The sequence below is a fragment of the Salarias fasciatus genome, chromosome 19 (genome assembly GCF_902148845.1).
Source record: "Salarias fasciatus chromosome 19, fSalaFa1.1, whole genome shotgun sequence".
Classification (NCBI taxonomy): domain Eukaryota; kingdom Metazoa; phylum Chordata; class Actinopteri; order Blenniiformes; family Blenniidae; genus Salarias; species Salarias fasciatus.
Genome location: NC_043763.1, coordinates 24,854,504 through 24,925,472, shown reverse-complemented (window position 1 = coordinate 24,925,472; position 70,969 = coordinate 24,854,504). Strand labels below are relative to the sequence as shown.

Genomic DNA, 70,969 nt, shown 5'->3' with positions numbered 1-70,969 from the left:
CTGAAGGATGACAGGAGATGATAATTCATAATGTATTATATTTTTGTGGAATATTTTATAGATTTTATCCAATTATACAGTAAAAACAAAAATCCTGACTGGTGTGTTTGAATCTTTTTTTGTTTTCAACAAACCTGAACTCATTATGCAACACAACATCCATCCCCAGGCTGGCTGAGTGCTGCTTTTTAGGTCAAAGACAAAAACATGAGAATAACCTGTAACACACACACACACACACACACACACACACACACACGCGCGCGCGCGCACACACACACACAGCCTGCATGTTGTTGTTTTTTTTTTTTTTGCCTCCATAGGTTTTTATGTCCTGAGCATTGTCTCACAGGAACACATACCTCTAAAATTCCACTCAAATCTTCCCTTAATTCTACTTTTTCGCCGCACTTTGAGTTTAAAGCACTTCAAAGTCAACTGGTTTCACGATCCTAACATTTTAAAGGCTGCAAAAAGCCTGAGAAACAAGACTGAGGGTTTAACTGTCCCACAGTGCGCCGTCTCCAAACAGGGAGCGATAACGAAGCCAGCACTGCCCCCTGGTGGCCGATGTGCAGAGCTGCAGATGCTCGCTGGTGGGGATGACAGTGCAGATTGAAAATATGTTGTTGATGCTGATTCTGCACGATCATCACTAAAATACTGGAGTCACTTTCAGGAAACACAACACTCACTCAGAGCCAGAGTCTGCACAGCCTGTCAAAACCCACCAGACATCCTTTCTGATCTGTATTAAACAGAAACAGAAGTAGGGAGATGTAACAGATGAAAACTGATCTATATTTTACTGGGGGATGGGGGTGGGGTGGCATTTCTGGTCTATATATCCCACAAAGCAAAAAAAAGAATACTGCTCCTTCACCAGCAGACTAAACATCCACCCATCCTCTTTACCATGAACCATGAGCTGACAGTGACCACACCGGAAATCCTGTAAACAACACTGGAAATCCTGTAAACAAACATGAAATACTGCACACAACACTGGAAATACTGTAAAAAACACTGGAAACAACGCTGGAAATACTGTCCACAGCTGCTGGAAATAAAGCTCATGTCTTGAGGTATGATACAGAACTTCCTGCCCGTCTGAACCTGAGTAATTCCCATGATCCTCCTCTCCTCACTCCCTGATTTCACTGTAAAATGAACAGAATGTGGACTAAAACAAAATGTTTTCCACCTTGTTGAATGGTTCATTACATTTATACAACTGACTTTCGTTCCTGTGCTGTGAGCGCCTCAAACCCAGCAATCTGCTGTTGTCCTGCAGTGAAGAAAGTCTTTGTGTAGTTTTACCACTTCTTCTTAATCCAGTGAAAAGTCTCCTCAGTCATGGAAAGTATCGAGCGAGACGCCTGATCTCATGTTTCATCTGCTGCAGAAGCATCCGCAGCTTCACGGATCAATACAGGTAGGAAATGTGCTCCAGTCGTCCAGTTACGCAAACAGCAGACATTTCTCACTGGAAAGACTGAAACAATGCAAACACACAGCTGGCGTCAGCCGAGGATCAGAAGACTCATGAATTATTGATGCTTTTACATTGTCACACAGCGCACCACTTTGTCATTTGATCCATTTTCCAAACAAATTTTATCCAGACTGATTTCAGAGGCTAAAGCCTGTTTGAGGTGATTCTGGGAAGAGTCCAACGTCTGCAGTGGACAGGTCGACTTGCTTGTCACAGAGCAAACACCAGAGAGACAGACAGCCTCACCCACACACACACACACACACACACACACACAAACTGATGGACAGTTCAGCCATTAGAGCCTGTTTCTCTTCCACAGCACTCCACCGCTCATCACTGCAGCGTGTCGATGGATGATAGATGAGCTGCTGGCCAGCTGAGCCAAAGCCTGCCATGAAGAGGACGACATGGATCAGGACCACTGCTGCCACTGCACCGACACCACTGTGCACAAACCACCGCATTTAAGACACATCTACTGCTCAAAAACACTGCAGCCACTACACACTGACCACTGCATCCACTGCATGCAAACCACCGCACGCACCGGGTGCATCTACTGCAAAACCCCCACTGCATCAACTACACACAATCCACTGCACCTCCCGCACACAACTAACGCAATAGGCCAGCGCACATCTCCCACTGCATACAACCACTGCATGCATTATAGCGGTAACCAATCACATTGCATGAAGTGATCATCCACCACTGCAACCACCTCCACACATCAGGGCGTCATCCATCCATCCATCCAACCATCCATCATCCATCCAACCACCCACTCATCCATCCATCCATCCATCCACCCATCCATCCATCCATCCATCCACCCACTCATCCATCCTTCACCCATCCATCCATCCATCCATCCACCCACTCATCCATCCTTCATCCATCCATCCATCCACCCACTCATCCATCCTTCATCCATCATCCATCCTTCACCCATCCATCCATCCATCCATCCACCCACTCATCCATCCTTCATCCATCCATCCATCCATCCATCCATCCATCCAACCATCCATTCATCCATCCAACCATCCATCCATCCATCCAACCATCCATCCGTCCATCCATCCATCCAACCATCCATCCATCCAACCATCCATCCATCCATCCATTCATCCATCCATCCATCCAACCATCCATCCATCCATCCAACCATCCATCCATTCATCCATCCAACCATCCATTCATCCATCCAACCATCCATTCATCCATCCATCCAACCATCCATTCATCCATCCATCCAACCATCCATCCATCCATCCATCCAACCATCCATCCAACCATCCATCCATCCATCCATCCAACCGTCCATCCATCCAACCATCCATCCATCCATCCATCCAACCATCCAACCTTCATCCTTCCATGCATCCAAACATCTATCCATCTATCCATCCTTCATTCATCCATCCATCCATCCATCCACCCACCCATCTATCCGTCCACCCACTCATCCATCCATCATCCTTCCATCCATCCATTGATCCATCCTTCATTCATCCATCCATCTTTCCATCCCCATCCTTCATCCATCCATCCATCCTTCATCCATCTTTTATCCAACCATCCATCCTACATCCATCCAACTACCCATCCTTCATCCATCCATCCATCCATCCATTATCATCCATCCATCCACCCACCCATCTATCCGTCCACCCACTCATCCATCCATCATCCTTCCATCGATCCATCCTTTATCCACCCACCCACCCACCCATCCTTCATCCATCCATCTTTCCATCCCCCATCCTTCATCCATCCTTCCATCCATCCACCCACTCACCCACCCATTCACCCATCCATCCCTCCCTCCATCCCTCCATCCATCCTTCCATCCCTGCTGCTGTGGATGGGCTCTGCTAACAGACTCATCAGGCCCGCTGCTGCGGTGTTCCGCTGCAGGTTTAATGTTTCTCTGCAGACGCTGGCCGTTCTGCTGCGATGCGGTGAAGCCTGCTCTGTCGTTACAGGCTGACTCAGCACAGAGCGGACCACTCCACTGCTGCGGGACAATGGGATGACCTGAGGTGACAGACGGGAGATCGAACCTGCTGCACTGGGAGATAAATGTCCAGATAATCGCCGGCGTGAGCGATGTGCAAACGTCACTCCTGATGTATCGACGCTCTCCTGCTCACAGGCTGTGGATGCACACCCAAACATGTCAGCCTGAAAAGAGAAATGCTAGCATGTTTGACAGCAAATATGTCTGTTTTAATTTTCTGTTCTCATATGAGCATCTGGTCCGGACTGATAGGCTGCTGTTTGGCAGCGCTCCGTGTGTTTGACGGTAAAACTGAGAACAATGTTTCTATACTGAAAAGACTCAAACTGCCTCAAAACTTCAGAAAACCTCATACGACCTGTGCACCTGCTCCTTTACTCACCACGAATTGCGAATGCGCAACGAATTGAACTGACAGAAATATAAAGAGCAGAGAAAACACGGCCGGTCAGAGCCAGATAAACGCTGCTGTACGCGATGCAGGAATAAGAGAAACCTTGTGACTGGGTTTGGACGTCCTCCCTGATCGACTGGGATGTGGGAAGATGTCCGCCAGGCGCTGTGACCCCGAGCAGCACATTCCTGTGTGTCTGATTATCTGTAAGTGATTTACAAGCAGATTGGAGTGCAGGTCAGGGAAGTGGCCTGAACTCTCCAAATGGATTTGAGGCGGCATCTACAGCTGAAATAGGCGACCCATTCAGTTTTTTTTCTCAAACATGGAAACAAATTAGCTCGTGGTATGTTGTTTTTCGTGAACCGACCCCTCTGAAACTCAGAGACGGAGACGCAGGTCACAGAGAGCGAGACCTCAGACTGCAGCCGTGCACCGATTTAAATCATATACATGATACATAATTAAAACCCTTCCTCTGCCGAGTGACACTCCGGTCATTTTTAGGTCTTATTCATTTAAACCTATCTGTTAAAGGCTAATAATGATCACTGAACACATTCATTTGGTGAATTTTTTTTTCTTTTTGCAGGACATGAGAAATGCATAAGAGTGAATAGGACGAGACAATAATCTGAATTTTAGAATTTTTAAAGACATTTTTCCTTAAGCTATGAAATATAATGTCATCTTCGACAGTTTTGTTGCATATGAACATTTTTGGCCATATGAAGAGGTCAAATCAGAACATAAAGGTCATTTATGGTATAGAGTATTTGAAAGTTCTGAATTAAAGTGTTTGTTTTGTTTTTTTTTAAGTACCAGGACCAGGAAAATCTGGAGCAGGACCAGGAGCATCTGGACTGGGAGTCTTGACACTCTAGAGGAAGACTCTGTTCTTGTTGTCCGTGGACTGAACAGGATAAAACGGTGATAAGGACACCTGTCACTGGTCATAATGATGTGGCTGATGGGTGTGCAGACGTGTTCATGCCACACGTGGCTCTGATGACATGTTGCTTCAGATTTTCAAATAGTCTTCGGTCAGTTTTCTGTCAATCAGTGATTGGATTATGTGATGAACTGATTACAGCTTTTTAAATAATTCATTATCTTGAACTTTCACATGAAACGAGACAAATCGATGAAGATGGTGATGATGATGATGGTGAGCCTCTGCTAGGAATCAGCTCAGACAGCGTGCTGCATGCCCGTGCACGGCCGCGCCATTCAATCCGATTAATAATGAATGTGGTTAATTAAAGGCGGAGCAGAAGCCATTTGTCACGTCGGCGGCGAGGCGGCGTGAAGCTCACACACATGCATGAAGCCGCGGTGTGTGTTCCGCTGCACATGAGCACTTTTCACTGGATTCTAGAAATGTTTCACATGCACATGTTTGGAATCAAGAAACAACCGAGACGTTTAATTAGGAAATTACTGGAGACGTGATTTACTGGGAGGAAGATGCTCTACAATCTGGTTGAAGTTACACATTATTCAAGCAGTCACGTATATCTGGAGAGACTCGAATCATTTTGCCGTGCTGGTGGTACTGATGGCTGCTCTTCCTCATCCCAGCTGCTGTGGATTATTCTGACGCCGCTTCTCCAGAGTGAGTTCAGGATAAATGAGGCGCTGCTCCTCTTGCAAACAGGACTTCAGTTCAACATGAACACAGCCGTTTTCTCTGGATAATGCTAACGCTAACGGTCGGCTCAGCGAGAAGGATGCTGAGACTTTAGAAAGTTCACAGAGCTCCTAACTTTAAGATCGTTTCATAGATATGACCAGTTACTGGTTTGTCCCCGAAGAGGCTAAAAACATCAAAACACAGATTCTGAACCATCTTAGAATGAGAAAATAAATAAATAAATAAATGAATCCAGTATGCAGTGAAAATTAAAGACATGCACATTGTTCAGAGGCTGATCATGTTCCGAGACACGTCTCCTTCCATGCCAGTGGAGAATGAAACCATGAAGCATGGCTGAAGACGTAATTCATTCCCGACACTGGAACCGGATACAGCGGCGACTATCTGCTGTGGACCATCTTACACAACTCAGCTTCAAACCTGGGCTGCTGTTCACACTGGAAGTTACTCAACAGGACTGAATCCATTATGAATGCATGCCTTACTGTCACTATTCTGCTAAGCTCCTGTTTACGGTAGGAGGAGCCTCATTAATGCAGAACTGACTCCGCCTCCCCAGCAGCAACATGAGCTTTAGACAGTATCAGCGTTGCATCTTCTGCCTCGTACCATCCAGATTATAGAGCATCTTCCTCCTCTAGCATCCAGATTATAGAGCGTCTTCTTCCTACTCACATATATATCATGTGAAGGACTAAAACTTGTTTTTATTATTTTTAATGTGCTTCTAGATTCATTGCTGCGGCAGAACAACCATTGCTGACCTTGAAGTTTCTGTTGTGATGTTGCCGTTGTCAACCAGTCCCAATAATGATCCCAAGTGGAAGATGACAGCACGGATGTTTGAATGTGGTTCATCAATTCCCTGAAATCTGATCAGAAACAGACGAGCTTTCTGACTGCAGGTCACCAGTTTGATTCACTTATGTAACTGATGATGAGGAAGAATGAGCCGTTTGGCCTCAACTCAACCTGACTGAACCTGTGTGTGTGTGTGTGTGTGTGTGTGTGTGTGTGTGTATGTGTGTGTGTGTGTGTGTGTGTGGTCTGCAGGACATGAAGCCCTGGGTGTTTCAGATTCTTTAAATCAGTGTGATCCAGCGGAGCGTATTGATCACTTACAGTTCGTCTGTCCACATTCCTGCAGACCGAGAGCAAACATCAGTGTGAAAACACACAGTCTGAGGCGTCGGTATGCATGTTTTCTCCGTGTGTGTGTGTGTGTGTGTGTGTGTGTGTGTGTGTGTGTGTCCCCCATGTGATGCCGGCCGGTCTGTGGGATCATCGGGTTTGTGTTTCACACCCTGTTTGTAGCACTGAACGCTCATCAGAGTTGCGTTTCTCTGGGAACTGAAACGGAATTCTACTTTTTACGAAGGTGCTGAAACTTCCAAAGTTTTTTCACAGCGTTCTGATGGAGACGAATCCGTCAGATCTGCTGCAACATAAACAGTTGCCACGTTGTATTGTTTCCTGCTGTGACGCTGGTGAACATCGTCAGTAACCTGAGGTCTGATGTTGCTTTAATGCACGGAGGCAGCAAACTGGTCCTCAGTCCACGAAGACTACACCGTTCTCAGCGTTCCTGCTGTTTCTCAACACGCTGCTGTATGAACGCGAAACTTTTCTGAAACGAAATCGCAAAACCACAGCGTTTTCACTGGGAGTGTTGCCATGGAAACGAGGCCTTCGTTCAGTCAACGGATTATAAGACCGTCATGATTGTCACCATCGGCAGGTTTTAAATTCGGAAGCTTTCATGTGTGTTTCTGTGCAGAAAGTTGCATTAATGGATGGAAACCATATTTTTCTCACTTCTGCAAACTGAAATAAGTCGTTTTGTGACGACGAGCTGGTTTCACGTCACAGACAGACGCCTCTTCTTTTATTCTGGTGTAAAACAGTCAAATGTCACCGTTTCTGTACGGTTGTTTTACTGTGTGTTTATAACTGATCTTATTGGAAACTTTTTTCGGACTGGATCAACAAAACGAGTTAAAAATGAAAAAAACATTTTAACCCTGCTGAGTTCACCAGAGGAGACGGCGAAAACTGCTGCTGATCAGCTTGTGCAGAATATGTTTTTCTTCTTCTTAGCAGCCAGAAATTGATTTTGGTGGCTTGAAAATGGGTTTTTGGAATTGCGCCAAAATGAAATGCTGTGTCATTTCGGCCGCTCAAAGCCAAGGAGGGGAAAAAAGAAAAGAAACGCAAAGAGATTATCTCATCTGTCTGGACTGGCCCTGACTTGAATGCAGATCGGTGAATCATCCTTCTTCCAGCCTGACATGCAGGGTCTGCTCGAGCCACCGAGCTGAAGCCAGAACGATTCCCTCCACGTCGGAGGAACGGCTCGTTCTGCTGTTTGTGACTGATCGACGGAGCAGTTCGGCACTAAAAATACCTGAAGGTGTTATTTTTACCCTGACGGGGTCGACACGCCCAAACACACACCAGACGGTGCAAGAATGAGTCACACACACTAAACACACGCACGCAAATGTTAAATGAGTTATTAATTCTGCCTTCTTCCCCCAAAAGATATTTGAGTTTGATGAGAAGCTCCAGTCTGTGATCGAACATCCGCCACCGCCAAGCTGTCTGGACCAGGGAGTGGACAAAAAGCTCTGTGTGTGTGTGTGTGTGTGTGTGTGTGTGTGTGTGTGTGTGTGTGTGTGTTTTCTGCTTGATTATTGTTTACATAAACAGTGTAAAAAGTTGCAGTCATGAGCGTGTCATGTGATTCCCGGCTGATAAAGCTCATGTATGTTCACATCCTGTCCTGCTCGGGAGGAACATCAGTTACTGATGTTGCTTTTAGGGTTTGTTTGTTCCACTGGTGCCCACCAATGCAGAAAAACAACACACACACACACACACACACATCCGTGACCTGATACCTGCACCGCCGCCGCAGTAACGCTGCCTTGCATTTCTGCGGCATCGATCCGGGCGCTTGTCGGCTAATGCGCCGCTCACTCGCTCCGGCTGACGCTGAGTGCTGACCATCAGGCGCAGCGGCACCTGGGGGAGACCTGAGAGCAGCCGCCCTCCCCTCAGAGCCGCGGCGCTCAGGCCAGCAGCCAGCTGAAGCCCTACCCACCTGGTGAATGAACGGACTTCAGGCCAAAGCTGGCCGAAGAGCTGCCAGCTGCTGATTTCTCTGCGTGAGTTTCCTCCTGAGATGGGCCGAGTTACAGAGAAGATCCCTGCTCTCAGATAAACACACTTCAGTCAGAAAAGACAGTGACTGATCCTGACGGGTGTGTGTCAGGAGTTCAACACCGTCGGATAAGGAGGACGGATGTTTCACCCTGTTGAGTGAGGAAGGAGAGCAGCGAACCGACGGGGATCCAAATCTACATCCGACTCCTGCAGCAGGAACCAGATCGAATTCAGACGTTCCTTTAACACTCAACAACTGCTGGAGCAACGTGTTTCCATGACAACAGGACATAGTGGGCATCACGTTTACGTGCCAAAGATCAGATCAACCAAGCCAGCAACTAATCGAAGCAATCCAGCAATCAACCAAACAACCAGCCAATCAAACAACCAACAAACCAATCGACCAAACAACCAACTATATTGCCACTGTAAGCTGTGCAAACATGATAACTGAAGAAGCAACTGTTGCTGTCATTAAAAAAATAGGATGACATATAAATATATATTTAAATTAAATGTTAAAATGATACCAAGTACTGTAAATATTTAAAATCTGGTTTTACCAGGAGCAAAATAGACAAAATGTTAAATAGATTGAAATCGATTATTTCAGCAATAAAAACAATCTGAACCTGGATTTGCCTGTTTTGGTTGATCAGTACTGAACCTGTAGTGTTTCGCATGAAATAACAGAACGACGGTGGAGAAGAATTTGATGGCAAAGTGATATTTAGCTACTTCAAGACCCTGAAGTGAAAAAGTTGAGTTTTCCAGCTGAAGGAGGACTGAGTTACCAATGTTTGGAGGTGTGGTGGGAGGACTGGGGTCAGTGTTTAAATCCGCTCAGATCAGGAACGTCTGTGGAGAAGTTTGTGCTGAAAACACACTGAGGTGTGATGATTCACTCTGAGGAAATGAACCTTTCACACTCCAGTGTTGTTTACAGCTGACAGCTTGTTTATTGCACATTTTTCAGAGAACACTATACATTTCTATCTAGGAACCTTGTTGCACTGTTGTTATTATTATTTTTTTTTATATTGAACGATCGACGTTGGGACTGGATTGAGGACTGAGACGACAGACTCGGCTGCAGCCTCGGAGGAAACTGGACTCCTCTGATTGCTCGCCTGCCTGTTGGGACCTGAGGGTTTGCGAGGCTGCAGCCTGGCGGGACATGGCAGCCGCTCGTCACTGAGCCGCCTCGCCGCCGCCGCAGCCTCGAGTTTGAAACTCCGGCGTGTCGGGATGAGCCGCGCTCCGCACGGCGAGCGTCCCTGTCAGATCCGGAGGAGGAGAGAGGGATGAGTCTGTAGAGGCAGGAGGAGGTGGGGGTGGAGGGGTGGGGGTGGGGGGCAGCTCCTCCCATAATGAAGTTAGTGTGCAGTGCTGGAGGTCTGTGTTTACGGGGCAGGCGAGGGAGTTTCCTTCACTCGGACAGTCGCACCGCTCCCAGCTCGCAGGAAGGCAGCACATCTCTCTTCTCGGCTCGTTCCTGACTCCATCCGGCGCCGACCCGGGACGAGGCGGCGGGGACCCGCGGTACCCTGCACCACCTCCTCCTCCTCCACCTGCCCGCTCCGGACCGCCGCCGGCGCTGCCATCATGTGCGACTGCTTCCACCTGGCTTTCCCCAACTGGCACGCAGCCTCGTCAGGGACGGGTGGGCATCGCTCGCTTTCCTCTCTCCGCTCTGCCTCCCGCCGGGCTGTGTGTGTGTGTGTGTGTGTGTGTGTGTGTGTGTGTGTGTGTGTGTGTGTGTGTGTGTGTGTGTGTGTGTGTGTGTGTGTTTGGAGGGATGCGTGAGGCGGCCGGGTGCTGATGCTGAGTCCTGCAGTGAGCGCTGGGTGTGTCTGCAGAGGACTGTTGTCATCATGGAGGATGTGGAGCTGCTCTGCTCCCCTCTTCCTCTCTTCCTCTCCTCCTCCTCCTCCTCATCCTCCCCTCTTCCTCCCGCTGTGTGTCTGAAGCCTAAAAGGGAAACTCGCTCACTTACTTTCTGTTGGAAGAATCAAAATCTCCCCTAAAAAAACCCAGAAACACAGAAACTGTGAAGCTTCTGGCTTAAAAAGTGAAGATCTGCTTCCTGTAACCCGCATTCTCTTTAATCTATAGATAGATCTATTGATACATAATTAAAAATGAAAATAATCGCAAAAATATTAAAACTTAAAAGGTAAAACCACCTGAAAGTGGCGTGAAAACAAAAAATTAAGATAATAAATATTTTTAAAGATAGAACAAAGACAAAAGAATAAAACCTGAAAGGAAAATGTGATGATGGAGCAATATTTAAAAATTAAATATATTTTTTAAAGGTTAAAAAAAACCTTGAGATTTTATTAGTTTGAAAAATAACGTTAAAAGACATGAGGGCAAAATAATAAAGTCATGCTTAAGATGACACTGATTTAAATATAAGAATATTACATTAAATAGAGAATGAATATAAAAATAAGGTTTTCTAATGAATAAAAACCTAAATTTAATGCTTAAACCTTTTTCTCCTGGTTAAATCAAGCAGGGGAATTTTTTTTTTATTACTATCTCTATTAGTTTGAACGTTTTAACACTCGAAGCTGTTTTCAGATCTTTAATGAGACTGACCGAACATTTCTGAGTTCAGGATGAAACATCTGCACGCTTCTGTTAACGTCCCTTAAACAAACCACATCTGGTCTGCTGCACCAGCAGAGACGATACAACAGAGGGAATCCTGGGAAACTGGTCTGAATCAAGCTGCATCCCTTTGAGTAATACAGCGATTTAAACATGTTGTTAATAACGGCGATCAGAGATTCAGCTTTGAAGCTTCTGGAGATTTTTTGTAGGAAACAAACCTGATCAATATCTTCAGTCGTCTCCACCTGAGCTGATTTCTCTCTTTCTAATCTGGTTTTCTTCCCTTTAAACAGACTCAAACTGAGTTTATTGTCACCTTCACTGAGCTCCTCTGTGAGTAATGAGACACCTTTTATTATTCCCCATGATTTCCACAGGAAGCTGATCTGATTGGAACAACTCAGACATTTTTATGTTTCTGCTCTGATTTTTTTAACCCAGTGTGTGTTTCTTTGCAAATGTGTCAAAATGACAAATTGACCATGAAGCGTTTAAAGAATCCTTTATGGTCCAGATCAGCTGCTTAAGTAACGTCGCCGAGGCGGCGCGCCGTGTAAATAAACCGTATCTCATCACGTATGTCGGCCAGGATCATAAAACGTGCTGAATCATGGGAAACGGATTTCAATCAGGCTGCAGCCTCAACAAACTCAACGGCTCTCAGTCACCGAATGACGCCCCTGAAAACTAAGAACGGTCGGGCAAGCGCAAAAAAAATACAGCGCAGGATCAGAATTCCACATAGACGTAACGGTTTAGTGATGTTTGAAACAGAAACAATACAAACACGAAGCTAACGGTGATGAAAAATGAGGACCATCATTAATAATTTACCATATTGAATCTTCATCTTTAAAGTGACTGAATCTTTACGTAAGAAGAAAAAACATTATCAAGCATCTTTTCAGTGAAGAGCTCAGTGAAAAGGTTTTCTTCTCTCTGCTTCTCTTTACCCTCAAACACATCTCAGCTCCTTCACTTTGATTTGATTCATGGTGTTTCAGGAAATTACTCTTCTTATTCAAAGCTGCACTTCTCTGCATTTCCATTTGAGGTTCATGTGAGGTTTGCATGTTCTCCCTGAGCGAGATGGAAACATGTCTTTCAGGCACGTTGTTGGCTCTGAATGTGAAACGTTTCTGAAACGTTGCGGTGTGAACGGGGCCTGAAACTGCCGGCAGATGTTAACGTGAGCGTTTGACTCTCTGTGATTAACTAGCCATCTGTCCAAGTGTAACCTGACTTCATCCGGTTCAGACGGGCTCTGGCACTCTGCCACCTTAAAGTAGACACAGTGGAGGCTCTCAACTCAATAGAAAACTTTCAAAACAACAAATTAATCCATTAACAGAGATGCAGTTTCTGCATATTTGCTAAATTGCAGGAAAAACTTTAAAAAACTGGTTTCATTTCAGAAACACTGTGAGCAAAAACAAAGTTTTAAGAGTGAAAGGAAGTTAAAGAAACTATTTCAAATGTTTGTTCATCAGGTTGTTTCACAGAAATTTGACTTGAAAGCTGTTTTTGAAGTTTTTTTTTTTCATAGTCATCCTCTTTCAAACAGACTACAGCAGTTTTTTTGGCTTTCAGCATTTGGTGGTAAAAAGCAGGAGTTGCACTGCAGACGGGTTTCACTCCGTTTCTCCTGAAAATAACAGAAAGACATTGAAAGCGAAGAGAAGAGGCCTTTTCCTCTCACTGTGTACATCCATCTGGTTCAGTGGAACCGCGGGTCCAGTGTGTGTGTGTGTATGTGTGTGTGTGTGTGTGTGTGTTGCGTGCAGGTTGCTCTGGCTCTCTGCGGTGAGCGGCTGAATTGCCGTCGGCCGGTTTTATGTGCGTCGTCAAAGCGGTGAAATTTATATCAGGACGAACTGAAGTGAACCGAACAAAGTGCTGCGTCACTCACGTGGCAACTCCGGGAGTTCAGGAGTTTGTTTTGACTTCCTGTTTAATACGGTGAATGCTTTTAAGGAAATAAGAGCGCGTTTGATGAGCACTGCAATGAAAACTTTACAGGTGGAAGAAGGAACAGAGGGGAAAAAAACGTTTTATGATAATCTGATGGCTGCAGCTGAATCAAACAGGGAAGAATGGGGACTCTTAATAAATGGACATTTGGGGTGGGGGGGCGTTATGTGCGTCATATTACTTGTCGCACCTTTAAGTAATCCTGCGTCATAGTATCCATGGTTCTGGACACAGTTTGCATGTTCTCCCTGTGTGTCGCACAGTGGCATCCAGTGGCCATACACTGTTTGTTCAGGTCTGTTTGTATTATGAACAGTCAAACAACTAAAACAGTGAGTCGTGGTCCAGAAAATAAACTGTTTTCTGCAGGTCAGCTCAGTAGAGAGGTAAAAGTCACACTTTTATTTATTTGTAAGACAGGAACTAAAGCGGCTCTGAGAAGGCGACCCCGGGAGCAGACGGTGGCTCCAAAAACACACAACCCAAACCGAAGCAGATTCCAGAGCAGTGATGAAACCGGCCGCAAGTTTACAGATTGATAGATTGAAAACATGCGGCTCTCATGTTCATATGATCTGTGGGGAAAATTCAATTGGGCTTTTTTTTCCCTCTTTCACTCAAATCTTATTATAATTTGTTTCCCAGTGAAAGAAGCTTGTGTGTGAAGCAGAATCCAGCAATGATGTGGTCTGCTGTGGATTAGTTTAGTAGAGCGAGGAGGGGCGGGGGCGGGGTGGGTGAAGAAGGAGGGGGGGGGGGTTGGGGGGGTGAAGGAGGAGGAGGGGGGGGGGGGGGGGCAGCCTTCAGGTGCTTCCGGCGCCGGAGGCGTTACGTAAGAGAGGATCTGAGGACAGTCCAGCTCTCAGTCTCAGGGTTTAATCTGTCAGGACTGAGGTCTGATCAGAACCACAGCCAGACGAAGACAGAGGAGCCACGCCCAGACCCAGACCCAGACCCAGACCCAAGACTCCGATCCAGACCCAGATCCAGATCCAGATCGACCCAGATCCAGACTCAAACCCAGACCCAGACCCAGACCCAGAGTAAGAACATCCAGATCCAGACCCATAGCTGCACCAGTTGAGCATCCTTCAGTTCTTTCAGGAACGTTGAACCTCTGATCACTTCAATCACTTGGATCACTCTGATCACTCTGATCACTCTGAGATTCGCCTCCAGTCACACGTCAGACGTCCAGGTTTCCTCAAGCGCCCAAAAGACAAATATTTAGAGAAGGAGTTTCTGCGGTGGACGTCCGGCTGCGTGCAGACCAGAACAAAACGCCTGAATTCATCATCCAGTCGGCGCGAGGCGAGTCTGAATCCCCGGTAAAGCTCACGACACACACCGGTCCGGCGCCGCAGACTCGACACATGACACTTCAGCCTGCAGGCACGGCGCTTAATCTAATGAAGAGGCTAATTTTACTCAGGCTCACTTCAGCCAGACTTCACCGAGCAGCTGAAACGAGGAAATGAGCTCCTGCTTTTCACTTTTAGTTCCGTCATCCTGAAGCTGACGAGTCTCTGATTGGTTTGAACTGTCAGAGTTAATCACATTAATCCTGATTAATGAATGCAGGGCTGAATAAAGATTCTTTTTTCAATCGCACAATTTGGCTTAGGGCTTTTTTTCAGTTTAAAAACTGTATTTTTTTTGCAGACCTTGTATTAAGTTAGTCTATATGGCACTTTATTTTGGAAGGAAATCCAGCAAGGTCAAAAAGGAAATTCCTTTGGAAGCTCTTGTCAGAAATCAGTCTCAGAAAGTCACAATGCTAAAATTTCAACAATTATTCAGGCCCAAACGGGTCTGAATCTCCCATAAAGCTCACAGCACACATGATCCGTCGCTTGTCAAAGCTAAGCGCTAACTGCCAACCGCCACCGTAAACACGATACATGACACGAAAATCATGAAAATGCTCAACAGTGAGTCATTTTAGAGAACAAAGAACATCGCAAAGGAGAATATATACATATTTTTTTAAAGCAAAAATAATAAGGTTTAGCTACTTTTTCCCTTTAGCTTCTCCTCATTTTTCACTTCTTAGGAAAACTATACAGAGGTAAACAGAATTCTCTGAGTTGACAGAATTAACAGAGTTGAACATTTAATGTGATTAGATGAACAACAACAAGAGAGAAAAACACCTGAAGCTGTAAGAAGGATCATTTGTTGATCGGTAGGAAACTTTCATTTTGTGTGGAAAAAATGATTTTTTTATATAAAATTTTTGCCTTGTGTCAATAAAAATGACATGAAAACCTAAAGGACACATGTTTTGTCTTCAGTGGAAGATAAAGGGTTAAAACAGGCTGCAATTTATTTTAAAAGCATGTGAGGAGTTAGGAGTCACACCGAAGACTCAATTCTATTAGGCCGAGACAGTTTGAGGCGTTCAGGTTAGACGATGGCTTAACGGCGTTCCCGCCTCCTCGCTCCATCCGAAGCCCAAAGCAAACAGCTGCAGACACGTCCGGAGTCAGAGAGCGGCCGCCGGCAGACGCTCTGGATGTCTGAGCAACACCTGAGTCCGAGTCCAGGAGCTGAACGAACGGCAGCAGGTAGGTGGAGGCCGAGACGCGGCCGGGCCGCCGGCTGTCAGACCGTCGGGTCGAATGAGGACCGGACCGTTCAACACATTTAGGCCAAGATTTCAAAATTAAAGTTCAATCTGAAGCTCAAAAAATTTCCAAAAACAAAACAGAGAGGAAAATTTAAAGTGTCTGAAGAGGAATGATCAGAGGTAAGAGGAATGATTCAAACTGGTGTGTTCACTGACGGTGATGTGTTCACTGACTGTAGGGCATTCACTGGTGTGGTGTGTTCACTGACTGTGGTGTGTTTCCTGGCAGTGGTGTGTTCCCTGACTGTAGGACATTCACTGGTTTAAAGTGTTTTCACTGACGGTGGTGTGTTCACTGACTGTGGTTTGTCCACTAGCTGTGGTGTGTTCACTGACTATAGGGCATTCACTGACAGTGGTGTGTTCACTCACTGTGATGAGTCCACTGACGGTGGTGTGTCCACTGCACATTAACATGAGGTTCTTTCAGAACCTGGACTCAGAACTTTGGTTCTCTGCAGGTTTTACTTCTGTGATTTAAAAGCTTCTTCAGTGGTTCAGATTTCTGTCGGCTCACCGATACTGCAGGAGGTTTAAAGCACTTACAGCGCTCCGCATGACTTACATTACTGTAAGGAAGAGTGTGTGTGTGTGTGTGTGTGTGTGTGTAAGACACCACGCCACCCCTCCTCCAGCCGTTAGCATTCTGCAGCACCGAACATTAACTCTTTATCCGTCACTCACAGGAATTCCGGGCAGCAGAACGTTTCCATCCCAGGACGGCGTTTAGGACACTGTCTTTCCAAAACTCTCACACTTCCTACAACTGTCCAGATTCCACAACACACACACATTCCAGAACTCACACTAATGTCCGGGTTCTCCCATCGTTAATGTCTAGAGAGTACTGTTGTCTTTTATAGTTACAATAATAATAATAATAATAATGATGATGATGATGATGATGATGATAACAATAAGCAGCTCCAGTAGGAATCAGCTTTTCCCTCTCTCGCCCTCTTGGAGGGTTTGACAGGCTGCAGACTCTGATCTGCGGATCGATGCAGCAGATCACTTAACAGACGAGGAGGCAGCGAGTCTCCGGAGGAATCACTGCCAGGAAGAACTGGAAATAGTCTGATCATCGGCTCCAGCGGCTCCGGGAGCCTCTGAATAACTGGCAGGAAGCTCCAGCCGAAGCTTCACGAGGCTGGAGTTTGTTCTGAGGACAGTAGAGATTTACACCCCGACACCAGGAGAGCAGAGCGTTCGTCCTTTAAGCTGTTTTACTTTTTATCGTCTCATTTATGTTTATGGCGAACAGAACAAGTCCAGCTTTCTGAAACGCTGAAAGCTTCTTTATTCCCCACTGCACACGTCAATAATCTACTTCTTTACAGCGAACACAATCCTGATTCTTCACTTCATGGTCGCTTATCACATTAACAACTCAACAAGGTTAAACGCCACTTAAAAAATCATAAAATCCTCTGGAGCCCTCGAAACGCTAAAATATCAAACCTGACTGGAATTAAATTCTCTAAAACACTCATCAAATCAACAGAATATAAGAGTCAGACAGCAGAAGTCCATAAATGTCCACAATGTAACACCTACTTTCATGCAATACATATATTGCATTGGTACAAAGCTGAATTATTAAATCTGTTTTTTCATGTTTTAATGTGTTCATTATGTGATCTCTCACTGCAGTACCTCTGTTCACCACCAGGGGAATCACTGACTTACAGCAACAAGAATTCAACCACCTTAAATCAGAGATGAAAACCTTCTCCTGTGCTTCCTTTACTCTCGTGGCCCAGTAGGTTATAATGTGACAGTATTTCTGCATGAAGAGCTTTTCATTTTTGATTTGCCAAACACAAAGTACACAAAGTGAAACCTCTCGATTCACACACCAAGTAGACCCTCCAGAAAAAACGACATCATGCGATCGCATGAATTCACGCATAAATCACCCTTTTGCCGCTGATTATACGGGGGTCACATATTTTCCAAAAGGGTGCATAATATATACACACATATTTCACAACTATTAGCATACTTCACAACTTTCCGCAATTTTACCGCATAAAATGGCACAAAACCCTGCATATTTATCTGCATAATCAAGCATTTTAGCTCGTATAATCTGGGATTAAAGTACGCATAATCAAGAATTTTTGCCCACGTTTTTCTGGAGGGTCTTACTAAGAAAGAAAAAATAGTTTGGTATAAATATTTCACTACAACTGTTGCTGTAATGTCACCTTAATGTCTATATAGTATAAATAACAGGACTATTTATAAGAGATTATCTCTGCTTCACCAGGAAAACATCGAAGAAAAAACATGTATTGAAAGTTAAATCTTGGAAAAAGGAGCAGAAGTACAAAGTATCCTGTTCCTCCTCAAAATGTGACCTTTGCCTTTTTTACTCTCTAAAAAATAGAAAAATTCACACAATTAAAATTATTTAAAAAAAAAAAAAAAAAGAGGTAAAAGAAGAAAAAGTAACCGTCTCCAGCAGGTCACCTGTCACTGCTTGGCTTTTCATGCCTTCACATCGGGACATTTCAATAACTGAATTCATCAGTGGTTGAAAAATGCTTCAAAATGAAAGATGAGAAAGAAAGTCTGATGTCCTGTCATGGAGTGAAGTTTTAATGCAATTCGCTGCAATTAGATCAAGTAATTGTGAAATTAGTGCTGTTGAGCGCATCTTGTTTGCAGTGTTTGTGGATGTGTGCAGGAGCGATTAAGTGTCAGGTGCCTTTCTGATCAGTTCCATGTTCCACTGCACAAACCCAAGCTTTGCGGCCACAGTGGGACGCCTGTGTCCCCCTCCCGAAACTCCACCGACACAACCTAATGCGATTTTCCACTTTGGCACGGACACGCAGAATATTCCCGCCATAATGCGATTTCCTCGGCCGTGCGGAGAGCCGAAGGACGGAGCTGGGGAATTCACTCAAACATGGCAGCGCACATGCACACGCACGTAGACGCGCGCACGCCACATGCTATCTGGGTTTTAACGGATTCTTCTGGTCCTGGTCCGAACAGGAGGACGGAGGCTGCGAGGACCAGAAGCCGCCACGGAGGACGACTCGGTCAGCGACTCAGTGAGTGAGCGAGAAATCAGTGCTTCATGTGGAGAAGCTCCATGCGGTCGCTTCACGACTCCCTGGAGGTTTACGCTTCGGTCTCAGCTTTAATTCAGAAACGATTTCACTTCTCTTTGGAAGGAAGTAACGAAAACATCACTGAAGATCACACGATTTGACTTTTTCCATTTTTTCTTTACATGTCTGATTTATCTGTTTTCAGTATTATTGAAAGCAAAACACAAAGAGAGTCTTCCTCTGTAAATAAAATGCTCGCAATATCTTTGATTATTTGATAATTACTTTTTCTGATTATTTGCCGACTGACTGCTGCTCTCTGAAAAAGAAAAAAAAAACACCACTAATGTGATAATTATTAAAATCCAAACAGCCAAACTGCTTTTGGCTCATTCAGGTGTTTTCACACTCTGCCTTCCAGTTTTTTCTGGACCTTTGTTATTAAAGCTCAATTAGAGATGAATCAATATCTGAAGGAAACTGACAGCAATCGTAAGATGTTCCTGATGTATGTGATGTGTGTGTGATAACGCTCATGATGTGTGTGTGTGTGTGTGTGTGTGTGCTGACTGACCCGCCCTCCTCTCAGACATGCGATGAGCCGGCTCGCTTCACGGAGGGCGAGAGACCGCGGCCGCAGGGATCGTCCCCCGTCGAGGAATTCCCCGAAACTGAAAAATACGCAGACAGCGACAAAGAGGTAAAGACGGGTGACGCTCACACACATGAAAACACATCAAACAGCAGGAGATCAGCAGGTCCTGGATAAACACACACTTCCTGTGGCTCTTTTAATTCTTGAAATCTTAAAACGGTGCAAAAAAGGGGCCTTTCTAAAGGTGAAATTTACAACCCAGCAACAGCAGCTTCACTGTGAGTCTTTAAGAAGTGATTTCTTTACTTTCTCCTGGTTGGAGGAAGTTGTCACATTTCACTTTTTTCTCCTCCAGTGTGAAGCAGAGCATGACCCGAACTACAAAGGCGGGAGTGGAAAGAAGAGCAGGAAGTCTGGGCTGGGGTCCATGTTTGAGAAGCGTTCCACTCCAAAGATGAGCAAACTGAAGGTGAGAGCCGTCCGCCGTCTCCTCCGCGAGGCCCGAGAGTCCCGCCTGGAGGCAGGATAACCGCCGTCTGCTCTCCGGACCGCCTGCAGGAGGTTCCCAGCCCCGAGTCGGGGGTGATCGTCAAAACAGCCAAAGACGGGTGCGCCGAGGGCCTGGTGTACGGGGGAGGAGGGAGAGACGGTATCTTCATTAAAGGAGTGGTGCCCGAATCTCCGGCGTCCAAAAGTCTCAAGCTGAAGGAAGGTAGGATGACGGCCAGAGGACGGACGCCTTGTCCTCTAGTTACAGAGAAAGAGCTGCTGAGCAGATAATGAATAGAGCTTCTTCTGAGTTCCATAAAACTCCAGATACTATAAAATATAAAAGAGACTGAATGCAATGACGTTCAAATCCATAAATCTCTTACAGTGCAGAGGCTACGGTGGCCTCTATATATTGTGCATGTTGATATTGTGAAGAAGATGAATATCTGATTTATTGTTTCTGCAGTTCTGAAAGGAAATCATCAAAGATTTCCTGCTGTAAAAGTTGCACAAAAAAAACAAAAAAACATATCATAACCCAAATGACAAATCCATGTTCCTACAAGTTCACTGCAATGTAGAATCCGATCAGATCATGAGCATTCAGTGCGTTTTTAGACATAATCTGAAGAAACATTAGTTTTAGGAACCACTGATCTGATTTTTCCCTCCAGAAATCGGTCTTGCGAGCCTAATAAAGACCATCATATCAACAGAGACACAAGAAAGTTCTGCTTTAAACATATGAAATGAGAAAATGAAGAGAATGCCGTTTTTATTGTGAACATTCAGTTTCTCAAATGAACACTCTCTAGAAACACCAGGAAGCCAAGCAGCAGCTTCTGTAAGTTTAAATATACTTTCTAGCAGTTCCACTTTTATTACACATTATGGAACCACAGGACAAACCCACACAGGGCCCAGCACTCTTGGATAATGTCTCTTTTATCTCTTTATCTTGTCAGGCAGAAAATAAAAGTCATTTCATTGTTTTGTTTTTTCTCTGTTGTTTTGTCTTGTCCCTGCAGGTGATCAGATCCTGAGCGCCACGGTGTATTTCGACAACGTGTCGTATGAGGACGCCATTCAGATTCTGGAGCACGCTCAGGCTTACAAAATGAAGCTTTGCTTGAAGCGCAAACCAGACATCTCGCAGACCGAAGCGCCCGACGAATCGGATGCGATCCCTGTAACCATTTCTAAGCTGATTCCTTCACGTCTTTGTGTCTGTGAGGTTTGAGCAGGAAACTGAGTTTTGTTTCTGTTGCTTCACAGGAGGAGGACATCTATGCTCCAGAGATGAGGGAACAGGGAAAGACCAAAAGACGTGGGGACGCCCGCATTTCCTGGCCAAAGTTTCCCTCCTTCGGAAAAGGAAGGAAAAAGAATTTCACGAGGTCTCACAGCTCCTCAGAGGCCGATGAGCAGAGGAAGCTCGAGCTTAGCCCAACCACAAGTGACACAGAGTCACCAATCAAATCTCAGGATGCGCTCAAAGGCAAGAAGAAGAACAAAATGAAGCTCTCTGTCCTGACGAAAAGGGGTCGCATCAGCTCATCCGAAGACCAGGAGACAGTGACCACGGGCCAGATCAGCAGCGACATTCAGCAGACACAAGAATCAGATCTGCTTTCACCTGAGTGCCTTGAAAGCCCCTCAGCAGACGGCCCACAAGTCTACACGGGCAAGGATCTGAAGGCAGGGGGAGATTTGAGACTGGAAGAAAACAATCAAACACTGACTGAAAGTGGAACTCCTCAACACAAGGCTGAACTTATCAGTATCGACAGCCCTTTGAAAACAACCGATCTCACTGTGGCTTTGGCAAATCCAGACGGCCAGGCTGGTGTCAAGTCCCCTGACGGCAAGAAAAAGAAGAAGGAAAAGTCAGAGTTGAAACTGAAAATTTTGGGGAAGGACAAATCCAAGAAAGCGAAATCATCACCGAAGAGGCTCAAAACACTCGGGGCAAGTCTTGAAGTATCAGATCAGAATGACACGAAAACATCCGACGTCGCTGCGACCGCTGAATCCACACAAGTGGATGTGAGCATGCCAAAGGTGGAACTCCATGTGTCTGATGGTGACTTTCAACAGAAATCCCCACAGAAAGGTAAAGAAAAAACACAGAAAAGCAAGCAAAAACAGGAAGCAAAGGCAGGAGCGGCAATTAAACTGCCTCAAGTGGGACTGGGTGACGCCTCAATCGAAGACACTATACGGCAAGTCAGCGTGAATGCTGAAGAATACAAACCTAAAACTGAGCTGCTCACCACGACCGGTGCTGAAGTCAAAGACAATCCTTACGATAAACTGTCAAAAGACAGATTTTCAGGTAAACAACTTCCAAAACGTGAAGACATTGAGATTCCAGGAATGGAGGATAAATCTGCAAAGACCAAAGTCAAAGGAATGAAGGAATCTAAGAGACACCATGAAGAAACTGTGCAGATGTCGATTGATGTTGACAGCGTGAAAGAGGCTGTTTCCAAGCTGCCCGGATACAAGCTGCCCAAGGTCGACACGTCTGGGATGCCCATCCCCGAGGAAATCACTGTGATCGATGCAAACGCACAGAGAATATCTGTGAAAACACCCACTAAGGTTGTAGATAGCAAAACCAAACATGAGACACACTTCGTAAAGTTTGACGCAGCTGCCAGTCAAGATCCCTGCAAGACCACAATCAAGCTACCAAAGATGAGAGCCGCCGACCTCACAAGAGAAGAGCTTCTATTTGAGACCAGATTGGATGCTAATAAAACTCAAAAACAACAAAGAGCCAAGCCTCAGGAAAGCCATACAGAGATTAAAACAGGATCCTATGAGAGAGAAGACATTGCCATCCCAGGAAGAGAAACGACACAGTCCTTTAACCAAACATCTGATGGGATAAAAGGAGAAAAGACGATATACCTGCAAGACATAAAGATCTCAAAAACTGAAATAATGACAGAGAAGGAGCGGATTGGAGGACTGGTAAGTGATGTTAAAATACCAGAAATTGATGGCATTGAATTCATTGACTCAGCAGAAGGTTCACCAGCCAAAACGCAAGCTAGCATGGGACTCCCGGGTGTTGAGGTTAATCTGGATGCAAAACTAAAAGCTGACGCTTCCCTTCCAGAGATCCCAGGTGAGGACGAAGCTGGAAAACACATCAGTGTAAATGTGCCTGGAGGAGATATAACCATTGATGGGTCTGAGATCATAAGTCTCGATAATGAGGGAAAGGGAGGCAAGTTTAAAATGCCGAGCATCGGCATCTCCTTACCCAAAGTGAAAGAACCGAAAATTAACGTAAGCTCATCAAAGAAAGATGCGACTGTCACATTACCAGAAGCTAAAGCTGTGGTCAAAGGTCCACCAGAGATTGATGCTGCCACTGCAAGTGTCACTGTTTCTCTTTCAGAGCAAAAGATCGATGCAGAAAAACCTGAAGTGGATATAAAACCACCGCAGGTCGAAGGTGAACTTGATGCACAGGGCAACAAGTTCAAAATGCCAAAGTTTGGAATCAAAATGCCAAAACTTGAAAGCCCCAAGTTTGACATAAACATATCAAAGACAGATGGTGATGTAAAATTACAAGATGCTGAAGCTAAGGTCAAAACTCCAAAAGCCCCTAAAGCTGATCTTACACTCGGAAGTGTTGATGTTTCCATTCCAGAGCACAAAACGAAAGAAGAAAACACTGCGATGGAAGGCAAACCTCTGAAGGCTGAAGGTGAACTCGATCCTGAAGGAATCAAATTCAAATTACCAAAACTTGGGATCGCATTGCCAAAAGTCAAAGGACCTGAAGTCGATTTAGGTTCATCAAAGAAAGGGGTCGATGTGACGTCACCAGAGGTGGAGGGAAAGATCCACGCGCCTGATGCAGAACTGAAGGCGAAAGTGGAAATTACAGCTCCTGATGCAAAAGGATCTCCATTAAAATTCAAGATGCCAACATTTAAACTTCCCAAATTTGAAGTCGCTGGTCCAAACATCTCTGCAGAGAAGCGTGATGTCAACGCTGACGGAGCTGACATTAAAATCCCAGAGGAGGGGTTACAGGTTACCATCACAACCCCAAGCATTGATGCTGTTGGTTCTTCAATCGACATAAAAGCGAAAGGACCTGACCTCGAGGGAAAAGGAGGCAAGTTTAAAATCCCAAGTCTTGGTTTCTCCAAGCCAAAGATGAAAGAACCTAAAGTTGATTTATCAAAGAAAGAGGTAGACGTTACACTGCCTCAGATAAAAGCTGAGGTCGCACTTCCAAAGACTGATATGGAGGAAAAAGACATTTCACTTCCAGATGTAAAGATGAAGATGCCAGACACAGAAGTCAAACTAAAAGGGCCTGAGTTTGACTTGGGCTTGTCAAAAGGGAAAGTAGACGTCAAAATACCAGAAAGTCAAGTCAAACTTCCCGAGGTGGATCCTGGAAAAATAGATGTTTCGCTATCTAATGCCACAATAGAGGTGAAAAAACCTGACATGGAAACACGGCCACTGGAAACAGAAGGTCAACAAGGAGGCAAGTTCAAAATGCCAAACTTTGACATAAAAATGCCAAAAATTAAAGGTCCAGAAATCGACTTGAGCCTGTCAAGAAAAGATGCAGGAGTCAAAACTCCACAAATTGATCTCACTGTGGGAAAAGTTGAGGTTGAAGAACAAGACAGCAAGTTGAAAATGCCAAAATTTGGAGTGTCGATGCCGAAAGTCAAAGGACCTGAAATTCATCTGGGTCTCTCCAATAAGGATGCAGAAGTAACAGCCCCAGAGGTTAAAGCAGATGTTGAACTTAAAGCACCTTCTGCAAAAATAGAAATGAAAGCTCCTCAGGTCGACGTCGCAGCTGACAACACTGTCAGATCATCCACACAGTTTACAATGCCAAATATAAGTTTCTCAATACCTAAAGTCACAGGGCCTGATATACACTTCGGGTTACCAAAGAAAGATGCTGATGTCAAATTACCAGCAGTGAAAGCAGAGGTAAAACTCCCAGAGGCACCTGAGACCGATGTTAAACTTGGAAGTGTTGATGTTTCACTCCCAGAAGCAAAGATGAAATTAGAAAAGCCTGAACTGGAAATCAAACCTCCAGAAATCGAAGGTGAACTTGAGGGAAGCAAATTCAAGATGCCGAAGCTCGGAATCAAAATGCCAAAACTCGAAGGCCCTAAGTTTGATGTCAGCATGTCTAGGAAAGAGGTCGCATTAACAGAAGCTGAGGTCAAACTCCCAGAGGTTGATGTAAAACTTGGTAGTGTTGATGTTTCGCTCCCAGAAGCAAAGATGAAATTAGAAAAGCCTGAACTGGAAATCAAACCTTTGAAGACCGAAGTTGAATTTGATGGACAAGGAACCAAGTTCAAAATGCCGACGCTGGATGTCACAATTCCAAAAGTAAAAGGGCCTGATGTTGATTTAAGCATTTCAAAGAAAGATGTTGATGTGACGCTACCAGAGGTGAAAGGTGAGATCAAACTACCTGAAGTGAAGAAACCCTCTGCTGAGGTGGAAATTAAAGCTCCGGAGATTAAAGTTGGCACAAAAGATACAAAAGGATCCCCGTTGAAATTTAAGATGCCAGCGTTCAAATTACCAAAGTTTGGAGTTGGTGTCCCGGGTGCTACAGCAGAAGGACCCGAAGGAGCTGACATTCAGATTCCAGAGGAAGACCTCACAGTTCATGTGGAGGCACCGAAGATTGATGCAAAAGCTCCATCCATTGATATAAAAACTACAGAAACTAAACACGAAGGTAAAAGTGGCAAGTTCAAAATGCCAAGTCTTGGATTCAAAGGACCAGAAGTTGATATAAGCTTACAAAAGACAGATGTAACATTACCAGAGGTCAAAGCTGAGGTCAAGCTCCCTGATGTTGAAGTGAAAAAACCATCAGCTGAAGTAGACATCAAATCTCCTGAGGTCAAAATTACCACAAAGGACAAAAAAGGATCTCCATCCAAATTTAAGATGCCCTCCTTCAAAATGCCAAAACTCGGATTTGGCACGCCAGGTGTTTCTGCAGAAGCACCTGATGTGGATGTTAAAATTCCCGAGGAGATCCTGACAGTTAACATCGAAGCACCAAGCATTGACGCACAAGCTCCAACAATAGAGATAAAAACTAAGGGAAAAGAACTTGAAGGAAAAGGACCAAGCCTTTCAATCAAAGGTCCGGATATTGATATTTCAAAGAAAGATGTGACAATTCCAGATGTCAAAGGTGAAGTTGAAGTTCCAGGTGTTGGTGTGGATGTAAAAGCACCAAAAGCTGAAGGGCAAGGAGGAAAATTTAAAATGCCAGAGTTTGGATTCACAGTGCCAAAAATCAAAGGACCTGACTTTAACTTTGAAAGGAAAGATGTGACTCTTCAAGGAGCCAAAGTCGAGGCTGACCTCCCTGATGTACCTGCAGGAAAAGCTACTGTAGATTTTGAAGCGCCAAATCTTGATCTTGAAACTCAGTCTCTTGATGTTAAAATGACAGGAATTAAAGTTGAGGGAAAGGAAAGCAAGTTCAAAGTTCCAAAATTTGGAATTTCATTACCAAAAGTTCAAGGACCTGAGATCGACTTCAACTTATCACAAAGAGACGCGAAGCTTCCTGAGGGTGAAGTTGACATTAATCTCCCAAAAGCCCCTGGAATGGATATTGATCTGGGAAAGGTAGATGTTTCAATTCCAGAAGCAGAGTTTGAGCTCAAACAACCTGAACTGGAAATGAAACCTCTGGAAATCGAAGGTGAAGTCGAAGGAAGAAAATTCAAGTTGCCAAAGTTCGGAATCAAGATGCCAGAAATCAAGGGCCCTAAATTCGATCTAAGTATGTCAAAGAAAGAGGCCAAACTCCCAGAGGCACCGGAGATTGATGCTACACTGGGAGGTGTCGATGTTTCACTCCCAGATGCAAAGATGAAATTAGAAAAGCCTGAACTGGAAATCAAACCTCTGGAAATCGAAAGTGAACTTGAGGGAAGCAAATTCCAGATGCCGAAGTTCGGAATCAAAATGCCAAAACTCGAAGGCCCTAAGTTTGATGTCGGTGTGTCAAGGAAAGAGGTCACATTACCAGAAGCTGAGGTCAAACTCCCAGAGGCACCAGAGGTTGATGTTAAACTTGGAAGTGTTGATGTTTCACTCCCAGAAGCAAAGATGAAATTAGAAAAGCCTGAACTAGAAATCAAACCTTTGAAGACCGAAGTTGAACTCGGAGGACAAGGAACCAAGTTCAAAATGCCGAAGCTGGGTGTCACAATGCCCAAAATGAAAGGGCCTGATGTTGATTTGAACTTGTCAAAGAAAGACATAGAGGTGACGTTACCCGAAGCAGAAGTCAGTCTCCCTGCTGCTGACATGCCTTCAGCTAAAGTGGACATCAAAGGCGCCGACATCGAAGCTCAGTCGGGCACTATGAAAGGCTCACCATCAAAATTCAAACTGCCAACCTTGAAATTCCCCAAATTTGGTGTCGCCACACCAAATGTCAGCGCTGAGCTACCTGATGTCGACAAAGACATCAAACTTGATGGTGCTGACGTGCACGTCACTGTGCCTCAAACAGATGTGAGGGTCCCCAAAGCCAAAGCAGAGATTCGTTTACCTGAGGTAAAACAGGGTGGGATCGGGATTGAGCCACCCACTGTTGAAGTTGATGCAAAACAGAAAAAACCAAGGTTCTCACTTCCCAGGCTTTCTTTTTCCAAGCCAAGTGTCAAGGCCCCAGAAGTTGATGTCAATGTTACGATTCCAGAAGGAAAAGTGGAAGTAAAAGGAGAAAAGATTGAAGTAAAACCACCAGAGTGTGAAGTAGGAGTTGATGGGCAGGGTAGTAAATTTAAAATGCCCAAGTTAGGCATCACAATACCAAAAGTGTCAGGGCCTGACGTTGATTTTAGTTTGAAAAAGAAAGATATGGATGTGACACTGCCAGAGGCTGAATTCCCTGATGTAGAGCTGAAAAAGCCTTCTGCTGAAGTGGATATCGATGCTCCAAGTTTCAAAACGGAAACAGAAGCATCTCCAATCAAATTTAAGATGCCAACTTTAAATTTACCAAAGTTTGGAGTGAGTACCCCAAGTGTTTCTGCAGAAGTACCAGATATGGACGTCAAGATAGACGGGACCAACATTGAGATTCCTGAGAAGGTTCTTACAGTTAACATTGAAGCACCGAGCATTGACACAAAAGCTCCAACAGCTGACATTAAAACCAAGGGAACTGAGTATGAAGGGAAAGGAATCAAGCTTAAAATGCCAAGTTTTGGATTCCAAGGACCTGATATCGATTTAAGTGCATCAAAAGATGTTAATGTGACTCTCCCAGAGATTAAAGCTGAGGTTGAACTCCCAGATGTTGAAGTGAAAAAACCTTCGGCTGAGGTGGAAATAAAAGCTCCTGGGATTGATTTAAAAACAAGTGATATTGAGGGATCACCGTCAAAATTCAAAATGCCGACGTTCAAATTACCGAAATTTGGAATTGCTTCCCCAGATGTTAGTGTGGATGTATCCAATGTAGACAAAGATATTAAAGTGGATGGCGGGGATCTGAAAATAAAAGGCGCAGAAGCTGAAGTGAAACTGCCTGATGTTGACATCAAGGTGCCTTCAGGCTCCATTTCAATTCCACAGGTTGAAGGGCCAGAAATTGACATAAAGTCAAGAAAGACAAGCTGGACAATGCCAAGATTTTCATTCTCAAAGCCAAGTGTGAAGGCACCTGAAGTTGAAGCCAATATCCCAAAAATTGAAGTTTCTCTGCAGGAAGGAACTGTGGAAGTCAAACAACCTGACATTAAGTTCAAACAACCAGAAGGTGATGTGCAGTTAGATGGTCAGAAAAGCAAGTTCAAGTTTCCAAGTCTTGGATTCAAAGGGCCTGAAATCGATTTAGGTATGTCGAAGAAAGATGTTGATGTGAAACTACCAGAGGTGAAGGCTGAGGTCAAACTCCCTGATGTTGAAATGAAGAAACCTTCTGCTGAAGTGGAAATCAAATCTCCTGAGATCAAGTTTGAAACAAAAGACACAGATGGGTCGCCATCCAAATTTAAGATGCCAACATTCAAGATGCCAAAGTTTGGAGGAGGTAGCCCAAGTGTCTCAGTCGATGTCCCTGATGTGGACAAAGACATGAAGCTGGAAGGAGCTGACATTAAGATTCCTGAGGAGGTTCTGACAGTGGAAGTTGTAGCACCGAGCATTAAGACAAAAGATGCATCAATTGATATAAAAATGGCTGAAACTGAAAAAGAGAGAAGAGGAAGCAAGTTTAAATTTCCAAGTCTTGGATTTAAAGGGCCTGAAATCGATTTAAGTGCATCAAAGAAAGATGCTGAAGTAAAACTACCAGAGGTGAAGGCTGAGGTCAAACTCCCTAATGTTGAAGTGAAAAAACCTTCTGCTGAAGTGGAAATCAAATCTCCTGAGATCAAGTTTGAAACAAAAGACACAGATGGGTCTCCATCCAAATTTAAGATGCCAACATTCAAGATGCCCAAGTTTGGAGGAGGTAGTCCAAGCGTCTCAGTTGATGTCCCCGATATGGACAAAGACATGAAGCTGGAAGGAGCTGACATTAAGGTTCCTGAGGAAGTTCTGACAGTGGAAGTCGTAGCACCGAGCATTAAGACAAAAGGTCCATCAATTGATATAAAAATGACTGAACCTGAAAAAGAGAGAAGAGGAAGCAAGTTTAAATTTCCAAGTCTTGGATTTAAAGGGCCTGAGGTTGACATATCAAAGAAGGATGCTGAGGTCAAACTACCAGAGGTGAAAGCTGAGGTTCAAGTACCAGATGTGAAAGTGAAGAAACCTTCTGCTGAGGTGGAAATTAAATCTCCTGGAATTGATTTGAAGGCAACTGATGTTGAAGGATCACCCTCCAAAATAAAAATGCCAGCATTCAAATTCCCAAAATTTGGAGTTGGAGGTCCGCAGGTCAGTGTGGAAGGACCCGACTTGGACAAAGACATGCATGTTGAGGGAGCAGATCTGAAGATAGAAGGACCCAAAGTTGAAGTCAAGCTACCTGATGTTAAAGTTAAAGAGCCTTCAGGCTCCATTTCAGCTCCACAGGCTCCAGAGGCAGACACTGATGCTAAATCTAGAAAGACAAGCTGGACAATGCCAAGATTTTCATTTTCAAAGCCAAGTGTGAAGGCACCTGAAGCTGAGATCAACCTTGAGGGCCCGAACGTTGATGTTTCGATTCCTGAAGTAACCGTGGAAGTCAAACAACCTGACATTGAGTTCAAGCAACCAGAAGGTGATGTGCAGTTAGATGGTCAGAAAAGCAAGTTTACCTTTCCAAGTCTTGGATTTAAAGGGCCTGAAATAGATTTAAGCATGTCGAAGAAAGATGTTGACGTAAAACTACCAGAGGTGAAGGCTGAGGTCAAACTCCCTGATACAGAACTTAAAGAACTTTCAGGCTCCATTTCAGCTCCACAGGCTCCAGAACCAGACGTTGATGCTAAATCTAGAAAGGCAAGCTGGACAATGCCAAGATTTTCATTTTCAAAGCCAAGTGTGAAGGCACCAGAAGCTGAACTCAACGTTGAGGGCCCAAAAGTTGATGTTTCGATTCCTGAAGGAACCGTGGAAGTCAAACAACCAGAAGGTGATGTGCAGTTAGATGGTCAGAAAAGCAAGTTCAAGTTTCCAAGTCTTGGATTCAAAGGGCCTGAAATTGATTTAAGTATGTCGAAGAAAGATGTTGATGTGAAACTACCAGAGGTGAAGGCTGATGTGAAACTTCCTGGTGTTGAAGTGAAGAAACCATCTGCTGAAGTAGAAATTAAATCTCCTGAGATCAAACTTCAAACAAAGGATACAGATGGATCGCCATCCAAATTTAAGATGCCGACATTCAAGATGCCAAAGTTTGGAGGAGGTAGCCCAAATGTCTCAGTTGATGTCCCTGATATGGACAAAGACATGAAGCTGGAAGGAGCTGACATTAAGATTCCTGAGGACGTTTTGACAGTGGAAGTTGTAGCACCGAGCATTAAGACAAAAGGTCCATCAATTGATATAAAAATGGCTGAAACTGAAAAAGAGAGAAGAGGAAGCAAGTTTAAATTTCCAAGTCTTGGATTTAAAGGGCCTGAAATCGATTTAAGTGCATCAAAGAAAGATGCTGAAGTAAAACTACCAGAGGTGAAGGCTGAGGTCAAACTCCCTGATGTTGAGGTGAAACAGCCTTCTGCTGAAGTGGAAATCAAATCTCCCGAGATCAAGTTTGAAACAAAAGACACAGATGGGTCTCCATCCAAATTTAAGATGCCAACATTCAAGATGCCCAAGTTTGGAGGAGGTAGTCCAAGTGTCTCAGTTGATGTCCCCGATATGGACAAAGACATGAAGCTGGAAGGAGCTGACATTAAGGTTCCTGAGGAAGTTCTGACAGTGGAAGTCGTAGCACCGAGCATTAAGACAAAAGGTCCATCAATTGATATAAAAATGGCTGAAACTGAAAAAGAGAGAAGAGGAAGCAAGTTTAAATTTCCAAGTCTTGGATTTAAAGGGCCTGAGGTTGACATATCAAAGAAGGATGCTGAGGTCAAACTACCAGAGGTGAAAGCTGAGGTTCAAGTACCAGATGTGAAAGTGAAGAAACCTTCTGCTGAGGTGGAAATTAAATCTCCTGGAATTGATTTGAAGGCAACTGATGTTGAAGGATCACCCTCCAAAATAAAAATGCCAGCATTCAAATTCCCAAAATTTGGAGTTGGAGGTCCGCAGGTCAGTGTGGAAGGACCCGACTTGGACAAAGACATGCATGTTGAGGGAGCAGATCTGAAGATAGAAGGACCCAAAGTTGAAGTCAAGCTACCTGATGTTAAAGTTAAAGAGCCTTCAGGCTCCATTTCAGCTCCACAGGCTCCAGAGGCAGAAGCAGATGCTAAATCGAGAAAGACAAGCTGGACAATGCCAAGATTTTCATTTTCAAAGCCCAGTGTGAAGGCACCTGAAGCTGAGATCAACCTTGAGGGCCCGAACGTTGATGTTTCGATTCCTGAAGTAACTGTGGAAGTCAAACAACCTGACATTGAGTTCAAGCAACCAGAAGGTGATGTGCAGTTAGATGGTCAGAAAAGCAAGTTTACCTTTCCAAGTCTTGGATTTAAAGGGCCTGAAATAGATTTAAGCATGTCGAAGAAAGATGTTGACGTAAAACTACCAGAGGTGAAGGCTGAGGTCAAACTCCCTGATACAGAACTTAAAGAACTTTCAGGCTCCATTTCAGCTCCACAGGCTCCAGAACCAGACGTTGATGCTAAATCTAGAAAGGCAAGCTGGACAATGCCAAGATTTTCATTTTCAAAGCCAAGTGTGAAGGCACCAGAAGCTGAACTCAACGTTGAGGGCCCAAAAGTTGATGTTTCTATTCCTGAAGGAACTGTGGAAATCAAACAGCCAGAAGGTGATGTGCAGTTAGATGGTCAGAAAAGCAAGTTCAAGTTTCCAAGTCTTGGATTCAAAGGGCCTGAAATCGATTTAAGTATGTCGAAGAAAGATGTTGATGTGAAACTACCAGAGGTGAAGGCTGAGGTCAAACTCTCTGATGTTGAAATGAAGAAACCTTCTGCTGAAGTGGAAATGAAATCCCCTGAGATCAAACTTCAAACAAAGGATACAGATGGGTCTCCATCCAAATTTAAGATGCCAACATTCAAGATGCCAAAGTTTGGAGGAGGTAGCCCAAGTGTCTCAGTTGACATCTCAGACATGGACAAAGACATGAAGCTGGAAGGAGCTGACATTAAGATTCCTGAGGAGGTTCTGACAGTTAACATTGAAGCACCAAGCATTAAGACTAAAGATGCATCAATTGATATAAAAATGACTGAAACTGAAAAAGAGAGAAGAGGAAGCAAGTTTAAATTTCCAAGCCTTGGATTTAAAGGGCCGGAAATCGATTTAACTATGTCGAAGAAAGATGTTGACGTGAAACTACCAGAGGTGAAGGCTGAGGTCAAACTCCCTGATGTTGAAATGAAAAAACCTTCTGCTGAAGTGGAAGTGAAGTCTCCCGAGATAAAAATGGCAACAAAAGACACAGATGGGTCTCCGTCCAAATTCAAGATGCCAACATTCAAGATACCAAAGTTTGGAGGAGGTAGCCCTAGTGTCTCAGTTGACGTCCCTGATGTGGACAAAGACATGAAGCTGGAAGGAGCTGACATTAAGATTCCTGAGGAGGTTCTGACAGTTAACATTGAAGCACCGAGCATTAAGACAAAAGATCCAACAATAGATATAAGTACCAAAGGAGCAGAACACGAAGGAAAAGGAAGCAAGATTAAACTTCCAAGTCTTGGATTCAAAGCGCCTGAGGTTAACATATCTAAGAAAGACGTGGATGTGACATTATCAGAAGTGAAAGCTGAGGTTCAACTACCAGATGTTAAAATTCAGAAACCATCAACCAAAGTGAAAGTTAAGGCTCCTGGGTTCAAACCTCAAGCAAGTGGCAAACCTGAAGACGTGTCTGTTGATGTCAAAGCTCAGGGGGGCGAAGCTGAGACATCTGGAGGCAAGTTTAAACTACCAAGTTTTGGTATTTCAACACCCAAGGTGAAAGGACCTGAAATCGATGTGAGTTTATCCAAGAAAGATGTCACATTGCCAGCCGTTAGTGCTGAAGTCCAACTTCCTGATGTAGAAATCCAAGAAGTTGTAGATGCCGATCTGGAGGCCAAAGCAAAGCGACCCAGCTGGTCATTTCCACGATTTTCATTTTCAAAATCAAGTGGTAAAGTTCCTGATGCTGATTTAAACCTTGAAACACCCAAAGTGGATGTTGCACTAACAGAGGCCAAAGCAGAAGTCTGTCTGCCCGATGTTCAAGTCAATCAATCAGCAATGAAGGTGGAAGTCAAACCCCCTGAAGTGAAAATCAAATCTCCAGAGATTGGCATTACGCAACCAAAAGTATCGCAGAAAGATGTAAACATCACACTACCAGACGTGAGAGCAGAGGTCAAACTGTCTGAAGGTGAATTGGAAGACACTGATGCTAAGTCAACAGAAGCCTCAGGATCACCGTTGAAATTTAAAATGCCAACGATTAAAATGCCGAAATTTGGTGTTGCAACTCATGACACGCACACCCTGGAAATGCCCAGTGCAGAAAAAACAGCACAAATGGAGGACATTAAAGTTCAGCAAGATGTGACCGTCACCTTCAAAGGTCCAAGTATTGACATTAAAACAGATGTTTCCAAAGCAACCACTTCAGGTTCGGAAACACAAAAGGACGAGATGGAGGCTGTGGGGCCGGGGTCTCCCAGTAAATTCAAATTACCATCGTTGAAAATGCCACGGCTAAGTTTCTCAAGAACTAAATCTGAGGAGGAAAATGTTCCTGTTGACACTGAACATAGGGAAGATAAAGAGGAAGTCAAAGCTGAGACAAAAGAAGGGAGCAAATCACCAAAACCATCGCCGCTGGGAAACATCCTCAAAACTATTGATGTGGAATTTGATGTTCCAAATGCAGAAAAAGTCAAAGATAGTCTTGAAACCTCAAAGAAAGTTAAAATATCAGATGAAGCACCTGGAAACCAGGTAGATAAAGAAGCTACCAAAAGTCCAGAAAGGACAGGATGGTTCAGTTTTAGGTTTGGTCTGTCTTCGCCTTCAGAAGCACCAAAGACCTCTGAGAAAGACCTGAAAAAGAGTGAAAGGAGCCCGGCTGGGGAAACCGGGGATGAGGATGTGAGCCCGTCCTGCTCTGTGCAGTCATCAGACGCCTTTGCTGATATCAGCTCCACAGTCACGAGTGAGCTCGTCGGCCCGTCAATATCCTCGCCCACCAAGGTAACCGTCAAATACTCCGATCCCGGCGTGGCCGCCGGACCCGAAGAGATTCAGAGTAACATCATCACCTCCATGGCAAGGACCGAGCTGCTCTCAGAGATTCCTAACCTACCCGAGAAAATCACAATTCCGTCATCAGGCGTCTCGTCGTCATCAGAGGACACGCTCCGGCTCGAGTCGGGAAAAATACACGTCATTACGTCTAACATCCAAGCAACGCCAGAATCCCAGCATGCCAGGCTGCTGACGGCCATCCAGGTCCAGCCGGCTGCCAGCGTTTCTCTAATGTCAGAGGAGAATGAAGCTTCGTCGTGGACCATGGAGAAGACTCAGGGTGGCGTGAAGACCGTGTTCGAGAGGCGCGTGGTGAAGGAGACGTCAAGTGAGAGCACGGAAACCATGGTGATCACCAAACAGATCAGCCACGTCTTCGAATCCTCGGAGCCCATCTCAGGAGAGACGGCTTCATCCATCCAGCGGCTCCGAGACACGGTGCACTCCGAGAAAATGAAATTCTTCGATGAGGCTGAAAAGTAAGAAAACACACGCACAAAAAAAAAAAAACCTTCACACAGTTCAGGGCTGCCGGGCTCTGAAGTTCAGCATTTACATGGACTTGACAGGAAAGCGAGAAAGCTGAGATACTGGCAGCTGGAAAATGTCAAGACAAATGCAATTCATTATTCTAATGAAGGAATTTGTCAGCGCCGATGAAGGTGGAGATATCTGACCGCATGTCGACCCGTGAAAAAAAATAATACACACTGATGAAGTGATCAAAATGCTAATAAGCTCTGTAAATGACTGTCTTTACTGCAATATAAAGCTCCCATCTCACTGGGCTGACAGCATGCTGATGGTACTGGATGACCTGGTCCCAGTCCAGATTCTCCTGGTCCTGGTCCCAGTCCAGATTCTCCTGACTGTAGCTACATCTCGCCCAACATGCGAGCGCCTATTGACTTGTCACAGCCCACGGCGATGGGGGTTTATTTATTGTGGAGCTTCACGCAGCATCTTCGCTTACGTTGCAACACTTCCTGTTCCTGCTTACCAAATCTCTGATTTTGTAGTTTTTAATAGTAAAGTACTGATCCAGTAACTTGTGCTCGCCCTTTCCGAGATCATAACCATGTTTAAAAAAAATCTGCTGCAAAAAGCTGGAAAGATGTTACTGACATTCCAAAATACGTTTACAGTATAAAGCTGAGAGTAGAGAGCACCAACCGTGCAGCAACACAGTATAGAAATGTATATTTCCATGTATCACTGAGATATTCTTACTGCTGTAGCTAAAATGTAAAGAGATACTAGCAATGCAAAGCTGAAATGCAACTGTACTGCTGCAACTCTATTTTTTAATAATACTTTGCTACTTAGAACCTAATTTGCTACGATAGAAATCTGTGGAGAGTGAGACCTCTTTCAATATCTCTGTACAAAATGGGAATATTGAAGTTGCTGTGTAAATAGCTTTTAATGACCTCTGGAGTTTTATTTGATTACTGCTCCTGTTTGTATTCTGATCGGCTTCAACTCAACGTGTTTGCAAAGGTATATACAATAAATAAAGACTATTATACACAGTGGTGTGTGTGGGACGAATCATTTCAGGTCATTAAAATCCAATAAAGGTGTTTTTTTTTGTCCGTTTCTTTTCGTTCAGCAGCCACATACTAGTCAGCTCGAGTTTAATGGGATGGAAGGACAGAATAATGACCCTCAGGGGAAAAAAAAAAAAAAACAACAGATCCAATGTTCTCCCAACAGAAAGACTTCTTAAAATGCTCACAATTATAAAAATGTCTTTGGAAAGAGTTAACAAACTTTATTTCTATAGCACTTTAAAAGAAATTAATAGAACAAAAAAAAAAAAAATCTCCAAATTGGTTTAAAAAACTAAATGTAATGGGAAGCTAACAACATCCGGCATCCTTATGAACATAGAGCATCTTCCTCCACCAAAATCCAGATTATAAAGCATCTTCCTCTAATTGCTACAACTTCAGCTAACATCTGGATTATTATAATTTAATGGTTGAATCAGTCATCACTAACCTCTAAAAGTCAGAAAAGCAATCAGAGACTATTGGACATAATCGTTGTTAAACAGCCTGATGAAGCTTTTTGAACAGTGGTGATTTTCAGAAACATGTTTCTGATTGAGCTTGTACCTGTACACTCAGGTGTCTGTCTCTACTACGTACTACTTTTAAAAAAACTACGGAATCTTCAGGATTCCTTACATATACAATAAACTGAAATTAAAAATCACATTTTCATGCCACAGAAAACAGTAGCATAGTTGAATTTGCACACTAGAGGGAGACACAGCTCTTAACAGCATCTCACTGGAGATTCAAGAAACTGTTCAAAGGGGGAAGAGACACTTTTCAATATGATGCACCGAGAAATTTCTGTGCTGCTTCAATAAGGAAAGAAACTGTGTGTGTGTGTGTGTGTGTGTGTGTGTGTGTGTGTGTGTGTGTGTGTGTGTGCGTGTGTGTGTGTGTGTGTGTGTGTGTTTGACTATGAGTCAAAAATACCCTTCAAATCTCAGATAAAATAATACATTCGACATTAGACAACGTTTACCTAACTTAAAGTCAACGTTCAGCTGTATTAAAGGTGAAAACTTACCGGATGAATACAGAAAGACGAAAACTTCAGAGATTAAAAAAAAGAAAAAAAAGACGCAGCTGCTTCTGATGTGGTCCAGTGCTGCGTTCACGTGCGCCTCGTAAGTTTATCACATTTATGGCAGAAACCCGAAACTTTCTCTTTATTTTCTCTTGACTTTTGTTTAATAAAGGAAATAACGTGTTCAGGCCACAACATCTACAATCAACCAGAATTTTCCTTTGAAATTTTTCCTGACTCAAAAAAAATAACTTAAATATCATTTGGGTGAAAAGCAGAGAAAAAAGCTGCATGTTTTTCCATGTCTGAGGAAGACGAAGATCTGCTGGTTAGAGTCTGAAGAATTACATGAAATCTCTGAGGGAAGCGATCATCTCACTATCTTCACACAGACTGTTAAAACCTGTGTTACCTTCCTAGTTCCCAGCTGTATAAACTCCTCTGATATGAATAAAAAAAAATATTTAAACACTTAAATTGCACTGTGCATATAATAGATCCATTATTTTCAGTGTCCAGTACATATTCACACACAATGACTGAAATGTATTGATTGGCATATTGATTCTTAATGTCTCAACGTTTAGTACCTTGCTAATTTAACCTAAATGGAACGATGTCCCCTGATCCTCATGAAGGATCCATTATTTGTGCACCTGATTGGTATATCGGGCCGACCTGCGACGGATGCTCACGTGATCCTCTAATATGTGCGCCCATTAAGGATCCATTATTTGCGCAGTGCAACCACTCTCCCGTGCCCTTTGGGATGCCGTGATTTCCCACAGTCCCTGGAGGCTGCACGCGCCTGGTCGCACTGCGCAGGCTCCGAACACTTGAACGGCAACTTCACCGGAGAGCCGCGCGCGCCCCTCCGCCTGTCGCCCACAACAGCCCGCATCATCATCATCACCCTCCTCATCCTCATCCTCAGCAGCAGCAGCGGCGGCGGCAGCAGTGTGATGAAGAGGACGGAGACCTGAGACACTGGAGCAGCCCGCAGACAGGTACGGAGCTTTTACGCGCTTATTCTGTCATAAAACAAGTAAAAAAAAAACATTCTTGAATTCTTCATTTGGCACATTGCAACCTGGCCCTTGTCATTTTTCTTGTTCTTTAAAAAAAAAAAAAAAAAAGATTGCAGTAGACTTATTTCAATATTCCCTGACATATATGATGTTGCTGAGATGTTAGATGGAGTTTTTCTGCGCGCACAGTGCCGGCCCGTGGGCAGCAAGGCGCAGATCGGTCTGTACAGTCTGAGTGTAGGTGTAGCAGAGAGGGCTTTATTATACCGGCGTTTAAATCTATTAATAGTCTCTATTTCCTACCTGTTGTGCGCCGTGCAGGTAGATCCCCGCTTTAAACCCTGCACGCTGCGCACTTATGAGGAATTGTGCGCAAATTTGCGATGCGTTAAAATAAGTTCCAGCGTCTATAAAGCATCAGTGAAGTGAGAAAATAGAAGAGGAAATATGAGCAGGGCCAACAAACACTAACGGAGCCACAGTGAACTTCAGCAGAAAGAGAGCAGCTGCATGGAAAGTCAAAAATAAGAACATCACTATTTCAGGCTGTGGATCGGATTTTTTTCCTTTTCTTCGTGTCCTTGGGCTGAAAAACTCACTGGATTTACCAGAGGAACCTGCATTTGAGGAGGTGGTGCCGCTTCTGGCTCTGATTTAGAAGCACAAATGGAGAAAAAAAAGTGTTTGAAGTGGAAGCAATGAGAGCGCAGAGAGCGCGGAGAGGTCAGAGCTGTTACATCCTCTCTGTATCTGCAAGAATAAAGCAGAGGAATTAAAGTGTGAGGGCTGCGCAGACCGCAGGATGCCAGGTTGGACTTCCTCCACCATGGTGAGACTCCCGATGGACAGAAGAGAGAGGAGGAATTTTAATCCGTCAGGTCACACCAGATGTACACATTTCATCCAAGAAGGAACTGCAACAATGAAAGTGGAGGCGGAGGATGCTGGAAGGACCACTTTTCAATATTTGGGTGTTTTCCAGGGGATTTTTTTTATTTTTTTGACAAACGTGTGGTTTAAAACTCCAAAAGACACCAGAGTGTGTGCTCTTCCGTTTGTTACAGCCTGGGAATTAACTGTAAAAGGCAGAAAAAGCTCTAAGAATTGATCCAATGATCTGCTCTTCCAGTATTATTTGAAAATCGTCAAAACAGCTTTGATATATTTTGTGTGTTATCCATAAAAAACAAAGACATTTTGAAACCAGGAGTCTGAAACTGCAGAATTTGTGTGATTTCCAATCTTTAGGAATATCTATGATTCTGAAAGATTTCGTGGCTTGTTGTAAAAGAGTGAGGGACATTTTTTTTTTTTTTTTTTTATAAAATAAGAGTAATTTTTGTGATTTCCTCTCATTGCTGTGTTGATGTTCTGATTCTTTTCTTTTTACTTCAGTAAATACTTGGACAGTAGAACTCTGGAACGTATTTTTGTCACAGATTTGTTTCTTGAGCAGAAAGGAACAGAAACGCATCAGAATTATAAAATGAACTGTTGTGCAAAATGTTGAGGTCATGTTTACACGACAAGTTTAAGTAGAAATGCATAGATTTTGCTTCATAAAAGTTTTGCATTCAGGGCAACATTATGAAAATTATGTCAATTTCCACGGAAACACTGAAAACGATACAGTTTTCACCAGGGGCCACTAGTGGGAGCTGCTGTTTCCTCCTGAAATGAAACCACATACACACAAACAAAGCATTTTCAGTGCTCTGAGCTCCGTCTTCCTGTAAACAGACACTTAAAACACTCCGGAAGTTTGGCATTTTCACCTGAAATCGTTGCCGTGGAAACAGGCCCTGAGTGGAGACACCAAAACGCCGTCGCATTCGGACCACTGACACAGGAAGTGAACGACGCTGGTTTTCTCTTTGAAACGACGCCAGGATGTTTCAGGAAGTCTGACGTGTTCGAAGCAAACAGAAAAATAGAAGAAAAGAGTCATTTTGACAACAGCCTGCAGCTGGAGGCCAGAGAGGTGGAGCTGGAGGGTTCGATCCCCACAGGGGACAGACTGGGGCCCCCGAGGAAGACCCTCCACCGCCATGAGCGCCGTAATCTGTCCACTGACCAGTGGGTCAATTTGACAAGAAAAAAAAAAAAAGGAATCTACCGCAGAGTTTTATTAAAATCCGATCAGTTCAGTTTGAGTCGCAACGGAAGGCGGTGGAAGGTGGAAGAAGAGGAGACGGGGTGACAGGAAGGAGGGCGGCGGCGGTCAGTGACGTCGGCCAGGAGCCAAGACGCATAAAGTGCTGTGATCCAACCGACCAGCAGAAATCCACGTTTTGATGTCAGAAAGCACACTGCGACGCAGCTGTTTGCTCGGGAGGCTGCAGAGCCCCTGGGATGCGTCTTGTTGACCTCTGACCCCTGTCCATCACCCAAAGCGGTCAGCCCTGGACCTCTGAGGATCGCGGAAGGTGCCCCGGTGGTCCGGTGATGGGGAGCTACAGAGCACTCGGCAGGCGGTCATAATGTTATGGCGGATCAGTAAATATCAACTTAGTTGAAATTCAGTCACGACTCCAGACTCTGCTGCCTCGTCTCGACCCAGCTCGAGATGTAAATAGAGGAGTCTCTTCTCGTCTGGCGTCTCCGCCGAGGCAGAAGTGACGAGTCCTTCCTGCAAAGCCGGCAGACTTTAACACATGGACGACCCCGTTCACACCTGATGCCTCCAATCAGCAGCCATTATTCAGCCAGTGAAGAAGAAGACGTCGAGGTAGACGACCCGGATCAGACGGAAGTCACGTGCCCGACTCCAGAGCGGCCGGAGCGACGGCGCCGGCCTCCGAGGAGGAGAGGCCGCATCGTCTCGCCGGCTGCCGCCGCGGCCGACCGCCGTTCTCCACGTCTCACGACAGCTCGCGAAAAGCCGCGAATCAGCTGCAGGCCTCGTGCGCTCCGGCGGAGTGCAACTCTCAGACAATCAGGGGCATAAAATCTCAATTTTTTTATCTCCATGGCAACAGCAACTGCCGGTCTGATTGTATTGGAAGTGGTGTTTTTTGATAAGTTAGAAGTGGATTCCTCGTTTTCATGCCAGAAGAAAAAGCTTCAGTTTGTAAAAGTGCCTCTTAGAAAAGAATCAGAACGGGCATTTGTGGGATGAGTCTGAGCGTTCAGGATCAGTCGGAGCAGCACAAACTGAATATGCAGCAGACGTTCTTATCCACAGCTTCTGGGAGCATCGGCAGGAGTTTGGACACAGCATCGTTCGTCCTCTGGATGATAAAATATTGAATCCATCAGGAATGATCATGTGGAGGATGGTTGGAACTCGTGTTTCACCAGTGGACAAACGTCCTGAACGTATCATCTGCCTGCCGTCAAACACTGAACAGGTTCATTTTCATTTATTGATTTGTGTCAGTATGAGAACACTTGCGGTGACCCACTTTTGGGCTGAGTGCCACCAGTTGAGAACCGCTGCCTGATGTCGGGTGGTGAGGAATCTAATAAAAAACAAGGTTTACATCTTTCTTTTGATGAGACGATAACGTTACTGAAGGTTTTCTTAGATCAGTTCTACTGCTGTTTAAACCAAACTGACCGATGAATTCTCTGGTCGAATCGCTCAGATTTCCATTTCCATGTTTGCTCCATTCCCCGTAAAACAGCTCTACTGTAGGAATACATGTTCCCATAATCCTTTGTAACAAGGTTTAGACACACCGGTGGTTCTCAGCCTGGACTCTGGAGGTTTGGATCCATCTGAAGTTGTAAAAAATCAATTTGCAGATATCAGTGAAAACCAGAAGGCGATGCTATCTGACGTTAGAGGGAGTCTGCAGCGTGGAAGCAGTCTGGGAGACACTTGCAAGTGACATGGCATCTCCCATAATCCTTTGCTGTTGGAGACAACGCGCTGTCCTTTCTGGACAGACAATAGTGTCATTCTTCACCCGCTTCTCTCATCATACTGTTTCGTCTGAGAGCAGCAGAATCACCCGAGACTTAAATATCCTGACACTTGTGACACCAGGGAGTCTGACAGGTCGATCTTTAAGAGGCGATCTCGAAGAATGTGTTAAAAATCCACTGTGGCGCAGCGAGAACATGCAAACTCCACACAGGAAGCTGTGCACCCACATTCAGACACTGAGGAGACGGTGCTCATCACCGCTGCACAGTCAGCCTCAAATCGAAACTGCTTTCGTCTCTTTTTTGTATTGTGAAGTAGTATTATTATTATTACCACAGCGAGTGATTACATGACTCACTGTCAGGTAGCAGGAGGAAAAAAAAATAAATCACAGACAATTCCTGCCAGAAGATCAGATAAAAACACCTCAAATCTCATTTTAGATGAAGAGAATGGCTTTTTGTCGACCACAAACATTGAATCCATGTCCCTATAAGTTGGTACAAAACAATCATCCAACATTCGACGCTCTGGCAGGTGTCACGATCAGAGCTCACTGCACCTAGGAGGTGTTTTTTTTTTTTTTTTTTCCTAGCAAGCGAACATTTTGTCCTCAAAATTGATGCGAGAAGCAGAAAAGCTGCCAAGTTGAAGGATTGGAGCCAGTTTGACAATGACTGAGTCAGAGGCGCTCCGGTGGGCTCTTCCTGCTCTGCTGCCGTCCGAGGGAGGAGAAGATGTGGCGGACTCACCGACGAGCAGGAATCACAGGGAAGAGTCACCGGATCAAAACACCAGGCAAAAAGGCAACGGAAATATGCAAATGACCAAGAAAGACACAGAGGCAGACTGGGAAAACACAGCGGGAGGCAGGAAGTGACCAGACACAGGAGGAAACACTCGGAACGACTCCCAGTCCACATTATCTCCACTGATACAGTCCAGCGGCCACAGCTCCCCTCCAATTCAGAATCAGAATGTCATCCTCTTTAAACCAATGAAAAATCTTCAGAACAAAACGGACCGTTCTGGATTCAACTGAAATCTGTCTGGTTCAATCTGAGTTTTAAGCTGAATTTAATACTTCCTCGACCATGTAACATCATGTGACCTCCGGTCGTTCTGCTTGTACTCTGGTCCTGTCGCCATGACCCACAAATTCCAAGATGGCCGCCCTGAGCCAGCGCTGGACTCGAGCTGAGACTTTTTGTTTGATAGGAGCTTTAGAAGAAATGGATATAATGAAATCCCTTGATGAATGGAAGCTTAAAAAAATGTGCTCCTTCATAAAGCTGAAGCCTTAAGTTAATCAAGAAAGACAGAAAACACACAGGAAGTGGAGTTTGTTTACTTCCTGTAGACGTAAATATGTCTTGTCCGCTCCTCTGTCCGATCAGAACCCTTCACAACTCCCAGATATTAAAAGGGCTAAAAAAATATAGGAGGTAAAACATGTTTTACAAGTAAACCTCAATTTCAATTTCCATGTTAATGTGAAAGTAAAAACTTTAATTCTGAAGAAGAATATTGTTGTCGGTGTTCTCCCATCCTTAATGTTTAGACTGTATTATTCTCCATTTCGGTTCAGACTTGAAGCTTGTTTTCTACATTCGTGCCTCTATAGAAGCGCCCACATAGAGCAGGTCGAGCTGGCGGGTCTGAGGTTCTGGCTGATTGGAGCGTTTCAGCAGGACGGCGTTGGTTAAAGCCAGACTCTCAGCTCTGATCTGCCGTCGCTGTGTGAACTGATTGACGTCCGCCTGCTGTTGTTTTCGCGGTGTGATTTGACTCGTTGACTCTAATTGTCTATTGTTGTTGACAAATCGGAGTCGGCTATTATCAGAAACACCACTGATTGGCCCTGTAAATATTGGTCCCAGAGCGCGAGACGAACAATGTGAGTGATCAGCGGCGCCGCAGGCTGGCCGTCAAATCAGCCCGTTCGCCTTTGTTTTCCAGCGTTTCACAGCAAACCTGAGTGCCGACAGCTTATTGATCAGCGGCGATTCCCTCCGCAGGATGACCGAGGTGATGAACTCTCTGGAGCCGGGGACGGAGGACTTCAGCGGGGGAGGAGCGGGGGGAGATCAGGACGCAGTATCCTCCCCACGTTCGCGTGTTTCCCTGATTTTGAACGCCAGCAGAGAGCCGGCGGCGGTGAGTCAGAGCTGTGGGCCGACGCCGCCGAGGCCAGGAGCTGGACTCCGTCCCGCTGTGGGTAAACGCTGTACGTCTCATCCAGCTGAGGCGGAGGGACGGGCGAGTTATCGTCTACTACCCTGCAATTTCCTCCAGCGACATGAAGCATCGCCGTCAGCTGAGAACACTTATGCTCCCTCTTATAGCCGCCGGGGGCTGGACGCCTCAGCAAGTTACCCCGAAACAGCAAGGGGTTAGGCGACTGAAGCTTAAACAAATTGAAATAAAATCACATTATTTTCTCCTGTTTCCTAATTATGTATCCAGTCCAAAGCTTTTAAGCGGTGCTCCCAGAAATGATAAGAAATTAAATATTACGCTCAATGTTTAGAGTGTCGATCTTCAATTCTGTTGACATTTAAAGTGCTCTTTCAGATTTTTCTATATGATTTTATATATTATTCATTACATATATTTGAGATCTGTAGTTCTACATCATGTTGCCATCAGGAGGACTGAGTTAGCTCAGGACTGCTTTGACACACACTACCCAGTAAACAACAGTTTAGTGAAAACGTAACAGTTTGGGCTATGGCTAAGCACTAACTGAGATTTCAGAGAGAAACAGCCGCTTTTCAACGAGACAAAAGATTTTGCGATTGAACAAATGAGAATAGAAATGACTGACATCGTTTTCAGAATGTTGCAGAGAAAACACAAAGCTTTCTGAAACAAAAAGGCCAAAATGATTTGTGTTTTCCCTTGAGAGGGTGTGTAAACGGGCCTGAGTGAGTTCAGGATGAAAGAGGAGATTCCCTCCAGTCAACACTGATCCCGTCTCTGCTGACAGGCTCTTTGGTCCCTTATGTGAGGACGCCGTCATGCGTCTTCCCAGAATGCCGTTCACCGAGAGCATTGCAGGTGGCTCCACCATCTTCCCTCCGTCCACACAGGGATTCAACAGAAACCATTTGTCTTAAAGTGGCGTTCAGACCTAAATGCACAGTTCCGGCGGAACATTAGAGAAACAAATGAGGGCGGTAATCCTCAGCGTGCACATCTGGGATTCTTGCTCTCGCGTACATATATTTCCTAATCCAATTTTCTCCATGTGGGATGAGTTGTGGCATGTTCATCCGCTGCTGTTATCCTTACATAAGCTCTCCCCAGATCTTCCCTGAGACCCATGAAAGGTATCCCAAGCTGTCCAAGAGGCTGCCGTCCATCGTGGTGGAGCCCACCGACGCCACTGAGGTGGAGAGCGGCGAGCTGCGCTGGCCGCCGGACGACCCCGGCTCGCCGGACGCCAAGGGCGAGAGGAAGATCCCCGGAGATCAGGCCGCAGGTGAAGCAGAGCGACCTCCACATCCAGAACATTCTCACACAGCGCGGTAGAGCTCTTCAAAAAAAGAGGATGTTTTGGTCTGAAGGACGGTCCTGAGTGGCGGCCGGTCAAGAGAACCATCAGATACAGAGAAGGGCTTTAGACACCACAGCGTCTCTCAGCTCAGCTCACGGTCAGGACACTTCAGCGCTTTTATGACCCTGGTGTCACTTTAACCCTTCAAAACTAAAATAAATCCTACTGTGAGCTGAAACATGGGAGCTTTGTTCAGATATGAAGTTAAATGAGGAGAATAAACAGAAAGGCACTCTATTTCAAACATTCTAGTTAAACATTTAACTGAAGAATATTTTCAACATTTATTTAAAGAAATAATTTTAAAAACAGGGTTCAGTGACACTGACGCCCACAGCGATCTCAAACAGCTGTGAATTAAGTGAAAGCCATTATTCTGTGCCACTGCCTCCGTCAGGCGGGTCTGTCTTCATCCTTTGTGGGTCTGTCTGTTCAGTGACTCACTCGGCTTCTTCAGCTCCTCGGTCAGTGCTGGGAAGATGCTCTGTGATCTCAGGCCACGTTTACGCCCCAACATTCCAAGTAAAAACTACGTCCATTTACACAAAACTGCAGAATGGAACTGTTATTACAGTACAAGTGCAACGCTAGACCTACCAGGTCCAGGAGAATCTGGACCAGAACCAAGACCTGGAGAATATGGACTGGGAGTCATGACACCCTGGAAGAAAACACGGCTCTTATTCTGCCTCTACTGAGCATGTGCAGAACATCTGCTTCTTCCAGAAGCAGCGGTTTAGGAAAGGTGGGTTTTTTCCCCGTTCCCTTGGAGACGCAGTCGCAGCGTTTTCAGAAAGTTGTGTTTTCAGTGACTCTGAGCGTCGCTGTCCTGAAAATCATCTCCAGACTTGAAGACACTGTCATGTAAACGGAGCCTTTCAGGGTCAGTTCAGGATTAATGAGGCTTTTTCCAGTAAACAGGAGTTTGGTTCAACGGTAACTGAGCTGCTTCTTACTGGAGCTAATGCTAATGCTAACCAGTAAACAGGACAGCGAGAGACAACACCGTCACAGCTCTCTTCACTGTTAGCCTGGTTACATTTAGGTAACGAGCCTCAACTAAAACTTACCAGTAACTGAGTTACTAATCTCTCATGAAGTAATCAGTAACTAACTCCTGGTACAGGTTCGTGCTTCACAATTTTTCTTCACTGAATTCTTTTGAAGCTTCCTGCTGCTGGTTCCTGGTGTTTAAATCAGAACATTCTCCTCGGTTCTTTTCCATTTATTATTTTTCGGGTCAGGAATTAGCATTTATCTGTGTGAATGTCTCTATTGTAACGAAGCGCCTGAGCGGCTCACTGTAAAGAGGCGAGGCGGGAGCGACGGCGGCACGCCGGGGCAGAAAGGTGTGATTACCAGCACCGCTGAGTTGAAACAGCAGCGTCGATACGGAGCCGGTCGATAGAGTCGCCTGACTCTGGGTAAAGAGCGGCGGCTCTGAGGAGATGACTGACAGCTCTCCTCTCCTCCAGCGTGGATCAGGCGTTAGCTTTAGCATTAGCATTAGCATTAGCAGTGCTGGGCTGCTCTCAGATTAAATGTCGGACTGGAAGCTTTTTGTTTGTGTTGGTATTTAGTTTGTGCTGAAAGGCTGCTGCTTTTTATCAGCTGAAATTTAAAGATTGAACTGTAGAATCATTCTCAGCCCAGTTAATACATTATTGGTAGTTATTGCATGATTGTTACTATTATTTTATGCTTTGTCACAGCATATAATTAATCAGTTAAGATTAGCTTATTGGTGCATTATTGGCTCTTATTATTATGCTAGTAGTTTTTATGATTTCATTGGTAGGTATGTTGTTGCTCAATATTATATTATTGGTTTTTATCACGTTATTGATCGTTATTGTTATGTAGGGCTGTCAGAGTTTATTTCAATCATGATAATTAATGTGGGGCTGTGGGAAGATTCATTTTTAAAATCGTGATCAATTGCATAATTAGGGTTCGGGATTTTTTTTTTTGTTTGAAAATTGTATTTGTAATGTAGACATTGTTTGAAGTTGATCTCCATGGGACTTTATTTTGAAAGGAAATCCAACAAGGTTAAAAAAAAGAAATTCTTTCTCTGTATTTTAGCAAATTAAATTCACTAATAAAATTTAAAAGTTTCAACTATTTAAATTCTCTGTGAAAAGAGACTGAACAGATTGTTTGGACTGAAGAATGCTTCATGTTATGGGCTGAAAACTGCCTCGAAATGCAAAACAACAGAATTTTAAACATGCAATTCAAAGCGTCATTAATCACAATGAACTATAGAAATAATGTGATTAATCACGATTTAAAAAAAAATCTTTTCACAGCCCTACTATTTTGTGATTTAGTTATTGGTTTTTAATACATTATTGTTTGTTCCATTATTTATTGCTATGTTATTGGTTGTCATTATATTAGTGGTTTTTCATCATTGTTTGTCATTACAGTGTTATTACATTGCTTACAGCGCAGTACCAGGTAGTGGAACTGGAGCAGTGTGACCCCGGTCAGGCGTTCACATCCAGGCGGCTGACCTCTGAGTCTTCATGTTCTTCCAGGAGGCGCGGAGCCGTCGAGCGTGGGCGATGAAGAGGCCTCTGGGGTCGACATGCAGGACTCCAACTGAGCGCCTCCTGAGAAACACACTGTTTCTGTGAGTGTGTGTGCCGAGACCTGGAGGAGTGACGGCGAGTTCAGAGAGGAGAACACGACGCCAGGAGAGAGAGCGAGAGAGCGAGAGAGAGAGAGAGAGAGAGAGAGAGAGAGAGAGAGAGAGGAAGAGTCAGATTTAAAACAACAGATTCCCAAACCCCAGCTCTCGGGCTTGGAGCCAGAGTTTTCCAGTGGATTTTCTTTTCATTTCACAGGTGAGGAAACTTGTCGTGACTCATGTTAACTAGTAACAGGAACTGAAGGACCAAAGCTGCAATTATTTCCTCACTCTTCTTTTAAAACTATCATTTTTTTCTCTAAATTTATTTCCATGTTGAGTCATGCTGCCTGGAAATCAACCAGAATATAGAATAACCGTTGGCAGCAGACGTGTTTTAAATGTCAAAATCCCCCCTCGAGGATACGACTGTTGACACGGTTCCAGCTTTGTAAATACAGATGATTAATCATGGTGATTAATTTGCTCCCTCTGGCTCCAAGCCCTCGTCGTCCAGATGCCCACGGCTTCATCTGCACATCACATCTGGACAGATGTTTCCAAATGCTGTATGAAGTATTTAGCTCATGTGTGCCATACTACTACTACTACTATTCCTCCCACTAATGGTAGCGACTGTATTCTGTGCACATTGACTGTGTGTGTTGAGTGCTGACTGCTGTAGTTTGGTGATCTTGGTCTCACTATTCACTTTGTAACAATAGCTACGAGTATTTGATTAAGAACAAATCCATCACTTTATTCGATGTTATTGCATTCTTTGATATATTGAAATAGGTACGCGTCGTCTTCTTAGGGTAGGTGCTTTCAAGAGAATGTAACCGTGGTTTTGTTTTAACTTAAGATATTGGAGGAACATGCTGAGGGGAATGTAAAGGCAGTCCATTTTACTACAGAAACCAGAAGCTAAAGGAAAATGAACCAGTATATTTTAGATGTGTGTCATTTGTCAGACATATTTTTTAACATACTGGAAAGCCCAAAAGATTGCACAAGTAATAAACCTTTTGAAAATTCTTAAAATCCTGCCTTGTGTTTATTGTTCCTGTGGGTCTGGAGGTTAGTTTCACTTTAAATGATTCACTGAATCGGTGGCGAATGAAAACTTCCTCTTGGTTTCACTTCTAAGAAGAGTAAAAGCATGGCAAAGAAAAAAAAAATTTATTTACCCCCAAAGGACAATTAGAGAAGAGAGCAAAAAATCAACACAACCACAACACAACTGTGAGCTGGAGGAAGATGCTCTGTAATCTGGATGTTAACTAATATTTTTCAAAACTCTCAGCTCTTTAAACATTGATGTTAGAGGGGCTGTAACCTTTTTTTAGCTAGTCCAAACCCTAGAAATGGCATTAACATGGTAATAGTTTATTTTTGGCGCTAAGGGAAAGTAATTTTGTGTGAAATAAAATATTTTCTGGGGCTAATTCTGAAACCCGGAAGAGAAAACGCTCCATTTCACTGAAAATCCCGCCTCTCCCCCTGTGGACTTCGACTGACAGCAAACTTCAACCAATCAGCGCTTCAAAACAAATACGCTGGCTAGCTTTAGCTCTTTAGCTCTAGCTTCTCTACACACAAAAACGTCTTTTCCTGTGAGAAACTCACCAAGCGCAGACCCTTCAGACCCTCCAGACCCTCCAGACCCTCCAGACCCTCCAGACCCTCCAGACCCTTCAGACCCTCCAGACCCTCCAGACCCTTCAGACCCTCCAGACCCTCCAGACCCTCCAGACCCTTCAGACTCTTGCTCTTGTCTGACTGTTGCTTTCAGACGATGGTCAAAGTTTATCCTCGAAATCGGAGTTACAAAAAGCAGCAACGCTGATTGCCGAGGGCCTGCAGGAGGGAGGGGGGCTCAGGGGAGCCATCTTCACCGTGTGACGTGAACGTGGGAAAACAGAGTGTTTTCACGGGTGCGGGGGGGGGGGCTGCCTCTCTGAGCAGCACGAACACTGGGAAAGCTTAAACACGCAGGCACGGAGGAAAAAAACGCTTTGGGGGTGTTTTCGGTGAGTACATAACTATATAACGAGGTTAAAACATACAAAAAGTGAATTTTGCACGATACAGCCCCTTTAATCAAAGCTTGTCTCTTAAACTCTTCTCTCATTAAAAAATGATTTCTTGTCCTGAAACAGAGCAGCTCTGCAGCGTTTCTCTTCAGTGAGCGACGCTCAGGTGTGTCCTCCTCTTCCTCCTCCTCCTCCTCCTCCTCCTGGAGGAGCTGGAGGCTAATTTATCTAAATATAAATAGTTTAAGAAATGAAATCTGAAGATTAATGATGTGTAAAGAATTCAGAATTCAGACCTTGTTTGCAGCTTTGGCTTTGTTTCAATATAGTCAACATCTGTTTTTCAGCCTTTTTACTAAAGATGCATATAATCTATATAAACAATCACCATATTGATTTATAGTGAAAATAATTATTACTCTTTAGAAAAAGTTGAAAAATCTTAGCTTTAAACAGCTAAATATATTCATTTTGTCTTAGAGTGATTTGCTACAAACTAACTTAGCTGTATGCTAACTTAAAAATGTAGCATTTTGCTATTTTACAGATAAATCACACTAATCTATCAGCTTTCAGTGAGGTTAAAACAGTTTATTATTTATAGACAAAATTTAGAAGATTACAGAAAAAAGGGTTTAATCGTGTTTATATTTGATTTTATTAAGCTGAATTATTCCTTTCTGGGTTTCATTCTTTTATGATAAAATTTGCAATAAATCTAAATTGAAAATCATCATAATGACAAGAGAAAAACCGGTAAATCTTATCTTAACTGTTAAATTTTGTAGATTTCATCCATAGTTTATCAGATTCTCGTCAAAAATCTTGCATCTGAAGAGCTCAGCATGTTTATACGGTGCATTAACATTAATATATATTATTTTTCCCATTCATGTGGCTGATTGTAAAGTTAAGTTGTGAAACTGTACGTGAAACGTGAGCTGCTGTTTGAAGGCTCTCCAGCTCGCTTTCCTTCTTATAAACACAGTGAAATGAAGACGCGTCACTCACACGGACACTTTGATAGCTTGTTGAAGCTGATATACTGCGAAAGGTCAGCGCGGCGTCCTGATCCAGACAGCGAGACGCATGACGGGACCTCCATCTTATTTCCTTCATGCCCCGCTCGCTCTCTGGATGTGACCTTTCCGATGACAACCCTGTGAAGAGCACTTCATCGGAGCACGCCGGGTCACTCCTGGGAAAATGAGGGGCCGTGGCGAGGAGGGGGGGCGAGGAGGGCGGCGAGGGAGCCAGCCAGCATCAATTATCTCTCAAATGTCACAAGCTGCTTTCCAGAGGAGGGAGAAGTTGCACTCTTCTCTCCTCTTAAGCACACGGCAAGCGTCTCGCTCATATTTTACACATAATTCACACAAAGGTGGAAGCTTTTAACATTTACCGCCGCGGAGCAGCAATCAGTGGGACTCCGGCGCGGAGTCGCGCGGAGGTCACGGCGTGGGTTTGGCGGATCAGATCACTCGCTTTGCTGTTTGTGTTGCGTTTGCGGACGTTACTGAGCCACAGCCGCACTTTGGCCCCGTTTCCACGACGACCCAACGTTTCTGCAATTTCTTGTCAAAAACGTTTCACCTTCACACGGCAACGTTCTGAAAACGATGCCCGTTTCCACGGCAACGACAGAAATGCTGAAAGCGAAGTGATTAGCTATTTATTCTGATTGAAGTCAAAAGGGAGAACATGAAGACCGAGAGTAAAAGCCGAAACTCTCTCATGTGAGAGACGCAGGACGGCGTTCCGGCTCTGCTTGGAGCTGCTGAGGTTTAAGTCTCAACACGTTGAGGACGTCTGGGTCGCTTCTCGCTCTGGAAACCCGCCGTCTTCCCGGTGTTGACGCAGGGTTGTAGCATCTGTTGGATAGTTGATGGTTCTTCGTGTGGCTGGAGAAGACCTCATATTTTACCAACGTTCTGCAACCTTTATGACCAAAAGAGCCATTTTCGTGACTTTCTGTCAAGTCCAGTAGTTCTGGAGCCATAAAGAACATTTAACCATTAAAATGAGGCGAACGCAGCTCAGGTAGCTTCTTTCTTGGTTTTAATTCACAAACAAAAACTCTATCTTATGATGCATTCATGAAGTTTTAACTATAGTTCAGAATAGCAAACATTTTATTACATTGAATCTATTTTTGTTCCTGATTTTAACAGTTTTGTTCTTTTCAAGAATTTTTCTTGACAGTTTTGAAATTTTAGCTGTTTTAGCCAGTTTACCTCTTTTCATACTATTTTGTTAGCTTTTTTCCTGCCATATTTCATTTTCCTATGCTAGAAATTGGAGACATTTCAGGTTTTTTAAGCTGTTCTATCATTTTTTTCCCCATTTCTTGTAGTTTTTGCTATTCTTCCCCATTTTCTTGAACCTTTTTGGAATCACCCTTGAACCAAGTGTGACGAATTATATAATAATTTAAAATAACTTAAATGTTTATTCACGAATGATGTCGTGAAGGCTTCATTGAGCCACTACAGAGGGACTAAAGAGCCACATGTGGCTCCAGAGCCACAGGTTGAACACCTGTGGTCTATAAATCCACTATAACCGGCTTCATGAGTCACTGCTAAAAGCCGATTCCTGGGTGAAGACTTGAAAATGTTCCGCTCTGTCAATAATGACCTATTTATCTATTTATGAGTGCGGATTTGATCAGCATCATGCAGTCAGTTACAGCCTGTTATTTTACAGTGAACCGCTGGAGCCTCGGTCAGAGGCTCACAGTCAAACATTCAACAGACCAAACACTCCGTCAGGCAGTGACATTTGTCTTTAACCGCCGTCTGCCTGCAGCAAATCCACACCGTCGTGGCCAACAGGGGGATTCCTGACGCTATTTCTACTCCTTTATACATTTTATAAGGTCTTTTTGACCTTAAAGCTTTGAGCTCACAACGTCAGCAATCCCAGGAGAGCATCTGACTCCACACAGATTTATCAACAGCGTCTTCCACAATGTCCTCTATTTCAGGAGAATTTCGTTTCTCTTCGCCTCCAGCCAGGCTTTGGGACGGTTCTATTGGACTCACCGTCTAACATTTTGGAGAAGAAACAGTCCCGTTCACGTCACTTCGCGTGTGAACAATCCGCTGCTGTTCATCACCTGCAGCTGGATTTTAATTTGGATGTGAGGTCCTTGTCCTGTGACGGGTTATGTAAGCTCAGGCCCATGGGCACTACGGGAAAAGGTCTCCTCTTGGCTCGCCGAGGACAAACATGCATCAGCACAATGAGCTACAACATGACATTTCACTTAGTTCTGGTTTTAAATGTCTCTGGTTCTTCAGCTTGTACCTACTTTACATGGCGTCGTGACATTTATGGCACTTTTCATCACATCCTGGTGATTCTAATGGTTTTAGATCCCATTTCACATCTTATGGTCTGTTTCTCAAAGTCCTTTCAGTCACTATGTGCCTGTTTGTAGAAATGTGGCTTTTCTGGGGACATTCTCTGTCTTTTATCCTGGAACAAGATCCGACTCGGCCCTTTTCACTAATCTCTCCATTCTATTAATATTATATCACTATTAAATTATACATTTTTGAGGATATTTTGGAGGATCTTTTTGACTTTGCTTACCTTTTAAAACCTCATTTAAATTCATCATCAAGATTTTGTAACAGGTTAGTACTGATAACTAACTATTTAAGTTAAAGTTCCTAAACTAGGTGATATCAATGGAAAAAATAATTACAACTGATAAAAAGCAATTCGAAGGCACCATCCATGGAAGCAGCGCTATAAGATTAATGAGAAGTCTGACACCAACATTTGATTATTTTTGATTTAGATAATCTAAACTGTCTCATTCCATATTGAGATTTGGGTTCTGTTTCAGGACCTATACTCTTCACATTATAAAGGCTCCTTATAGGGAATATCATCAGGAAACACTCCATTAGCTTCCACTGTTACGCAGATGATACAAAGATCTACTTATCCATGAAGCCAGATGACACTGATCAACTTGTTAAACTGGAAGTTTGTCTTAAAGACATAAAAACCTGGATGCATCATAATTTTCACCTCCGAAATTCAGACAAAAGAGAAGTTATTTTTTTTTGGCCCAAAACACCTGAAAGAGAAATGATCTAAACAAATACTGACCCTGGATGGTGTTGCTTTAACTCCCAGTAAGACTGTGAGGAACCTGGGAGTGACCTTTGACCAAGACTTATCCTGTAACTCCCACATTAAACAGGTCTGCAGGACCTCCTTCTTTCACCTGCGTAATATTTCTAAAATCAGGAACGTGCTGACTCAAAGCCATGCTGAGAAATGCATTTGTTGACTGTTGTAATTCCTTGTTATCAGGGACCCAACAACTGCCTAAAAAGTCTTCAACTGGTTCAAAATGCTGCAACAAGAGTTCTGAGGAGAGCCAACAGGAGAAATCATGTCACCCCAATATTAGCTTCCCTTCACTGCTTCCTGTTAAATCTAGAATTTAAAATCCTCCTCTTAACCTATAAAGCCCTGAACAACCAGAATCTATCATATCTTATAGAGCTATTAGTCCCATACCGTCCCAGGAGAAAGCTTCGTTCTCAGAGTGCTGGTCTGCTGGAGGTTCCTCGCTTCTCTGAAAGTAGAACAGGAGGCAGAGCTTTCAGCTCTCAGGCTCCTGTTATGTGGAACCAGCTCCCAGTTCCAGTGAGGGAGGCTGAGACAGTCTCTGCTTTAAAACGTTCCTCAGAAGAAGAGCAGTGGCCAGTCCTGAACCTAAAGGTCTTACTGTGGATAGAGAAGAAGTCATATGAGGCCCATTCATTTCACTTTCGCTCTGTTACTGTCATTTGTTCATCCTTCTCCTCTTATTCCTCCCTCTATTTGAAATTCTCAGTTTTTTTTCTGTCCATTTCTTTTTTTTTTTTTAGTTTTTCTCATATAATACAAAATCAATCCCTAAACTTTCACTTCACCCAATTCATTTCAAATTCCACCTGTCGTTCATGTAATTCAGCTCAACTTTTTCAGACCGAAGCTGAAGAACCAGCTGCATGCTAACAGCCTCCGTGACGGGAACTAACCTTCGTTTTGCTGCACTGCTTCTTTTATGATGTGAGAATCATTCATGTCCGGTTTGGAACAAAGAGCAGGCAGCGTGGCGGCGGCGGCGGCAGCGGCGGCGGCGGCGGCCACCACTTGTAAATGCGTGTATTTAAAAGTACCTTTTAACGACACGGCCATTAGAGCGGCGAGCGTTGTGAGGGAGTCGTGTTCTGACGGCGTCAAAGTGAGCCCGGCCCGGACTTTCATCTCCCGCCCCCGCTGGCTTCAAACAGGCCCGCCCAGGAAACACACACACACACACCCGCAGCCTGACAGCATTAATGTCAGACGCATCAGTCAATTCATTCATCTAAACAGAGCAATAAGTGTTTCAAAGTGTTTAAATGGGACAAAATGAAGATAAAGTACCCAGACCAACAGTGAGGGAAAACGGCACAATTTCAGAAACTGGAACTCATCCATTCTGTATGAACCACTGTGAGACCTCGACCGTACAACCAACATCCTGAAAGCCACCTTTCCCTGAGAGAACACAGTGGAGTAGGGAGAACGTGCCTCCAACAGGCTGCATCCCTCTTCAGACTCATCCATCTCACGTGCACAAGTGTGAAAACATGCAAACCGCACATGGACTTTTCTCCTGCATGAAATCAAACCTGACTTTCTGCTGTGAGGAGACAGTGCAAACCACTACACCAACACGTCGCCTTTTTCCAGATCAGGCTGCAGAAGCAGGATCACCTTCAGTGTCTCTGGCCTCATTTTTCATGTAAATTACAGATACAGGCCAACATCTGGGTTTTCTTTATGAGTTGCATAAGAAGATTGATCAGTGTGCAGCTAAAGTGGAGCGCACAGCCAGACACCTATCAGCATCCGATTCACACCTTATATCCGGTTTGTCGAATCCATCCAAGAAAACACCCAAAGCGTTAAGACTGGGTCTTTTTTCTTGTACTTTTGCTTTTGAATTCTGGATTTGATTTAAGAAATTATAATCTGGTGATCAGAAGGTTTTAAAAGTGCATGGAAGCTGAAATTCAAGGTCAGATAGGAGGTTATGGGAAGCAGATGGATCCACAGGGTTCAGATGGTGGAGCCGACCTCAGCTGACGAAGCCTCTGCTGACATGACCATTCCAGTGAAAACACATCGTTTTAGGCGTTTTCATTTCAGGAAAGGTTCACAATTTACATGACATTATTAAATTGACGTCCATTTACATGGAAATGCTGGTGCAATGAAACCACACACCTTTCTAATGGCCATGGCCTGAGTTTTCAGTTACTCTGTCACCGGACCCCAAAACACAACAGAGGTTCTGCATTTTCACCTCTCTTGTTTAAATAAAGCCTCGTGGTCCAGGTAGGGTCCAACCTGGACAGGTGTTCAACCATAAGCTCACTGCAGAAGCAATCCCAGGAGATCTTTGTCCAACACGCTGTGGATCCACACGCTGCTAATTTTCATCAACATCAGTGATCAGTCTCCCGAATTCATCAGCAGTCCAGCCAAAGCGCCACTTTTCCAAGCAAAGCTCTCCTTGCTGCGGGGCTTTAAGTGTTGCCTTGAATCAAGCAAACAGTTTGAAAGCGGGCCAAAGGTCGGGCCTCATTATGCACAGAACCGACGCCGGGCACGTGCCACGCCACATAAACAGAGAGGGTTTTCTAGAAAGGCCGAAGTGATGAAACACGGCGCCGGTTTGATGAAACACTCGAACAGGGCCGGATGAATTAAAGCGGTGCGTTTGATTGTGTGAAGGGCTCTCGCTGTGCGGACGGCAGCCTGCCAGGAGCTCCGCGTCCTGCGAGGCCTCAGCAGCCTTCGGGTTCGGACGCCCACGCCGTGCACCGACGCCTCATCGTGGCTGCCCAGCACAGCGCCACGGACGGCAGCGGTTTGGAAAGCAAACTGACTTGTATCTCCTGCATGCTCTGAGCTGGGTTTGCATGTTCTCCCTGTGCGTCCTTTCTGCAGGCTCGAGAGGCTGAACCGGGTTTCAATTCACTGAAAACGGCATCCGTTCTGGTGTTTTTGTTTCAGAGAAGTTTTGAGTCACGATCAAGACCAGGGGGGTATTGCACAAAAGTCGGATAAATACATCCAGGATAAATGAAAATGCGCGGCTTGAGTAAGCCCAGTCGGTGTTTTCTCGGATTAATCGGTTGCACGTTTGCCGAGCCAGGATGAAAAGATGCGGCTTACTCAAGCATCAGGATAAGTGCGCGTTCATGGCATTCTTCAGAAGACCACGAGATCAATCACAGAATCACAGATTGAAAATGGAACAAGGACGAGCATCTTACTTCACCGGGATGAGCAGCAGTGTGCGGACTGTACCGCGGCTGTTGGGGGGGCTCACTTAAAAAGGGGGGTGCCCCAGAGCGAGGACTTTACACAAAACACATCCATTAATATCACTCCATATATTACAGCCTGTACGTCTGCTTTAAGTGACGTTTTTGGCATAGCGCCCCCACGCTTCAATGGTGAGGACAAGTACTGCATGCAGGCCTGCAGCTTTATTAAAGTGAAATAGTGACGCTCAAATCATCCACTAAAAATGGCCTCATTCTGCATATGATCCATGATTATGATCATACAAAAATGATAATAATAAAATACAGGAAATACACAGGGGAAACGGCATTTTGCCAATATTTAGGATATTTATTCAAGGATATTTCAACTCTGTGTCCGTGTTATCTAATTGAATCAGTTGTCCTCATGCTGTGTTCTGTTTCATCCTCATCTGTCATGAAGAACAAACCTGTCGGCTAGAAAAGAACCTGCAGCAGGCGAAAACCTAACACAAAAAATATTCTGCAGTCTGGTAAGTTACTTCAGTGTAACCCAAAGAGCAATTATCAAATGAAGTGATAAATTAGTTGTCTTCTGAGAATGAATTTCTGGATGATTTTAGCCGTTAAAAAAGTGGAGTCAGAATGATGTGGGACCCTTTCACTCCTAAAGGTGGAGTCCTGAAATAGGACGATTTTCCTATTTTCAGGAGACAGTCAAGACAAAATGATATGCTGTCTGTTATATTGTGTCCATTTCAGTGGTGTGATACATTTATTTTTCCTTTGTCTCTCATTTTACTCATTGTGTAGCTTCAGGGTTGTTTTATTTTATTTTTTATTCTTTATTTTTTACATCAGTGTGGTTTAGTACCAATTTCATTAAGGTTTTTTTTCCCCCATTGTCTTTACAATAATTGTGAACCTTTTATTGCAGGACTTGTATTACTAAAGAAAGGATTCTGAAACGTCTGTGTTGAAAGTTATGTTGGTCTTCATATAATCTGAGCAATAAAATAATACTAAAGTCAACCAGACCCTGCAAATGCAATGACTACAGTAATAAGATTTGGCTGCAAGATGATTAAATGATGTAATGTGTAGAAAAATCCAGGAAATGCTGTAAACCACGCCCATTTCTCCCATTGTTGACAGCAGTTTAATCTTATCCTGGGTAGTTAGCCTGCTGTGGAGCAGCTAGCTGCAGAGAATACATCACTATGGTGACTGGCCCGGGATAAACTTGGCCAGCTTTTGTGCAATCGACTTGAGGCTAACTTCGTCCAGGATCACCACAAGATCACCACAGGATAACAACAGTTTGCCGGCTTAATCCCTTATCCTGGTTTTGTGCAATACCCCCCTGGAATCGTGAAAATGCAGCAGCAGTCTGCACGTCACACACAGCTGATGTGTGCTGTGTGTGTCTCTGCAACACAACCACCCACCCACACACACACACACACACACACACACACACACACACACACACACACACACACACACACACACGCACACACGCACACAAACACACAGCGGACATTCAGGAGCTTTTAGGTCCCATTTACATAACGTTTCAAGTGAAAATGCAGCGTTGTTGCATTTCCACTTCAGAAAACGATGTCTGTTGGCATGACAACCACGAGTTTGTTTCCTAATGAAAGCGTGCGCACACACACACACACACACACACACACACACACACACACACACACACACACACACACACACACACACACACACACAAAACGATTGGACTAAAAAGAAGGTCAAACATAACGTTCACATGTTGAAGTCACATGATTCCACGGTAGAATGAGAATAAACCGGTCACTTTGTTCGGGATGAAGTTTAATTCCGAGTAAAGATTTTATTTGGAATTAGGTGTTTCCATGGTCATTTTAAAGCAGAATTAACAGTTAACTAAAAGTTCCATTTAAACCCTGTCACTCTGGAGGAAAATGTTGTTCTATTGTCCATCTACATTTGCTGTAGCCGTGGTGCTCAAGAGCAGTAGCAGTGTTTTAGTTGTTTTAGTTTAATTGTTTTCACTCGTTTCAATGGAGACGGTGTTGTAGCATTTTCAAAAAGTTGTGTTTTAGGTTGTTGTATTGCTGTTAAATTCAAAAGTTTGCGTTCCTCAGATGTTCTTGTTGGCGTGTTTTAGCCACTGACAGCAGCTGTAGTGCTCATGTGCAGCTCCCTGCTTGTCAGAAAAGGTCAAACTGTTCCACTCTCAAAGCTGTCTTCAAAAACTTCTGTTTTCTGTAAGTGCAAACAGTTAAGAAAAGAGCCGAATTCTAACGGAAGTTTCCCAGGTTCACATGAACAGCGCTGACCTCCACCGGGTCCTCAGCCACCTCTCACCATGCAGCTCATTAAATCCCCACTGATTACTACTACTGACAATATTGCACATCATTAATCCGGCGCCTTAAACTAATAAAACAAGAAAAACATATTCAAAGAATGCATTAAGACTTCACTCAACAGGTACAAACCGCGGATAAACCAACTCAGTTCAGACTTCCCAGCCGATCAGAAGCTGCTCTTCTAATTGGTTTGCCAGTTCCAGTAAATTATGCTCATAGCAGGTCAACGCTGATTAAAAAGGTCAAATACTGGATGAAAAACAGTGAGTGGGAATCCCGCAACACTGATCTCACGATGAAAATTTAATGCTCAATATTCATATCAGTGTTTGTTAGCTTTTGATGTTGAAATTCAAACGAGGCGGGGGCCAATAAATCGTGATCATGAACCCAAACACATGCTGCATATATGCATCTCGTTCCTAATTACGCGAGCGGCTCGTCATTCAGCTGCGGCGCACGGCCGTCGAGTGAAGAGCGCCTCTTCATTTGTTTGGGAATAATGTTCCACTCAAACACGCTGCACAGCACAGGGTTACTCTAGTAACCTTTTCTATGAATAGTAAATGTCACCGTAATCAATTTTAGATGGGGCGGCTCTGCAGGTGGAGCGAGCGGGAGGAGGCGGAGGAGGGAGGGAGGTGGAGGACGTGAGCTGCTGCAGGAGCGAGCGTGCCTCCGCCTACTCCAACAGATGGGCTCCATAAAGGCTTCGTGAGGTAAACAGCTCTGCTGAAGAGACTTAAAGAGTCCGAATAGCTGAGAGGAGGGAGGGACGGACCACTTAGCAGGAGTAAAACCTCCATAATGCCGTTAATTGTACACATTTCCAGCCCTTGGTGAGATTCTTCCTCCTGTGATGTCGTGACAGAAGTTGAAACTGCGTTTTGTGTTTCAAGACTCCAATCGAGCAGATCGTGACCGCTGATGTTTATGAGGTTACAGGTTCAACTCCCTGTGGACGAGACGATCCGGATCCTCCGGGATTTGTAAGGAGAGGACTCAACATGCTGAAGACAGCAGGTAACCACACCAGAGATGTGTTTACCAGAGCGGGGGAAAGGCGAGGCGGAGGAGGCAGAGGCACCGTCCTGCAGGTCAGAATCTCAATAATCACTTGAGGGGTTGGACAGAAACAAGACGACTGGTACAAAGTACACAGCAGCTAGGGAGGACAAAACACAGAACTGAAGCTCAATTCATGCTGCAGTCACCAGGTGAATTTAACCTGTGAATCCTCCAAAGCTTTAGTCAAAGTCTTTTTTCTTCCCATGATTTCAAACATTACAGTGAAGCCAAACACCTGCGGCAACAACCACTGTAACCAGCGAGCAGAAGCAGAAGTCTTCAAAAAAAATAAAAACAATTCTTCTACCATGGGTCACCACAGGTCTAAAATATCTCCACTGTGCTCACTTTGAGGTGCACCATTTATGAGACGAAGTGATGAATAAACATCAGCAGGCTCTGCTGACCACAGTTCACCAGCGGAGCCTCTTAGCGGTGTAACACATTCCTGATTATTTTGATAATTAGACGTCTTTTCCCCTCTCTGCATGGGCACCAGCCAGCCTCAATTAAAAACCTGCACAGTTTTTCTTTCCCCCTCCATTAAAGAAACTCAGGTTAATAGTCGGTCTCTTTTTATTCAGTCATTAATTTTGTCTCAGATGAAAAGTCGTCTCTCAGGTGAGAAATCTCTCCTCGTAGTGAGAAACTCCTCATTTCAGGTCACGACCTGGAGGCTGTTCTACGTGGAGGTTGAATGTACAATGCATCTGTTTTCTATTTTGTATTTCAAGTTTTGGAAAATAAAGAAATCACATACTTGTTCCTATTCAGTGTTTACATGGCTTACCATGCAGCCCCATCCTGCATGTCTCGTACAGAAATCAGGGTATTTTGTGTCCTTTAAAGATTTTTACAGCTACACCTGCTGATGGAGATACCAACAGTTAAGGATGGGCGAGGGTGTAGAATGTGGGAGCAGTTACCATTAAAGTCGCACCATGAAGGGTGAAAACCGGGAGGAAAGGCAGCTAGAGATAAAGCGATAAGATCCGAGTTGTGATGTTCTTACTTTGATATGATTTTGCTCAGTGGTCTTTTTGCTCGCTGTGAATAATAAATTGAAATTCAGCTCTGCCTTTGGAAGCCGTCCTGTTGGCTGACGGGGCGCCGCTGGCACGTTCCTGTGATCGGGAGTCAGATTCGGCTCCAAACTGTTTCCTCCTCTCATTTCACCGTCCCTCCTGTCACACAGTTTTACCGCAGTTTTACCTGAACGCCTCACACACACACACACACACACACACACACACACACACACACACACACACACGCACGCACACACACACACACACACACACACACACACACACACACACACACACACACACACACACACAACACACAAACAGAGACAAGTGCAAACAAGCAACGGGCTGCATTACTTTCTCTTAGGGGAGCTGCAGCGAGTCCACAAAGTCAAGACCCAGATCAAGACCCAGATCAAGACCAGATCTTAAGGGGACTGTCTTTACCTTCCAGTTAGTCAAGAGCCAGTTTGCAGAAGAGATGTAAAGCCGTGGTTCCTACTGTTTTCCCTGGAAGCACCTCAGCCTGTAGACTGCTTTTTTAAAAACGTGACAATGAGGTGAGAAACTGATGGACTTCCCAACTCTCACCAACATATAAAAGCAGTTTCCAATCTTATCAGTATGATTTGGTTGAAGTTCTGGACCTCAGGTTTTAAGCCACTGATCAATTTTAAATCAATCATTAGAACTGTGACAAAAACGTTGAACTTATAGAATGTGAACGGAGAGTTTAACCCTCTTTAACTCATCAGACAGGGAAAGTATTTTATGTTAACTTATTTAAACATAATGCCAGAAGGTGCTCGGCAGACACTATGAATTTGTAGCTCCGTGAACATTTATGAATATCATCCCTTCTCTGTGGCCCCATTGTGGTTCAGCCCATTTTACTTCTGAAATTATTTACTCGGAGTCACTTTCAAGCACAGTCCTGAATGTTATTCAAAGCAACCAACAATAAATGTGCATTAATAATATTATCACAAAGTTCCAACCAACTCTAGATCATTTTAACCAAAAGCTGAAATATTCTGATCTTTAATAAATCACCTTAAAAGCGGTTGAGATATTGGGATAAGACGTGGTGTTACATGGGAGCCCAGTGAAAAGAGACTGCTGCTGTTTCTTCTGTGTTTCACGGTTTTAATTTTCTGTCGACTTTCTTGTCTTTGGAGCATGAATCTGTAGGTGAACTCACAGTCTGAGAACTGGTCTGAAAGACGGGTTAAAAAGTCAAGTCTCCTTATTGTAAATCATCACCTTCTTTAGCTGAAGACACATCAGAGGTCAGTCTTTAGTTAAGGCTTGGTTATGGGTAGGATTAGGTCAGTGATAGTTACGGCTGAGTTTGTCCCTGAAAGATCCTTGTGAAATTACAATAAAATTATATTTATCATCTGATCTATGGTCGTGTTAACCATGTGATGGTCACAGCATTATCTCGCTGTATCCCAGTTGACAGGAGAATGTGCAAAATCAGAATTCACTTGAGACATATATTATAGATTATTTCTGCAGTACAGAGTAAAACAAACTGTTTTTCCGCGGTATTAATTATTCATTTATCCCATAACAGTGGAAGACACTGAGATCATCTGCTCCACTCAAGTGAAAACTCTCACTGAAGAGATACGATTAGATAAAAACAACTAAAAACTGTGACAAATTCCTTTTTGTCTGGGTCCACACTCTGAAAAACACTCAGATATCTTAAAAAAAATATTAAACAGAGAGACTACCTGCATGTGAAATGTGAAGTCTGATATGTTCCCATCAGGTTTGATCAGTAGGAAAGCCTCAGCTGATCTCTCCCTGAGAAGCTGTGTCGGTATTTAAAGTCGCAGCAGGAGAAGGAGAAGCCGTGGCGTCCCCCCGACTCTGTGTGTGAAGCAGCAGCTGATTGCGGCTGAGCTCGGCTGACCCGCTGGAAGCCCTGGAGACCCGGCGGGTCACGGAGGGCCCCGGGGCCTCTCACACTCCACGCTACCACACGACACAGAGCTGATGACACTGCATGCATTATTCAGTCCGTCCAGCGGCCAGCGCCGCAGCATTTTCCTCTAATAACCCCGACCTGCAGGGATCGCCTTACACTCACCTGCTGGTGCTGAGAGGCAGCCGGAACCCGACGGCCCAGAGCGGTTCTGAAGAGAGAGAGGAGCGTCACGACGCCCATGATGGATGGAGGGATGGAGGGAGGGAGGGAGGAAGGGAGGGATAGATGAATGCAATGATACAAGGAAGGATGCATGGATGGATGGAAGGAAAGATCGAAGGATGGATGGATGATATAATGCTGAACGGGTAAATGAATGGATGGAAGAAATGAAGGATAGAAGGAAGAAGGGATGGATGGGTGGATGGAAGGATAAAAGAAGGATGGATGAATGGATGGAAGGATGGGTGCAAGAAGGATGGATGGAACAAAGGAAGGAGGGTTGGATGGTAGGAAGGAAGAATGGATGAATGATGGAGGGACAGAGGGATCGAAGGATGAATGGATGGACAGATGATGGAAGGACAGAAGGAAGGAACAGTAGATGATGGATGGATGATATAAGGATGGATGGATAAATGGGTGGATGGAAGAAATGAAGGCTAGAAGGAAGAAAGGATTGATGGGTGGATGGGTGGATGGAAGCATGAAAAAAGGATGGATGATGGATGGATGGATGGACAGATGGAAGGATGCGTGGAAAGAAGTATGACAGAAGGAAGGATGGAAGGTCAGAAGGAAGGAAGGATGGATGGACTGACTAGAGACACACAGAAGCACTGAAACTCCATCATGTCCATCATCCATAACCCAACCAACCAATCACCAATCAATATTTCATCCATCCATCTATTAATTCCCCCATGCTTCCATCCGTCCATCCATCCATCCATCCATCCATCCATCCATCCATCCATCCATCCATCAGCCTCAACCCACTAACTGAACTCACATTTAAATGGGAGGTAGTTGTAATAAAAGATGTAAACTAAGAACCAACGTGAGAGTAAATCAGAGCATGAATGAGGCGAATTCAGTCGTTCATCCGTCTTTCCTGTAGAAGTCCACACAGCGCAGCAGAGAGAAGGAACCTGAACACGCTGCAGAGTGGGTGTTCGGTAGCAGAGTGCCGTCCTGAGGGAGTTCATGATGTAGAGAACCAGGCTGCTGTGTGACCCCATACCTCACACAAGCCTCTCCTCCACGCTCCAAAAACAGGGGGTTTTTTTTCTCTGTTCGGGTGATGGAAAGGGAAGGAAAGCAAAGCCATTTGTCTTCATTTCTGCAGCAGTGACATAAAATTTCAACCTTTGGCAATTTCATAATGCGACATATTCGCTCTGACATCATGTCAATGTCATTTTTGTTCGACTGCGTGAATGAGAAGCACGACAACAGAAAAACAGAAAAATGGATGTCGGGCTGCAGAGTGCATCATCTGTGCCAGGTATTCTCTTGTTATGCAGCACTTTTAATATGCACATAATGTTTCACTGCTTCCCTCCAACCAGATGGCTTTAAAAGGAAAAAAAAAAAAAAAAACAGTAAAGAGAGAAAACTTCCCACTGCCTGGTTTAAATGAGGATGATTACTGTGATGTCTTGTGGACATGTAAACAAAAAGCAGGAGGGAGAAGGAGGGTGAAGAGTAACCTGTAGTAACCCCACGGAGGCTCCACTTCCACCATCTGCTGGCGGGCCGGCCAGGTGTGTTCATTACCTGAGACCCTGTTTACACCACGGTTCAAGAAATAACGCATCGTTTCTGTATCTTCATAACAGAAAAGTTCCGCGTTTACACGGAAATCACAGAAACACTGAAGACGATGTAGTGAGCCAGCCAGGCCACTAGTGGGTGCTGCAGAGAACAATAAGCTACAAACATTAACAATGGGAGAACAGCTGGGCTGTTACTACTGTTAACTCTAAAACAACCAAGTCCAGGAGAGTCTGGACCACGACCAGGGGAATCTGGACTAGGATTCACGACCCTCAAGAGGAAACCTGTTGTTACTGTCCGTCTACTGAACACGTGCAGAAATAATGTTTACTACTATGGTTGTTGTGCTCATGAACCGTAGCAACATTTGCGCCGTCTATTCGGACGTAGCTGGAGCCTTTTGGCGTTTTCGTCTGTTTCCTTGACAACAGAACCCGAGCATTTTCGAAAAATTCCACCCCGGAAGTCATTTCCACAGAGCTGCGTTTTCAGAGGCTCTGAGCGCCGTTGCTTTGGAACCGGACTCCTAAACGCGATGGAAGTTTTTCGTTATCACCTCATCCATGGAGCAGAGGAGCTCTGAAGCAGCTACGGCCGCCGGTAGGAGCGTCCCGAGGTGACGGCACACGTCGCAGTGTTTCGAACTCTTCTCAGCACACACACACACACACACACACACACACACACACACACACACACACACACACACACACACACATACACACACACACACACACACACCTTGTCCTGTTTTGTCCTGGAGCTGCTGTGGTGCCGCGGCTCCTTGAAGCTGCCTGCTGCAGCTGCAGCCTCCTGCTGCTGGCTTCAGCTAGGAAGATTCTCTCTCTGCTCCAGGACAGGACGGAAAGGAAAAGCTCTTTGTGCCACGTTCGTTCCAAAACCTTCTCCTACAAATCTAGACTCCATTTCCCTTCAGCCTGCAGAGCTCTGTGTCCACACTGTGCTGTTTGAATTCATCTCCACTCTCATTTTATTTAATGTCTCCGGTCTTGTTCCGCCAATTCATCCACTTATCCGCCGACATCAAAGCTCGGAGGGAAATCATCTTTGCCCATACATCCCAACAGAGGAGCTGACAGACATCTGTACAGCGGAAAACAGCCTGGATCGGATACGGGTGTGTATAGAGTAAGATCCATATCCATATTGTAATTTTCACTTTTCTTTTCTATGTTGTGCTGCTCTAACCCTGCTGTTTCCCCCTGCGGGACAAATAAAGGACTTTCAATTCAATTCAATTCAATTCAGACAGAAAGGACGGATTGAAATCATTCGCTTTCTGTCTTGAATTTCCTCTCAAACTGAACAGTTTCAGACCTTTGGATGGTTTTTCTGAAGGAGACATGAAGTCATTTTATGGAAGCAGAAGACAGAAGGAGGAGAGAAAAGAGAAAACCCAGGTTCCAGGACTACTGAAAATGTGCACTGTGTTATTTTTAAAATGGGTGACAAGAATTAAATACAGAAAAAAGAAAATCTCCCCAATATTTTACACTTTTTATAACTTTACGTGATCTACACAGGTGCTAATTTATTAGTATTTTTTCATTTCTGTGACTCAGACCCTGTTCAAACTGCGACATATTGAAAACCTACGGTGCGTTTTGGGGTCCGTTTTCACACCAACAGTCCTCAGAGCCACTGAAAACACAAAAGGCTCCCAAGGTGGAACTTTTTGAAAACGCTTGTGCTCAGAGTCCACTTTCTCCTGGTCCTGGTCCTGGTCCAGACTCTCCTGCACTTGGTAATCTTAGAGTTGACAGTCACCGTGATAACAGTCCAACTCGGTCGTCTGTCCACACTAATGTCCGTTTACTCCCATTATTAATGTTTATCTGTTTAAAGCAATCCTCCATTCCGCTACGTTTCTCGTCAACAGAGGGAAAACGTTCTTGACGTGCAGAGTGAGACTGGAGGCACTGAGAACTCAGGCAGGCGGGAAGGAAACTGCAATTAAAAATAAAGATCTGTGGGTTTGATGCACAGCAGGAATTTGCAATAATTGCTTTTCTTTAAGGGTTGCAGTTTCACAGTGATATTTTAAGAGTCATCCCTGCTTGAATCTGTCAGTAACAGCCGCTGTTGCTCACATAAACAGACCGGCCAGAACATTAAGACCGCTGACAGGTGTCTTTATCATGGAATCTGTTTGTTAGTGATTCAGGGTCACATATCAGGCAGCAAATGAACAATTGATGCAGTAGATGCTGGAAAATGGGCAAAACAGATAATAACAGATGACTTTTTCCTACCCGGGATAACAGCTGGGAGCTATTTACTATGGCTCGGGATGGGTACTGTTCACATTTGAATTGATACAGTACCAATACCCAGTACCTGGGAATCGGCACCAGTACTCAACGGGACCAGTTTTTGGTACTTCTGTGTGTGTTTATGTGGCAGCAAATGTTAACTTGCTTCTGGTTGCACACGAGTAGCTAATTAATGATCGTGTGCTAAGAGATGCTGGTGTGCTAGGAGATGCTAGCGTGCTAACGGAGCCGAACGCAGGAGTTGTGGCCGTGGATATGAACCTGTTTAAAATGCTGCACTCCTCAGCCTTGAGAAAACTCTTGTGATTAACCAGGAGCTTCTTAAGATTAGAAGAATGATGAAATTCGGTTTGTACCTATAAAAGTACTGAATTTGGTACGATCCCTAACTACAGCTGTAGTAAATAGTTGTGCTGCACCTGCTCAGTAGATGGTCAGTAAAGTGTCATGACTCCCAGTCCGTTTTCTTATGGTCTTGGTCCTGGATCTAGCCCAGATTCTCCTGAACTTGTTGACAGTCACCGTAATAACAATCCAACTCAGTTGTTTCTCCATATGGATGCCGGTGTTCTCCCATTGCTCTTGTTTCTATTGTATTGTTCTCTCAGTGTGTGATTTCATTGCTAAAACAAGCAACAACACCAACTAGTGGACCAACATGCTAACTACATGGTTTTCAGAGTTTCTGTGGAAACTGACATTGCTTTCAAAACGCTGCCATGTAAACACAAACCCTTTCTGAAATGAAAAGGTACAAGCGATGCGCTGAAACATGAAGCGTCACGTTAACAGGGCCTCAGTGTAGCATAACTTTTAGGTGTTTGCACTTTTGTGTGCTACACTCACTGAAATGTCTTGTGGTACAAAGTAGTACAGCAAGCTGAAGCGAGCAACGTTCATATAATTTCTTTTCCACATTATGAAAATAAGTTTGATGTTTTCACCCTGAAACACTGGATGACGCAGCTTTAAGTCCTTGAAAACGTTGAGAGTTTTGATCCAGATTTAAAATGAGGCGGAACATGAGCTTGATGTTTGAAGAAATGCAGCAGGTTTAACCTTTGAGCAGAAAACAGGAAGCTGTGATGTAAAACTCTATTGTTGACTGAATAATAACAGCCGCCAGTGAAGTGTGATAAAGTTTCCCTCATTGATTTGCTCCACTCACAGAGCTCTTTCCTTTCAATTAAAATAGCCCCGTTATGCCGGGTCTGTGTTCGTGCGGCATCTCGGGCATCAACATTTTACCATCTCTTTGATCCGAGAAGTCTTGTAATTTATTGCGTAAATCTCTTGCAATGACAGAAATCCTTCATATCTCCTCTCATGAATCTCCTGCAGTCGCCCCGAGGTGATTTAACAACTCTCATTACACTTCTGAAAGCATTTTTTTCAGATCCTCAAAGAGTCGAACAACCACCTGGATGAAAAATATATTCCATCTGCTGCTCGGTAACAAAGACTTTTTTAATCAGTTCCCCAAATTGGGATTAGAAACAGAGCAGCTTGACAGGTCTGACAGCAGTTAGAGGAGGAGCGCTTCCTCTTTTTACACCACCCAACAGTTAACGACAAAGATGAGGTTTATTGATTAAAGAGCTTTCAAGCGATGTGCTTCAAATGCACAATGACGTCTTTGCCTTTGTCTCTCATTATGTTGTGAGTGTTTGTTTTGGACAGATTGTCATTTGTGTTTTGGCTGATTGTTGACTGCTGTGAAGGCTGCAGTGGGGAGCCGGCACTCAGGTTCCCCCCACAGCCCAAAAACATGCAGCGGAGCTGAAGGTGACTCAGGTCACGGACCGCCTTCAGCGCCCTGCGAGTCTCAGCTGGATGAAGCCGTAAAGATGGATACACGATACAAAAGGCAAATCAGAACTCATGTGACACCTCCACACATGGAAAAAAAAGGCTACAACAGGCTCCGTTTACACGAAAACGTTTCAACATTGTTCTTATTGTCTGTCTACTGAGCGTGTGCACCACTATTAACGACTGCCTGGATGGAAACTGAGCCTTTTCAGAAAGTATTGTTTCCCCCCGTTCCCCCAATCATTTCCAGAACTCCCACCTCGGGAGTCGTTCTCAAAAAGCAGTGTTTTCAGTGTCTGAGCAGCGCCGTTGTGGAAACGGAGCCCCAAAATGCAACAAAAGTCGCTTGGCGTTAGCGGACCCTCCGATTGGAGTCAGTCTGTCAGAAATGGATGTAGGTCAACGTAAAGACCCCAGAAGGCCTGAAGGCGCCGTGTGAGTCTGTGCTCCTCTGACAGCCCGCCTCACAGCTGGGATACCCGGTCCTCCGCAGCGAGGCCATCAAACCCCGGGGGTGCCGGTTATTTTCGGAAGCGCTTATTCCCCCCCTCCCCATCTACACCTCAGGACCCCCTCCTCGTCCTCCTCATCCTCCTCCTCCTCGCTCGTCACCCCCTTCTGCCTGCCG

The 70,969-nt window shown here is 44.4% G+C and overlaps 5 protein-coding genes across 6 annotated transcripts in view; all 5 read left to right on the top strand.

Moving 5' to 3' along the window:
- Positions 1–165, top strand: part of LOC115407307 (SERTA domain-containing protein 3-like) — a 4,910-nt gene extending 4,745 nt beyond the window's left edge. Inside the window, 1 exon segment of the mRNA XM_030117692.1 lies at positions 1–165. This exon segment is cut by the window's left edge and continues 3,022 nt beyond it. The gene's annotated coding sequence lies outside the window, so the exon portion shown is untranslated.
- Positions 166–20,049: 19,884 nt separating this feature from the next.
- Positions 20,050–27,687, top strand: LOC115406388 (neuroblast differentiation-associated protein AHNAK-like). The gene is made up of 11 exons (XM_030116389.1): positions 20,050–20,091; positions 20,181–20,334; positions 21,143–21,303; positions 21,390–21,798; positions 22,489–22,670; positions 24,384–25,224; positions 25,558–25,740; positions 26,149–26,189; positions 26,586–26,960; positions 27,180–27,452; positions 27,682–27,687. Exons 1-11 carry the CDS (start codon positions 20,050–20,052, stop codon positions 27,685–27,687), a joined length of 2,667 nt encoding a protein of 888 aa, XP_029972249.1.
- Positions 27,688–30,521: 2,834 nt separating this feature from the next.
- LOC115406387 (neuroblast differentiation-associated protein AHNAK-like) lies at positions 30,522–31,792 on the top strand. The gene is made up of 2 exons (XM_030116388.1): positions 30,522–31,563; positions 31,785–31,792. The coding sequence occupies exons 1-2, from the start codon at positions 30,621–30,623 to the stop codon at positions 31,790–31,792; spliced, it is 951 nt and encodes a 316-aa protein (XP_029972248.1). The 5' UTR covers positions 30,522–30,620.
- Positions 31,793–32,297: 505 nt separating this feature from the next.
- LOC115406498 (protein AHNAK2-like) lies at positions 32,298–36,105 on the top strand. The gene is made up of 2 exons (XM_030116577.1): positions 32,298–32,321; positions 33,516–36,105. The coding sequence occupies exon 2, from the start codon at positions 33,990–33,992 to the stop codon at positions 35,481–35,483; it is 1,494 nt and encodes a 497-aa protein (XP_029972437.1). The 5' UTR covers positions 32,298–32,321; positions 33,516–33,989; the 3' UTR covers positions 35,484–36,105.
- Positions 36,106–38,422: 2,317 nt separating this feature from the next.
- si:dkeyp-72h1.1 (protein LBH) lies at positions 38,423–48,992 on the top strand. Of its 2 annotated transcripts, XR_003933594.1 has the most exons (5): positions 38,423–38,593; positions 44,504–44,582; positions 45,795–45,969; positions 48,588–48,756; positions 48,789–48,992. XR_003933594.1 is itself a non-coding variant. In XM_030117592.1 (4 exons), the coding sequence occupies exons 2-4, from the start codon at positions 44,505–44,507 to the stop codon at positions 48,653–48,655; spliced, it is 321 nt and encodes a 106-aa protein (XP_029973452.1). In that variant the 5' UTR covers positions 38,423–38,593; position 44,504; the 3' UTR covers positions 48,656–48,992. The 2 variants fall into 2 exon arrangements, 1 of the variants encoding a protein (XP_029973452.1); XM_030117592.1 differs by having other exon boundaries at positions 48,588–48,992.
- The last annotated feature ends 21,977 nt before the right edge of the window (positions 48,993–70,969 follow it).

What these genes read in the sequence shown, in the direction of transcription:
- LOC115406388 (XM_030116389.1), top strand. Translation starts at nt 20,050, where the DNA reads ATGTTTGAGAAGCGTTCCACTCCAAAGATGAGCAAACTGAAG. An exon ending in CGGCCCACAAGTCTACACGG is followed by an intron (nt 21,799 to 22,488) that starts GCAAGGATCTGA and finishes TTGAGATTCCAG; the next exon opens with GAATGGAGGATAAATCTGCA. An exon ending in TTCCCGAGGAGATCCTGACA is followed by an intron (nt 26,190 to 26,585) that starts GTTAACATCGAA and finishes CTTGAAACTCAG; the next exon opens with TCTCTTGATGTTAAAATGAC.
- LOC115406387 (XM_030116388.1), top strand. Translation starts at nt 30,621, where the DNA reads ATGCCAAGATTTTCATTTTCAAAGCCAAGTGTGAAGGCACCAGAAGCT.
- LOC115406498 (XM_030116577.1), top strand. Translation starts at nt 33,990, where the DNA reads ATGAAGGTGGAAGTCAAACCCCCTGAAGTGAAAATCAAATCTCCAGAG.
- si:dkeyp-72h1.1 (XM_030117592.1), top strand. Translation starts at nt 44,505, where the DNA reads ATGACCGAGGTGATGAACTCTCTGGAGCCGGGGACGGAGGACTTCAGC. An exon ending in CGGGGGGAGATCAGGACGCA is followed by an intron (nt 44,583 to 45,794) that starts GTATCCTCCCCA and finishes AGCTCTCCCCAG; the next exon opens with ATCTTCCCTGAGACCCATGA. An exon ending in CCCCGGAGATCAGGCCGCAG is followed by an intron (nt 45,970 to 48,587) that starts GTGAAGCAGAGC and finishes ATGTTCTTCCAG; the next exon opens with GAGGCGCGGAGCCGTCGAGC.